At 43.3% G+C, this 62,997-nt stretch overlaps 1 protein-coding gene across 3 annotated transcripts; it reads left to right on the forward strand.

The window, feature by feature from the left end:
- Positions 1 to 19,856: 19,856 nt before the first annotated feature.
- On the forward strand, positions 19,857 to 49,828 carry LOC121283637 (ion channel TACAN-like). Of its 3 annotated transcripts, none has more exons than XM_041198422.1 (12): positions 19,857 to 20,047; positions 25,563 to 25,681; positions 31,659 to 31,775; positions 32,447 to 32,506; positions 32,602 to 32,697; positions 36,803 to 36,892; positions 38,401 to 38,466; positions 44,731 to 44,792; positions 46,077 to 46,169; positions 47,230 to 47,294; positions 48,378 to 48,446; positions 49,474 to 49,828. In XM_041198422.1, the coding sequence occupies exons 1-12, from the start codon at positions 19,985 to 19,987 to the stop codon at positions 49,588 to 49,590; spliced, it is 1,017 nt and encodes a 338-aa protein (XP_041054356.1). In that variant the 5' UTR covers positions 19,857 to 19,984; the 3' UTR covers positions 49,591 to 49,828. The 3 variants fall into 3 exon arrangements, with proteins under 3 accessions (XP_041054356.1, XP_041054357.1, XP_041054359.1); XM_041198423.1 differs by having other exon boundaries at positions 47,233 to 47,294; XM_041198425.1 differs by lacking the exon at positions 46,077 to 46,169.
- The last annotated feature ends 13,169 nt before the right edge of the window (positions 49,829 to 62,997 follow it).

Below are 62,997 nucleotides of genomic sequence, written 5' to 3' on the forward strand. Positions count from 1 at the left end.
AGGTATCTCCCATGCCTTGCTGCATGTTTATTATTTTTGGGATTTCACGTTCCTACTGTTACCCTGACTACTTGTTCATTTTGAATATATGAAAACCTTGCACAATTTACTTTATAATGGTCTGCAATCTTATTTATTATTATCTTTAGCTCTTAGCCAGCCTCTCAATCAACAATAACTTGAATTTACATAGCATCTTCAGTGTAGAAAAATATTCCAAAGTGTTGGAACACTGATTCCACAGGAACATTATCAAACCAAATTTGACACTGAGCCACATGGGAGAGATTAGGACAAGTGATCAAAAGCTTGGTCAAAGAAGCAGGTTTTAAAGACCATCTTAAAGGAGGGGAGGGAGGTAGGAAAGTAAAGATTTAGGGAGGGAATTCCAGATGCTTGAGGTTAAGCTTAAGTGGAGCAATTCAAAATAGGATGTACAAGAGGCTAGCATTGGAGGAATGCAAAGATCCCCTAGGTTTCTAGGGCTGGGGGAGGTTAGGGAGAAGAAAGGGCATGGACGGATTTGAATATAGATGTGAATTTTAAAATTGTTGGACGTATGAGGAGGGGTAGTTATCATGGTCACAGTCACAGAGAATATATTTTGGGACTTGTAGGGCCATTTCAATGCAGTGACAGGTGGAAACCAGATTGGAGGGATTCAAACATGGAGTTGTGGGAAAACGGCATGGATTTGGGAGGCGACAACATTCAAGGACTTTGGAGAGGAAAGGGAGGTTGGAGATGGGATGCTGACTGACAAGGGTGGAGTTGTGGGTGGGGTTTTTTTTAAAAGAGCAGGTGATGATGGAACATTTGAAGGGGTGGGAGACATGAGGAAAGGTAAGCCAATATCAGCTAGTTTAGGAGTCAGAAAGGGAAGTTGGGTGGTCAACGTTTTGGTAGTGAAGGGCAGAGAGGGCAGGGGGTTGGTTTCGTGGAACCCTTGAGGGCACATGGGAAAAACTAGAGAAAGATGCGCAAGTTCTGAGGTTGGCAGTGAGGAGCATTGCTTGGTGTACAGTGGAAGGGAGGGAAGTGGCAGAGTCATCTGAATAGTCTCAATCTTAGCGATGAAGAAGTATGACCTTGTATTATCCTCAGTTCCATATTATTACGCCCTGTATTTTTTCCAAACCCCACCCCCAACTGCATGTAAGATTTCTTTTGCCCATTTTTAGTCTCGCAGTCCAATAACACATCCATAAACAAATTTTCACACCACATAAAACTCCCAATTTATCTCTTAAGATGCAACTTTCCTGAGCTTCATTGATTTCTCACATCCTTCCTTGTTCGGACCAAGGCTGTAATGAGGTCAGGAGCTGAGTGGTCCTAGTGGAACCCAAACTTATCATCAGTGAGTTAATGCTGTGTATGTGCCGCTTGATAGTTCTGTTGATGACCCAATGCATCCCTTTGTTGTTGATCGATAGGAGGCTGCTGGACAATTTCCACATTGTCGGGTGGGTATAAATTTCCGGGTCTAATTTTTCTCCTGATTTGGTGTCTATAACAGATCCCATAGTTATTTTTCCTTTTTGATTTAATGTTTCTGGCTTCTGTGCACGATCCCGTTTTCTCAATTGGTTATTATCATATTCTTTGTATTTTAGTGAAGCGGTTTATAATCCTGTAGATTGTTTGTTTGCTTTTATTAACCAATGTTTCATAACCAATATTTCATGGTTCCTTTTGCTTTTATAACCAATATTTAGCCAGGTCTTTGCAATTCCTCTTTAGAATAGGCTTCTAGATTTCCAATTTTGCTGTTGAACCTTTTAGCTTTGATAATCATTATCCTTAGTAGCCGTTTAACACGTATTGATGCTACATTCAAACTGCAATCTGCCATCTGATTATCTTTTCTGGCTCTATTCTTTATTTCCTTTGTTCTTTGACTTGCTCTATGCCTCGATCCCTCTGTATGATCCAATATTTTTTTTTAAATGTTCTTTATTGGGATGTGCACTCTTCTAGCAAGGCTGGAAATTATTTTCCGTCCCTTGTTGCCTTCAGCACTGCTGCAGTCCATAATATTTGTAGCGAATTGATAGAACTAAGTTGTTTGTTAGGCTACTCGAACATCAGTTGACAGTTAACCATATTGGTGGAGTTACATATAGCCTGGACTGGATAAGGACAGCAAAATTTCTTTCCCTAAATGACACGAATGAACAAATTGATTCTTTTTTAATAACAATCCACCAGTTTCATTGTTACTTTTACTGATGATAATAGTCACCCTCTAATCATGCGCAGAATATTATGCTTGGCACGTGCTTGACACACCCAAGCGTAAAATGACACATGATGACGTTGGGGGCGTGTTCTGATGTCGTCATGCAGTCTCGTGATATTTCATTTGGTGGGTACACGCTGAAGTCGGCTGTGCGCCCGCCTATGATTAAAAAACCTATTTAGGCCATTAACAGTCTAATTAAATTCAAATTTACGCTGCCTATCAGCTTCACATGGTCCATCTTCCTTGACCTCTGTCTCCGTTTCTGGTGATAGACTGTCCACCAATATTCATTACAAGCCCACCCACTCCCACAGCTAACTCAACTACAGCTCTTCACACCCCTGCTTCCTGTAAAGACTCCATCCCATTTTCTCAGCTCTTTCGCCTCTGTTGCATCTGTTCCGATGGTACCACTTTCCAAAACGGCGCTTCTGACAGGTCTTCCTTCTTCCTTAACCGAGGTTTCCTCCCCAACTGTGTTGATCAGACCCTCAGCCGTGTCCAACCATCTCCCGCACCTCTGACCCCACACCTTCCTCTCCCTTCCAGAATCATGGTAGGGTCCCCCTTGTCCTCACTTTTCATCCCACCAGCCTCTGCATTCAAAGGACCATCCTCTGCCATTTCCGCCAACTCCAGGATGATGCCACTACCAAATATATCTTCCCCTCACACCCGTCAGAATTCTGTAGGGACCGTTGCCTCCGGGAGACCCTCATCCACTCCTCCTTCACCACCAACATCTCATCCCCTTCCCATGGCACCTTCCCATGCAATTGCAGAAAGTGCAACACCTGCTCCTTCCCCTCTCCTCACCGTCCAAGGGCCCAAACACTCCTTTCAGGTGAAGCATTGCTTCACTTGTGCCTCCTTCAATTTAGTCTACTGCATTCGCTGCTCCCAATGTGGTTTCCTCTACATTGGAATGACCAAACGCAGACTGGGTGACCGCTTTGCAGAACACCTTCGGTCTGTCCGCAAGCATTACCCAGACCTCCCTGTCGCTTGCCATTTCAACACTCCACCCTGCTCTCATGCCCACATGTCCATCCTTGGCCTGCTGCAATGTTCCAGTGAAGCCCAACGCAAACTGGAGGAACAGCATCTCATCTTCCAATTAGGCACCTTACAGCCTTCCGGACTGAATATTGAGTTCAACAACTTCAGACCATGAACTCTCTCCTCCATCCTCACCTTTTTTTTAAATCCCCTTCCTTCCACATTCATTTTTATTTTATATCCACTTATTTTTTTTATTCATTTATCTGTAGTTTTATCCTTTTTTTAAATCCCATTTACTATCCTTTCTCCCCCCACCCCTGCCCCCCTCCCCCCACCCCTACCCTGTAGATGACCCTGTCACTTATTCCACATTGTTCTTTCAACAATGCTACCCTTGTTCTGCTATACTCAAATTCTGCTTTTTTACCTTTATGCCACTATTAGCACCTTTTTTTTTAGCACTAACCACCACCATTAACAACCCCTTTGCCCTTCAGTTCATGACATCTTTGTCAATCCCTCCTTTGTCCCCACCTATCACTGGCCTTCTATTCAGCTTCACCTGCCCCACCCCCTTAAACAGTTTAAATTTAATCACATTTCCACTTCTCTTCCGCTCTGAAGAAGGTTCATTTGGACTCGAAACGTCAGCTTTGTTTTTCTCTTTCCACAGATGCTGTCAGGCCTACTGAGTTTTTCCAGCATTTTCTGTTTTTCAGCCATGATTTATCCCTGTTGCAACCTTTCCATATCTCTCTTCCATCAAAGTCAATCCACCTCTTTCTGGATCATCACTTTGTATCCACCACCGGCCCCCAATGTCCCCAACCCCTGGCCCAAATAAAAGACAGAAAATTATCTGGATGTACTCGCTCAAGTCAAACACAATTTATCTTTAATAAATCCATATTGGCTGTCACTTATTAAACTATATTTTTCCAAGTGACATTTACTATTAATCCTAATTGTTGTCTTTAAAAGTTTTCCCACCCTGACTAGCCTGTAGTTGTTGGATTTATCTCTCTCCTCTTTTATAAACAAGGGTGTAACATTTGCAAATCTCCAGTCTTCTGGCACCACCTCTGTATCCAAGGAAGACTGGAAGATTGTGGCCAGAGCCTCTGCAATTTCACCCTTGCTTCCCTCAGTAACCTGGGATGTATCCCATCTGGACTGGGTGACCTGTCTACTTTGACCACCGCAAACCTTTTATGTGCCTCACTATATATTTTTATCCCATCCAATAATTCTATTACCCCCACCTTTACTGCTACGTTGGCAGCTTCTTCCTCTTTAGTATCTAGCTATGCCCTGACCCAAGAATATATTTTTTTAGCTCCCAAATTGGCTCCATACTTGCTTTGACTTCCCTTTTACTATATATCTGCTTATAAAAGACTTTTGGGCTCCCTTTTATGCTAATGGCTAATCTATTCTCATACTCATTCTTTACCCCTATTTCTTTCAGTTCTCTTTGTATACAGTTTGCTCCTCTATTGTTGAGCCTGAGATTTACCATGAGCTTCCTATTTCTATATCTCTATGTCTTTAGTCACCCAGAGAGCTCTAGCTTTGGATGCCATTCTTCTTTGTGGGAATATGTCTAAACTGTACTATTTCCACTTTAAGGCCTCTCATTGCTCATTTGCCGTTTTACCTGCTGAACTTTGACTTCAGATCACCTGGACCAGATCCTCTTTAAACTCACTGCAATTTTCTGTCTTCCTGTTTCAGTATTTATCATGTTTGACTGTTCCACAACTATTCCAAACCTCATGATATTGTGAAATTTTAATTCTAATGCATTACTCAAAAAGGAAATTTCAAACTCAAAAAATGGCAATAATTTAAAAGCAAAAGTAAGATTAAACTCAATTCCACTCATCAGCCTTGTCACTTTATGACTACTTGTGTTGGAGAACTCAGCTACAGTTGTCCACAGGAGGTGATAGCAACAAACTTCATGGTTCAACGTTTGGAGGTTGACTCACTGTTAACAGCAGAATGATTTGATTGATCTTTTTGTGTTCACAGTTTTGTGTCCCTAATTCTGAAGTAGATAGTGAAAGGAAAGCATTAAAGACAAATATTAACTTGAGTAAAAATTAAACAATTTCATAGGAGTACAGGTTACATGTATTAAGGTGCTTTCATCATTATGTACATTTTAATGGAAGCACATGTGGGCTGGTAGGAGCAGCACCATTCATTCCTAAATAGGAGTTTAGGTTCAAGCAGAAGAACAGATCAGCTGGCCATTTGATGCAAGCATGGTTTGATTGGTCTCTTGGGGTGCTGATCTGCCCCTTGGAGAGCCCGAGTCTCCATGGACATCCAGTAATCTCCTGATTCCCCTATCTGTGCGGAGGAAAAGGTCAGGCCTACAGAAAGGAATCCACACCCAGTGGGTCCTCTCCAGTTGTACTCCATGCATCACGCATTCAGTTTGGCAAGTGTATGTGCTTATTTGCAGAGGTGTTAGTGAATCTTCTCACTGCCATAGGCAAAAACAAGTGAATCTGGGGAATGATCAAGGAGACCTGGGTAGACTCTTGCTGCACTGAAGGCAGGCTAGGTAGGCATAAAATCAGGGTTAGAGAAAACCGTAGTAGGGCTGCTATTTACATATTCTGTCATGCCTCTTGCCCTCACTACCCTTCTAAATGGAGATCCTGGAAGCATTCAAGAATAATTAGGAGCAGGTTGAAGAATGGGACCCGTGGCTGAAAACGTTCCTAGTACTAAGGAATTGGAAAATAGATAATCTGTTCCAAAATAAACACTACGAACAGGAATTCATTGCAATGAACGTGGGATATTAAGAGGTATTAAAGAGTAAGCAGAGAGTGGGATTAGACTAGAGAAAAGAAACAGCCTAGACCTGCATCAAATCACAGGAGGATATACAGCCCAGGAATTGTCATTCAGCCCAACCAGCGTGTGCTGGTGTTTATACTCTGCATGAGTATGCCATTCCACCTATCTCATCTCAGCCATTCCGTATACCTTTCTCTCATGTACATGTCTAACTGCCTTTTAAAAATATTTAAGCTTTTGCCCCAATCACGTCATTTGATACTGAATTCCATATTCTAACCACTCTGAATAAGGAAATTTCTCCTTGTTACTTTATTGACTTTTTTATTCATCCATGGAATGTGGGCATCACTGGCCAGGCCAGCACTTATTGCTCATCCCTAAATTCCCTTGTTCTGAGAGCATTTTAAGAGTTATCCACATTGCTGTGGGTCTGGAGTCACCTGTAGGCCAGACCAGGTAAAGACGGCAGGTTTCCTTTCCTAAAGGACATTAGTGAATCAGATGGGTTTTTACAACAATTAGCAATGGTTTCATGGTCATCATTAGACTTTTAATTCCAGATTTTTTTTTATTATTGGATTCAAATTGGTCTCTGTAATACTAGCCCAGTGATAATACCGCTATGCCACCACCTCCCCTTTGTTTAGAACTTTTACTTATGGCTCTTAGTTTTGTATTCTCCCACAAGTGGAAACATTTTCACTACATCTATACTGTCTAACTCATAATTTTAAAGACCTCTATCAGGTCACATCAATGCTTTCTCTTTTTCTAAAGACAAAAGCCACAATCTGTTCTATCTTTCTCAATAGCTGTAATCTCTCAGTTCTCATATCATCCTCTCAAATCTGTTTTTATACTTTCTCCATTGCTTCTGTCCTTTTTATAGAATGGAGACAAGAGACTGAGTTTTTGTCTGTTGCAGAGGTGCGTTGGCCACAATTAGTTTTTTTTTGGAGGCTGAATTTCAAATGGTAATGGGTTTCAGCGCAGTACATATTCCATTCATTTGGGAATGAATGACAGTTTCAAGAAGTTGTAATAATAGATTATCCCTTTGATGTGGTTTCTGATTTGTTGAGCTAAGCTAATAGGATTAAAAGTACTACAAGGTTTCCTCACACGGCAGAATGCATTTTTTTCTTAGATTCAATGATATGAAATCTTTTACTAAATGGTAAATTTATTTTTTTTCCCAAGGAATATAAAATATTTTCCATTGACATGGAATCTGAGGGCTGTACATAGTGCCTACTGGGTGGGTGGCTATGGAGGATATATGGAGGTCATGGGGGGGCAAGGGTGATCTGAAGTGGCATGGGTTGGCATGAGTGGGTTGGGAGGGGTGAGGTTTAGGGGCCTTCAAACACTGTTGGGAGCTAGGATGCTGTGTTGGGGAACCGAGACTGGCTGCCAAACTAGCCCGCTTCTGCACTGAAGTTCCTCTCACACTTCAGCGAGTTGCACTGTGAATTCGACCCCAGTGTGAAAAAACGACAATGCCGTGTAAGGTCACACGTGGGTCAGGTGGGCAGCTTGTGAGCCATGAAAGTGTGTTGGTCAGGTTTTCCTGAGCCCAGAGGAAGATTCAGCTCCAGGACTGTGTGCAGTGTTCCAAGTGCAGCCTGAGCAGGATCCTATACAAGTTTAACACAACATCCCTACTTTTGAATTTCATGCCTCTAGAAATAAATCCCAGTGCTTCGTTAGCATTTTAATTGCTGCGCTGACCTGTCCATACTTGATGGCTCTGACCAGAACTCATTTATATTTTCACCACATGATAGCTGAGTTCCCAAATTGCACTGAGATTGTGTCATGTAATTGTCGGTATATCTGACTTGGGCCTGAATTTTTAGGTCGTCAGGCACGTGTGATCGGTGGTCCTGGGAGTGGCCAGGAAACGGACCCCCGACCGGGATTTCACAGCTGGCCAATTGACAGCCAGCCAGCGTGAAACATGCACTAAAAAGATCAGTGCTGCTGGGATGGAGGCGGGCAGACGACATCACCATGGGTGTGGGTGAGCACAACAAGAGAGCTCCCTGAAAGCGAACAACTGCGTCAGGGAGCTGCAGACCTGCAAATGAAATAAAAGTGTAAAAATCTGCAAAAAAAAAGGCCATACGTCCCAATCATTATCCTGAAAGCATACCTCATCAAAATGCTGTCTACAGGTATTATTTTATTTCATAACGGAAATTTCATCCTGCCCTTGGATGATGTTTGATGAAAAATGTAAAGGCTGATTCCCCCATCTGCCAACCATTAGGTTGGATGGGTGACTCAAAATCACAGACAATTGCACCATTGATGGTCTTAATTGACCTCTTAATTGTCAGCGGGTGCGCTTCAGACTTTTGCGCACGCCCGCCGAGCGAAATATCGTGATGATGTCGGCACACTCGCCCGATATCATCTCCACAACTTTACGCCCGATTGGGTTGGGAGGGAGCACGCCTGCCGGCGGGATGTAAAATTCTGCCCTTAGAGTTGACCACAATCATATCTTTCCATTCAGTCCCTTCCTCAACTAGCAACCCTCCCTAGTCACCTGTTTAGCTGGTAGTCTTCAGAACTCTGACGCTGACCCTGATCCTCTCCCCTTGACCTGCCCCACCCCATCGCTGGGTTACATTTCATGCGATTTATTGCCTGTTAGCTCTTCCTTATTTTGCAAATTAAATGTTTGCGGGACTGAGAGGATATACCTGAGGACTGTGGGCATGTACTAACTTAATGCAAGGATATACTGGGGACTAACTGGATAAACCAAGGGTCTGTGTGGGTATATAGGGTGAATCAATATACTGGCATCTGGTGGATATACCAGGGGTCTGCATGGTATACTGAGGGACAGAGAGCACATACATAGGGTCTGCACAGACCTGTGATGTGATGCCAAGTGTGTATATGACCATCCTTTGAGGACAGAAATGCGCTTGGGTATGATGCTCCCATTTATTCTTGTTGTCTAGCGTTTTCAACGGCCACTTGGGTGAGATACTGGAGGGAAACCAATAGCTGTGAAACCAGTACCCCAACAAGCTTCAGAAAAAGCAGCACACTAGAAATGATGCACTGGAAGTATATTTTACAACATTAGCTTAATTTTAGCAAAAAAAGTATGAACCATGCAAAAATCTGTTCTTGTTGACTCTTGGAGAGGGGTGGTATATAGTTCCAGTGGCACCAGCAGCTCAAGCGCTCATATCTCCTGCATGTTACTTGACAATAAGTTGACAACAAGCTCTTTGATGGGTTTTTGGCACCTAGGTCTCGAAGAACGATCATCAGATTCAGCCACATTTCTCTCACCTTTTGGTGGATGCCATTGGAAAGCCATGCCATTTGGAATCAATTCAGCATTCAAAGTCTTCCAACACCCAAAGCATAAGCTGATGGAAGGATTGCAAACAGTAGAGGCCAGTGCAAATGATTTTTGAACAGTTGGCTATGGAGAGATCCTTGAAAAAGCAAAATGAGACCATAAACACCTGGAAGCTTTTCTTCACTGATGGAACGAATGTGATGTTGTGTTAAACTTGGATAAACAAACATCATAGACAAGAAGTACCTTTTATTGAACTCGTTGCAAGCGTATTTGTGCTGATCCAAAGTTAAAACAATTTTGGAGATGCCATCATAAACAGGTCTCTTTCTGTCTGTAGTGTGATTCCATGATAGTTGAACCCATCCACATTGTGAATAATTAATCCTTGCTTTATTGTTCCTTAATAGTTATTTTCAGATTGTGCCCTTTGTCAGATCATGTACGTCCCTAGCAAGATGAATCACTCTTTGCCTTCGCGTGAATGGTATCTGTATAGGTGGGACTAGTGCAGCAACATCACAGTCAGCATGCAACAATGTATGTAAACTGATAAGATACTGGACAAGTAATAAAATTGTATAAAATCATAAGACTTCAGTGAGAGTACTGTCTGCGGTTTTTGGGCTCTATACTAAAGGAAGGACAATAATGCTGCATTAATGCAGGTTCATTAGGATGCTGCCTGATATGAGGAAATACAAATATAATAACAGACTTGAAAATATTTTTGTTACAATAGGGCGATATGATAGATTTTAGTAAAATGATTAAAGGATGACAGGGTAGATAAAAGCAGCCTGTTCCCAGGGGTTGAGGAGCTGAAGGTACAATTAGAACAGAGAACAGGAGAAATTTCTTTACACAGGAAGTTGAGGCTGTGGGTTTCATTTCTGGACTAGTGGTTGAGGCACAAACTATGTGAATATTCAGGATTAGATTGGTTAGTGAGATGAAGGGAAAGTGGTTGATGGAATATAGGGAAGGTAAACGTAATTCAAACTATTTGTTTATGTAGAGGATAAATGTCAACATAGGCTGGTGTCATGAAAAGCAGATTAAAACTATAAATTACTTCTGGGTAAATTGAACTTTTTAAGGAAGACCTGTTTTTTTTAAAGAAATACTAGCAAAGACAGAGCAAAAGATGGCTGATAATGTAAAATGACCACTTTCTGGAAAATTCCTATATGGATTATACTGACAAACTGTCCTGAGAGAACATGGAATGTTGCATCTGAAAAGGTGTCATAGAAGGAGACAGGGAAGATGCAAAAGACTGAACTTTAATCTCCTGTGATTGTGGAGGCAAAAGGCTGATTTGCACATCTCAGCAGTCACCCAAAAATCCATCTCCTGTTGATTTATATCTCAGAATATGTAAATAGTTCTTATATGAATGCAAGCCGACTATTTCACCTGGAATACACAGGGAAAATGGGTTAAAAAGCTAGCTGCAGAGGAAGTGCAGTGTGTGCTGGTGTGCTGAGAGTGACAGAAACAAGAAAAGAAACACCAACCAACAGGAGTAGGCCATTCAGCTCCTCGAGCCTGCTCCACTATTTAATAAAAATCATGGCTAAGTTGATAGTAACCTGAAATCTGCATCCCCACCTACCCCTGATAACCTATCGTCCTCTTGCTTAGCAAGAATCTATCCACCTCTGCCTTAAAAATATTCAAAGACTCTGCTTCCACCACCTTTTCAGGGAGAGGGTTTCAAAGACTCATGACCCTCTAAGTGAAAAAATTTTGCCTCACCTCTGTTTTAAATGGGTGACCCCTAGTTCTAGATTCTCCCACAAGAGGAAACATCCTCTCCACATCCACCCTCAGGATCTTACGTGTTTTAATCAAGTCACCTTCTTACTCTTCTAAACTCCAGCAGATACAAACCCAACCTGTCCAGCCTTCCCTCATTAGACAACACACCCATTCCAGGTATTAGTCTGATGAACCTTCTCTGAACTGCTTCCAATGCTTTTACATCCTTAAATAAGGTGACCAATACCGTACACAATACTCCAAATCTGGTCTCTCTAGTGCCCTGTACAACTGAAGTATAACCTCCCTACTTTTGTAATCAATTCCCCTCGCAATAAATGACAACATTCTATTAGCTTTCCTAATTACTTGCTGCACCTGCATACTAACCTTTTATGACTCATGCACTAGGCTACCCAACTCCCTCTGAATCTCAGAGCTCTGTAATCTCTCACCATTTAGATGATATGCTTATCTTTTATTCTTCCTACTAAAATGGACAATTTCACATTTTCCCACATTCTACTCCATTTGCCAGACCTTTGCCCGCTCACTTAACCTATCTATATCCTTATGTCCTCTTCACAACTTACCTTCCTACCTTTCTGTGTCATCAACAAATTTGGCAACCATCCTATTCATCGTTCATCCAAACCATTTATATAAATTGTGAACAGTTGAAGTCCCAGCACTGATCCCTGTGGCATACCGTTCGTTACATCTTGCCAACCTGAAAAAACCCATTCATGTCTACTCTCTGCTTCCTGTTAGTCAGCCAATCTTCTATCCTTGCCATTATGTTACCCTCTATACCATGAGCTTTTATTTTCTGCAATAACCTTTGATGTGGCACTTTTATCAAATCCCTTCTGGAAATCTAAGTAAGTACATCCACCAGTTCTCCTTTATTCGCAAAAGCCACAAGTAAAAATGTAATAGGACAGCCTCTTCAGCTACCCTGCAGAACTAAGTGCCTCCAACTAACTGCGAATCTGCCAAGGTCAGCTGTGCCAGAATCACCCAACTTAACGGTCGCAACCTCCATCTAGGCCTCACAGACAAGCAAAGTACTGATTTGTATACTTTTTAAACTTTTATTTTGACTCTTAACTTCTCATTGGGTGTGCACGTGTGTTGCATTTTAATTACTTTTCTTGGGTTTTAGTAACTAATAAACTAACTCATTCTTTGACTCAAGAAAGCCTGGTTAAATTGGCTCCTTAATAAAAGTAGATACATTTGGGCTGGAAAAAGGTATCCATGGTAGAAGATATTTTTAAACTAACCTTGTTGCGATCAACTGATGGGGCTGAACAAAGAGCGGAGCCAGCTCATTCCTCCTCACCCGGGATCATAACAAAATTGAGGTCCTGTCCTGGTTTTAACAAATTGAGAACTTCGTCTGGGGGCCATTCTTGACACTGGTTAGACCTGTTTTGGTGATGTACCTTCTATGTAGTTAGGCTGTTATATAAGCCCTTCACAATTGAGATATGGTTGGTTGTAAGATCTGTTACTCCTGCAGTCATAAACATTGACCCGTTATTTTGATTTTACAATGAGAGCATTCTCATTCTTAAAAATAACTAATTATGACAAATGTAGTAGAGAAAATCAAGCTAAATATAGAAAGAAAAGAGACAATCTTAATAAAAGGTATAAGAGGGACAAAGAGGTTACGAATAGATAAGCAGCCAAGAAAAGGGAACCTTTTATAAACATTTAAGTGGTAAAAGGAAGGGTGGGGCTGATAGGGACCAAGAAGGAAATATTCTTGTAGAGGCTGAGGGCATAGATGAGGTATTGCAGAGTTCATTCAGAATTCAGAGAAGATGTTGCTGCCAGTGTGGCAGTTAAAGAGGAGGTGATGGCGATGTTGGATAGAATAAAAATAAGATTATGAACTTAAAAGCTTGGAAGTCCTTGAAGTAGAAAAGTCACCCAGTCCTGATGGGATGGATGCTAGGTTACTGAGGGAGGTAAGGGGTTGAACTTGCAGAAGATCTTGCCACAATCTTCCAATCCCTCTCAGACATGGGCATGGGAGGCAGGTGACAGTGGACTGGAGTAATGCAAGTATTACAAAAAAGGGAGAGGAATAAACCCAGCAACTAAAGATCAGCCAACTTAACATCAGTGATAGAGAATCTTTTCGAGACAATATTCCAGCACAAAATAAATTAATACTTGGAAAAATATGGGCAAATAAGGAAAATCAGCCAATTATTAAAGGCAAATGATGCCTGGCTAACCTGATTGAGTTTTTTGATGAAGTAACAGAGAGAGTTGATGTGTATATGGACTTTCAAAAGGTGTTTAATAAAGTACTATAAAATAGATTTGTTGGCTAAATGATGGAAATTTTTTTTTTGCACAAGTTGTAATCTGGAAGGCAATGCCTGAAAAGTTGGTGGAAGCACAGTGTGTACCATCTACAAGATGTACTGCAGCAATTTGACATGCCTCCTTTGACAGCCCCATCCAAACCGATGACCCCTAGGAGGACAAGGGCAGCAGATACATGAGAACACCACCGCCTGCAAGTTTCTCTCCAAGCCATGCACCATCTTGACTCGGAACTGTATTGCCATTCCTTCACTGTTGCTAGGTCAAAAACCTGGAACTCCTTACCTAACAGCACAATGGATATACAGTAAGTCCTTGTTTTAAGATGCCCCGATTTAAATGGATTCGCTATAAAGTGGTTTTTGTTTTATGTCCTGTTTCCTCGTTATAATTGCTGATTTCTGCGAGAACATTTTCTCCCATTTCGCGTGTCATCATGTCTCGCGCATCATCGGGTCGTGTTGGGTTGGAGCCATGTAGTGTAGTCCTGTGTTCAAGGCAATATCGATTTTTTTTTTGAAACAGAGTCATCCAAAGCCAGAGTTTTGGGTGAGACTTTAATCACTTTTTAAGTTGTTTATTCCAATCAAAAATTTGAAAGATTTGAATTCGATTTAAATTTTGCAGTTTTGCTGTGGCACTTTTAAACATGAGTGAGAAACACCCAGTGAGTGGTGGTAGTGTGCCTGGTGTTGAAAAGAATGCGAGAAAAGCCATGAGCCCAGCAGTGAGGTTGGATGTTTTACAATATCTTGAGGCAGGAGAACAAACAGTTGGTATTGCTAGAGTGCTTGGGCTACAGCACTCTGTGTACAGTTTTGGTCTCCTTATTTAAGGAAGTGAATGCTTTGGAGGAGGTTCAGAGGAGGTTTGCTAGACTGATACTTGAAATAAGCGGGTTGCCTTATGAGGAAATGTTCGACAGACTGAGCTTGTTTTCACTGGAGTTTAGAAGAGTTGAGGGGTGGTTTGACTGAAGTATCAGGATGTGGAAAGGATGTTTCCTCTTATGGGTGAGTCCAGATCTAGGGGGCACTGTTTTAAAATTAGGGGTTACCCTTTTAGGACAGAGATGAGAATTTTTTTCTCTGAGGGTTGTGCGACTCTGAAGCTCTCTGCCTCAGAAGTTGGTGGAATTGGGGACACTAAATATTTTTAAGGCAGAGATAGATAGATTCTTGTTAGGCAAGGGAATCAAAGATTATCGGGGATAGATGGGAATGTGGAACTTGAAACACAAACGGATCAGCCATGATCTTATTGAATGGTAGACCAGACTCGAGGGGCTGAACGGCCTACTTCTGCTCCTATTTCATTTGCTCGTATGTAACAGCCAGGTCTTCCCCCAGCCAGCATGACCAGCATCAATGTTCTAAATAACTTAAAGCTTTTCAGTGAAGGTGGCTTTAGGGATGTCCTCAAAGCATCCCTGAAGTGGTGCAACGTCTCCCCAACCCATCAAGCCAGAGTGGAAGCAAACCATTGCCAAAGCTGAGATACTGCCTAAGAAGAGAGAGAGAGAGACTGGTGAGTGTTATATAATTTGAATTTTTAAAGCATTTCTTTTATAATTAATGATTAATTTTATTTTGCAAGTTCTTTCAGCTGGGAATGCACAGTGCTGCACATGTGTATGGTACAGTATTTCAACTTGTACAGTGCTTTTTTCCGGGGCGAAATGTCAGAATGAATCAAACTCCAGCTTTAACATTAATTTCTCTGGGAAGCCATGATTCAAATAAGGTTGATTTACTTCAAGTGGGGGTTTTTCAGGAACGCAACCTTGTAGCAAGAACTTACTGTACCTACAAAACATGTACTGCAATGGTCCAACAAGGTGGCTCACCACAACCACCTTGAGGGCAATTAGGGATGGATAAAAAGTGTTTGCATTGCTAATGGCACACTCATCCCATGAACGAATTAAATACAAGCTGCCAAGAATCTAAGCTCTAGAATTCCTTCTCTACACCTCTCCGCCTCTCCATCCCTCTTTCCCCTTTTAAGATGCCCCTTAAAACCTACATCTTTGATCAGGCTTTTAGGCATCTGCCCAATATCTCCTTGTGGCTCAGTGTCAAATTTTGTTTTTAAAATGCTTCTGTGAAATACCTTGGGCCATTTTACTATATTAAAGGCAATGGCATAGCGGTATTGTCGACTAGTAATCCAGAGACCCAGGGTAATGCCCTGAGGCCCCGGGATTGAATCCCGCCACGGCAGATGGTGGAATTTGAATTCAGTGAAAATTTGAAATCTAATGATGACCATGTAAACCATTGTCGATTGTCGGAAAAAAACCATCTGGTTCACTAGTGTCCTTTAGAGAAGGAAGTCTGCTATCCTTACCTGGTCTGGCCCACATGTGACTCCAGACCCACATCAATGTAGTTGACTCTTAAATGCCCTCTGAAATGGCCTAGTAAGCTACTCAGTTATATCAAACCACTACAAAGTCTCAAAAAAAGGAATGAAACCGGCATCAACCTAGCCACTGAACACGACAATGGCAAACTCAGCCCTGTCGACCTTGCAAATTCCTCCTTACTAACATCTGGGGGCTAGTGACAAAATTAGGAGAGATGTCCCACAGACTAGTTAAACAACAGCCTGCCATAGTCATCCTCTCAGAATCATATCTCGCAGATAATGTCCAGACACCACCATCACCATCCTGGATATGTCCTGTTCCAACGGCAGGACAAACCAGGCAGACAGGCAGAGGTGGTGGCACAGTGGCTTACAGTCGAGAGGGAGTTGCCCTGTGTGTCCTCAACATCGACTCTGGACCCCATGAAGCCTCATGGCATCAGGTCAAACATGGGCAAGGAAACCTCCTGCTGATTACCATGTACCACCCTCCTTCAGCTGATGAAGCAGTGCTTCTCCATGTTGAACACCATTTGGAGGAAGGGTAACAAGGGAGGGTGGAAGGTGACAAGGATTCAGAATGTTCTCTAGGTGGGGAAACTTCAATGTCCATCACCAAGAGTGGCTCGGTAGCAGCATTAGTGACCGAGCTGGCTGAGTCCTAAATAACATAGCTGCTAGACTGGGTCTGCGGCAGGTGGTGAGGGAACCAACAAGAGGGGAAAACATACTTGACCTCATCCTCACTGCATCTGTCCATGACAGTATCGGTAGGAGTGACCACTGCACAGCCATTGTGGAGATGAAGCCCTGTCTTCACATTGAGGTTACCCTGCATCGTGTTGTGTGGCACTACCACCATGCTAAATGGGATAGATTCCAAACAGATCTTGCAACTCTAGACTGAGCATCCGTGAGGTGCTGTGGGCCATTGGCAACAACATAATTGTACTCAAACACAATCTGTAACCTCATGGCCTGGCATATCCCCCACTCTACCATTACCATCAAGCCAGTGGATCAACCCTGGTTCAATGAAGAGTGCAGAAGGGCATGCCAGGAGCAACACCAGGCATACCTAAAATAAGGTATCAACCTAGTGCCAAACAGCATAAGCAGCAAGTAATAGACAGCGCTAAGTGATTGCACAACCAACAGATCAGAACTAAGCACTGCTGTCCTGTCACATCCAGTCGTGAATGGTGGTGGACAATTAGACAACTCACTGGAGGAGGAGGCTGCACAAATATCCCTATCCTCAATGATGGAGGAGCTCAGCACATTAGTGCAAAAGATAAGGCTGAAGCATTTGCTACAATCTTCAGCCAGAATTGGTGAGTGGATGATCCATCCTGGCCTCCTCCAGAGGTCCCCAGTATCACAGATGCCAGTCTTCAGCCAATTTGATTCACTGGATGAGATATCAAGAAATGACAAAGCACTGGATAGTGCAAAGGCTATGGGCCCTGACAATATTCCGGCAAGGTTGAGCTTTTGGAGACCTGCTTTTGGAATAAATCTAAAAGATTCCACAGATTTTTAAACAAACAAAGATAAACTTTACTATGCAAGGTCAGAGAGATAAAATAATTTACAATATTTATATTCAGGGTAAGTATGAGGTACATTAATTAACAGATGAACTGTGGTTGGACACACCACATTACAGAATAAATGACAGATGCAACCAAAACAGGATCCATGTATTTTTCAACAAACCACTCAGATGTTCGCCCCACTGTGAGTCAACCGATCTCACTGAAGCTTCATCTTTCTCACAAGGGTTTCCAATCTCCATCTTTGAAGATCTCTTTGGAATTCTCTCCAAAAATCATTCCCACTTGGACGGCTTTGACAATGGCCCACCTTGCAGGGTTTCAGTCTCTCCTTCCGAGATTCCTTTTCCCTGGATTTCTGAGTAAACTCAAACACTAGCTTACAAGCACGCTTTCAGATCTAGGGCCATGCCAAGCAGAATACCACTGCTTCAAAGGGGCATCTTTGCCCCAACAGCCCTCTTTACATAAAGAAACAGCTGCTGAGAGCAGACTTTAAGTTGGAGCCTGTTTCTCTCCTCCTATTTTTTGACTTTACTGGGATTTGTTTCTGTCCATTTTATCTTTGTGACACTTGTTGGCTGACTGACTGCCTCAAGAAGAGCTGTTTACTGACCCTTGAACTGATCTGGTGACCTATCAAAACACTCCCAGAGGATCCCACACTTGTTACTAGACAGGAACCACAATTACATGTATTGGAACATTCTGTACCTTAAATGTTACCATCTCCACAAACTGCTCATTTAACACACACAGACCCAAAGATTAATGGATTTCATGACAGGAGACTATGTAATGATGTTTTGTCACATTAGCTTGTGCCAACCTTCAGTGGTAACACTCTCACTTCTAAGTCAGAAAGTTGTGTGTTCCAAGCCTCAATCCAGAGACTTTGTACGTAATTTATCTTGACATTTCAGTGCAGTGCCAAGGGAATGTTCACTATGTGAGGTGCTGTCTTTTGACGACACATTAAAATGAGGCCCCATCTGTTCTTGCAATATGAAAGATCTCACAGCACCATTTTGATGAAGAGCAGAGGAGTTCTTCCAGTATCTAGGCCAATATTTATCCCTCATTCAAACATCACTAAAACTGGCTTACCAATGCTCATCACATTGCTGTGTGGGGCCTTATTGTGATCAAATTGGCTGCTCTGTTTCCTATAATGATGATAACTTTTCAAAAGTGCTTAACTGGCCCTGAAGTAGGGATGTGGTAAAGTCGTGAGCATAGCAGCCTTCCAACCAGTTGGGCGGGGTTTGATTTCTGGCCATTGCGCTCTGTTAAATGTAACCATACCAGCTGTGGCTCAGTGGGCAGCATTATTTGTTCAAGGGTCCAGGTTCAAGTCCCACTCCAGCACTTGTGCACAAAATCAAAAATCAGGGCTCACACTCCTGTGCATTACTGAGGGTGTGCTGCACTGAGAGGTAGTTTTCTGATGCGTTGTTAAACCGAGACCCCATTTGCCTGTTATGGTCCCTGTAGAAGATTCCCATGGCACTCTTTCAAAAAAGAGGCAGGGAGTTATCTATCCCTGGCATCCTGGCCAATATTTATCCCTCAGTTAAAATTCATAAAAATAATGATTATCTGGTCATTATCATATGTGAGAGTTTCCTGCATGACAACAGGGAACATGCTTCAAAAACACTTCTTTGGCTGTAAAGTGCTTTGAGACCTCGGGATAAAAGTGCTGTATGAATGCAAGTCTTAGAAGAGCTTTATAACATGCCAAAGTCATGACAGTCACTATAAAATGCAAGTCTTATCTTTTTCTCCTCACTAATGGGTCTAAAATTTAGACTCTAAATTTTTTTTGGAAAAAAATACTTTATTCATAAAATATCTGAAAGAACATTACAAAACATTTCTAAATGGTCATCACAAAAAAGTGCAATCATATTCAACTTTTACACATGGATCACGAGGTGCTTCAATACAATCAATGAATATTACATTAATTTCAATATAGTCATTACAATCAGTGCAACGGCATTGGAGTTACCGACACACATCATGTTGCACTCCAAGGTGCTTCAATACAATTATAATACATTTAGTATTCACTACATACATTCATTGTGAGTCGAACACCGCGAGGGGTCTAAACAATTCCCAGCCCCTCTGTGCACTATGGCAGAAATTTAGACTCTAAATACTGGCTGGCCCTGCCATTCAGGTAGGAGGGTGGGAGCTAGAACCTCAGTAGTTGCCTCTCTTGCCCAGACCAGCTGCTGAGACCCGAGAGAAGCCGCAGAGCCGGGAAATCCCGCCCCCTCCTGAAACTGACACAATCAAACTCGCAGCCGATTGGCTTAGCTGGCGGCGATTGTTCTCTTCGCGTGCCCATTGGGTAGAACAAAAAAGAAGGCGGGGCCTCTCCCACCCACTCCTGCGGCGTTGATTGGTCGCCGGATCCTCACCCGGAAGCGTGCTGCCCTTATGTTGTTTTTGATGTAGCGCTACTGTAAAATAAAGAGAAGGCGCAACCGGATCCAGGACTGGTAGCTGGATCCCGGCGGGGGGGGGTGAAGGAGCAGCATGTCTTTCCAGGAGTATTGGGAGGAGTGGGAAGGCCTGGACAAAGATTATCAGCTCTTGCAGGTAACATTAACCCTCTTCCACCCACTCCTTAAGGCCGGACACAAGCCGCCTCTTCAGCTCTCTGTGCCCCCCCACCAGAGCTTGAACACCAGAGGTCCCACCCCTCCCCTGTCTCCCATTGGTGGATTGCTGGAGCTAGTCCCTACGATCTCCCTCCTGATTTGACGATGTGGCTGTCAGTCAGAAATTCTATTGATTTGTAGCAGATCAAGATTGCTCTCTGGTCAAAGGGTAGAGTTCCTGAGTTTGCTTTGGAAAGTGCAACGTGTCTCCTCCTTTCGGGGAAAAGAGTCTCCCAATTAATCACTACTTCCTGTTCCAAATATACAATACACTAATTTTATTTCACCCAATTTGGATAATTCCTTTAAAATTAATATTTTAAGAAAAAATCTCTTTCAAGTCCTAATGTAGCCAGAACTGCTGCCAAATTTCACATACTCTCCGGGATCGCGACTTTGTTTGAACAGCTATATTGTTTATGGTTTACAAGATTGACTTGTAAAGCTTTTAAAAGTTATATCTTAGTGCTGGCATAAAACTTCAGACTTTGCTTCATTTTGTGTGCTTGTATATTTCTGAGGTGTTCAGTATAGAAAAGGTAGATTATTGGACAGGCTGAAGACAGTGGGTTGGGTTGGAGTGAGTAGCCATGCTGAAAACTACATGCAAATATTAGATTTAATAGTGCAGGTCGATATTCAGATTTAGGAAAGTAAAATGGTTTCTAAGATTCCTGTAGCAGAGTGAAACTTGTCAATATGCAAAGCTGAAAGTAACAAAAATCTAAGTTTACACTGGATTCTCATACCATCAATTACTTTGAAATGCAGTGATTGTTATGTAGGCAAATATAACAAGACTTTTCAACCATCAGCAATATTAATCATTAATCTGTGTTTTTTGGTGTTACTTGTTGAGAAAGAAATAATGTTCTGCTCGGATCTGCTGTTGGTGCACAGACTTATCCACATCTGCGACCAGTTCGAACTGGCCTCGGGAGCCAAGGTAAATCGTGGGAAGGAAGAGCGAGGCCATGTTCTTTGGGAACTGGGCTGACCGATCCTTTGTCCCCTTCACTGTCAGGGCTGACGGCCTGAAGGTGCTGGGGATATGGTTTGGAGGGACCAGGGTACGCGTTAGAAACTGGAAGGAGCGAGTGTCTATGATGAAAAGGAAACTGGGCATGTGGGAGCGATGCTCCCTCTCCATTATGGGTAAGAACCTGGTCATCAGGTGTGAGGCACTCTCGCTGTTGCTGTACCTGGCGCAGGTCTGGCTCATTCCACGCTCCTGTGTGGTGGCGATCACCCGAGCCATCCTCTGCTTTATCTGGAGGTCAAAATGGATCGTGTCTGCAGGGACATGATGTACAAGCCTCTAGATAAAGGAGGAAAAAACGTGCCCAACATCGCCCTCATACTGATGGCCACCTTTGTGTGCGGCTGCATCAAGCGGTGCGTAGACCCTCAGTATGCAAACACCAAGTGTCACTACATGCTAAGGTTCTACCTGTCCCCAGTGTTACGAAGGATGGGTCTGGCCACGCTGCCGCAGAACACTTCAAGTAGTTGGACCGTGCCGTACCACCTGTCCCTCATGGGAAAATTTATGCAGAGAAACACCTTTGACCACAAGTCCATCAGGCAGTGGTCGGCACATAACGTCTTAAAGGCCCTGAGGGAAAAGGAGAGGGTAGATCCTGTGGGATGGTTCCCTGAGCAGACTGACAAAGTCATTTGGCAGAATGCCTCATCGCCAGAACTTTCCAACAAGCACCAAGACGTAGCTTGGCTGGTGGTGAGAAAGGCCCTCCCTGTAAGATCCTTCCTACATGCCAGGAGTCTCAACCCCTCTGCACATTGCTCTCGAGGTGGCTGTGGTGGGGAAGAGACCGTTGTTCACCTCCTTGTAGATTGTGTCTTTGCGAAGAAGTTCTGGAGAGAGATGCAGTGGTTTCTGTCGAGGTTCATCCCGAGCAGTTCTGTGACAGAGGACTCTGTGCTCTACGGGCTGTTCCCAGGGACACACACCGAGACAAACATCAACTGCAGCTGGAGGATCATCAACTCGGTGAAAGACGCTCTTTGGTCTGCCCGAAACTTGTTGGTTTTCCAGCGCAAAGAGTTGTCCCCGACCGAGTGTTGCAGACTGGCACATTCCAAGGTCCAGGACTACGTGCTGAGGGACACAGTTAAGCTTGGGGCAGCCGCCACAAAGGCGCAATGGGGAAGGGTCGCTGCCTAAGACCTTTCTGCCACAGTGCACTGAGGGGCTGGGAACTGTAAAGAGCCCCTTAGGCTGTACAGCTTAAAATGAATGTCTGCCAATGATTGTAATATTCATTGTTTGTACTGATATACCTTGTGATTCATGTTGTAAAAGTTGAACCTGATTGTATTTTTGTAATGGTGATATTGAAATGGTTCGAAATGTTTTTGAAGATTTATGAATAAAGTATATTTTTGCAAAAAAAAAGAAAGAAATAATGTTGGGAAAGTGGAGGTCAACAGTCGGAACTGGTATTACAATTCAAGGACCTGAGAAGTGACTAGTCCGAAGATGGTCACTGCCATAAAGAAAATGGAGCTGGAATGGCAAAGAATGTGTCTTCCAAAGAGGAATGAGTAGAGGCTTTAAGAAAATAATTATCAAGGCTGTGATTTGAAGTGTATTGTTGGACAGGGTTGAAACATGGACCTTGAGAAAAATGGGCACACAAAGATTAGAAAGTTGTGAAGTGTGGCTTTGGAGAAGGATGGAGCGAGTCAATTGGAGAGAACACGAGCAACAAAGAAGTTGTCAGGATGGTGACAGGGGAGACAATCATTGGTGACTATCATCAAGGAGAGGCAACAGGGTTAGATTGGCTACATTCTAAAGCAGGAAGGAGGTGATTGAAAGAAGATTAGAGGAATTGAGACCAAGAGAGAGAAAGAGAATAATGATGTTAGACAAAAACAGAAAGTGCTGGAAAAACTCAGCAGGTCTGACAGCATCTGTGGAAAGAGAAAAACAAAGTTAACGTTTTGAGTCCGTATGACCCTTTTTCAGATGGTGTTAAGACAACTTGAAATTGAAAATGAGCATTGGAAGAGGGAAGTGCAAAGCTGCAAGGTGTGAAGTAAAGAGTAGAGCACCTGCCCTTAGGAAGATCACTACTACTATTTGTTGAAGGAGGAACATTAACCAGGACTTTGGGAGGACACCCAGATCTGCATGCCTATTCAATTCAATGGTCTCCTGTGGCAAATCTACAACTTTGGCTTTAATTCCCCATATTGAACCCTCTATGTTTACTGTATTGAACAGCTTTGTCAGTTCCCTTCATAACAAGCCCAACTCCCTTCCCTCATAATGTAAATTCCTGATGGTCATTGAATGCTTTCACTTCCCGTTGACTAGGAGATATCTAGTTTTCAATCTGGCTTCAAGTAATGAGATGAAGGACAACTCTGTTGACTGCAGCATCCTGCAAGAAATGAAATCAAAGCTAGCACTAAAAGAAAGAATTGTGTTTATATTGTACCTTTCTTGTTGAGGTGCCCAAGAGCCACTGAGTTACTTTTGATGTACGAGTGCTGTTGTAAAGTAGGCAAGCACAGCAGTGAATTTGCAAACAGCAGCTTCTCTCAAACAACACTGACATAAATGACCAGTTAATCTGTTTGGGCAGGAAATGAGGCAGAAATGTTGGCTAGGACACAGAGAACTTTGGAAAAAAAACTGTTATGAATTCTTTTATATAGACCTGAACAAGCCCAAAAGGCAGAACCTGTGATAGTAGAACTATACCTTAGTGCTGCACTGGAGTGGCAGTCTAGATCATGTGCTCAAGTCCTGAAATGTTGCTCGATGCCACAGCCTCTCTGACTGTGACTAAATTGGCAATCTCACTCATGCCACAAGAATGGCTGGCGCAGGAAATGGAAAATACAAGACTGGCTTAGTAAGAGCTGTCCTTGTGAAGTAAGACCAAGACAAGTTGTTGGGGAAAATTAGACATAACTTTACCATACAGCTGACTGTGCCTGATTTGACCTGGAAGAGCTTGATGCTGCATGTTTGAAATGGGAAAATATGCTAACACCCCCACACCTCTCATCCTTTCTTTTTCTTCAAATATTTCAGCAGTAACCAGCTCCAGTCAATTTGATCAGTATAACAATCTTGGTGTTTTGCAGAGATGGTGAAAGCAGTTTTGGTACTAGAGGAACATTGGGGAGGAAGTTGAGCTCAGAGGATGCTAAGATTCTGTATTGCTAATCTCTGAGATGGCAGCCAGAAATGCTGATAGAATCTAGGCTCTAGGCACAAGGGTTAGTCTGACCAATTTTTAGCTGCAGGAGGTTGTCTCTCGTTCAGATCTTCATAAGTCAGTAAAATTGAGAATGCCCATTCCTCTTGAGCGAATGGATGATCCTTGCCCAAATGAAACCTTCTTATACAGAGCATTAATAATGACCACCATTTAAACGCAATTACAGCATCTTGTGTAGATGAAAGTTAAATCGTAAGCATTAGCCTAAACTCTGTGGTTGCAATCCCACCTCTGAGTCAGAAGGTCATAGGCTGAAGTCCTACTCTGGAGACTTAAGCACATAATGTAGACTGGCATTTCAGAGCAATACTGAGGGAGTGATACATTGATGGAAATGCTGTCTTTTAGATAAGAGGTTTTAAACCAAAGCTGCTCTGCCTCAAGTGGAGGTAGAAGATACCGAGGCATTCCCAGCGTTCTGGCCATATCCCCGAACACAAATTATCTACACTGTTTCCCTATGATATTGACTTAAAAAGTTTTTCATTGGCAAAAATGCTTTGGGATGTCCCAAGGATTTGAAAATTGTGAGATAAATGCTAATTTCTTTTATTTTCCTCTCTCCCTCTTCTGCTCACATCATTCTCTCTCTCCTCGACCCGGAAAAGGAAATAAGGTTTAACTTAATCTTGCTCTCCCCTATTGGAAAATCCAGTTTTATGACTGATATTACTCTGAGTTGTGTCGTCTTTTGCCTGTTTCTTATTGCTGGACATGCACCGAAGCACTGCAAAAAATAAAGCTGAGAGATTGCAGATCTCTTGCTAATATTTGAACAAAGCACAACAACACTTGCATTTATATAGCCCCTATGGTGTGGTAAAACATCCCAAGGTGCTTCCCAGGAGCATTATCAAACACTGAGCTGCATAAAGAGATATTAGGATAAGCGACCAAAAACTTAGTCAAAGAGGTAGGTTTAAAGGAGCATCAAAGGAGGAGAGAGAGAGGGGGAAATGTTTAAGGAGGCAATTCCAGAGCTAAGAACCTAGGAAGTGATGGTCTCCACTAGTGGCATGAAGGAAGTTAAAGATTAGAAGGGAATAGAGATCTTGGAAGATTGTAAGTCCATAAGGAAGCTTGCCTTTCTCAGCTCCTAATTGCTAAGCTGTAGGACAAAGTTGAGTTGTTGTGTATAGTCTGAGATTCCTAGCTACATCAAAATTTACAGTTTTGCTGGTTCTTCTCCTCCAGGAAACGCACAAACTCTACAAGCAACAGTTAGAAGAGGTAATCAAGCTTCAAAATTCCTGCCTTAGTTCCATTGAACGACAGAAGAAGAAATACAAGGAACTCTCCAAAAATCTTGAACGGTAAATATTATTTCCTGTAGGTTGGTCTGCTGAACTTAATTCTGAAGTGTTCCCACTCACTCTCCTTCCTCAAATAATAACATTGCACTTGTTTTCATCCAGTGGGGAAGGTGGGAAAGAAAAAACAAAGCAAAGTGAAAAAAAATAAAAACAGAAAATGCTGGGAAGACTTAGCAGGTTAGGAAGTATCTGTGGAGAGAGAAACAGGGTTAACTTTTCAAGTTTTTGACCCTTCCAGAAGGCATTTGATAAGGTGCCACATCAAAGGTTACTACACAAGATAAGATTACATGGTGTAGGCGGTAACATATTAGCATGAATAAAGAATTGGTTAACTAACATGAAGCAGAGTGTTGGGATAAATGGGCCTTTGGCCATTGGCAAGCTATAATATGGAATGCCACAGGGATCAGTGCTGGGGCCTTAATTATTTACAATCCATATCAATGATTTGAATGAAGGGACTGAATGTATGGTCGGTAAATTTGCTGATGACACAAAGATAGGTAGGAAAGTAAATTGTCAAGAGGAAGTAGAGAGTCTGCAAAGGGATATAGACAGGTTAATTGAGTGGGCAAAAGTTTGGCAGATGGAGTATAATGTTGGGAAATGTGAACTTGTCCACTTAGGCAGGACGAATAGAAAAGTTAAATCCTATTTAAATAGAGATTGCAGGTTCAGTGGTACGGAAGGATCTGGGTGTCCTGGTACGTGAATCACAAAAAGTTAGTATGCAGGTACTGCAGGTAATTAGGAAGGCAACTGGAATGTTGGCATTAATTGCAAGGTGAATGGAATATCAAAATAGGGAAGTTTTACTGCAGCTGTACAGGGCATTAGTGAGACCATACCAGGAGTACAGTGTACAGTTTTGGCCTCCTTTTTTAAAAAAAAGATATAATTGCAGATTAGAAGCAGTTCAGAGAAGGTTCGACTCATTCCTGGGATGATGGGCTTATCTTATGAAGAAAAGTTGGGCCTATACCCATTGGAGTTTAGAAGAATGAGAGCTGATCTTATTGAAAGCTCAAAGATTGGTGTGGGAGAAGTGGGTTCCAGTTTGTGGGGGACTGGCACCAATACTGGGAAAAGTGGGGGCTGTACCATCAGGGCGATCTACACCTGAACCGGGCTTGGACCAGTAATCCTGCGGACCGCAAAACTAGGGTAGTAGAGAGAGTTTTAAACCAAATATTGGGGGCAAGGGATCAAATGTGGAAAGATGTGGTATATCAAAGAGTAGAGACAAAGTAAGAGAGGAAAATAGGAATATGGGAAATGAGGGTTGGAGAATGGCAGGAAGGGACAGAGAGAAAAAACCTAAGAATGCACAAAGAGTCAAGACTAGATGTCACAAGAAAACAAAAAAGACTAACCTAAAGGCTCTACATCTGCATGTAGCATTCATAACGTAAACAAATTGATAGTGTACATTGAAGTAAATAAATATGTTCTGATAGCCATTACGGAGACCTGACTGCAAGATGACAAGAATTGAGTCCTGAATATTGAGGGGTATATGTCTTTCAAGAAGAATAAGAAGCTAAATAAAGGTGGGGGGGTAGTACTGTTAATCAAAGATGGTGTTTGTGCAATATTTAGAAATGACCTTGATTCAGGGGATCAGGATGTGGAATCAATTTGGCTGGAGATAAGGAATAGTAGGGGAAAGAAGTCACTAGTGGGAGTGGACTACAGGCATCCTAACAGAACCCACAATGTAGGACAAAGTATACATGAAAAAATATTGGATGCTTGTGATAAAGGGACAGCAATAATCATTGGTGATTTTAATCTACATATAAGCTGGAAAAATCAGAATGGCAGTAGTAGCCTGGATGAGGAATTCATAGAATGCTTTTGAGAGTTTCTTAGAGCAGCATGTTCTGGAACCAATCAGAGAGCAGGTTATATTCGATTTGGTATTGTGTAATGTGACAGGATTAATTAATGACCTCAGGGTAAAGGCACCCCTAGGTAGCAGCGACTAAGATAAGATTGAATTTTATATCCAGTTTGAAAGGGAGAAGAATGGATCTAGTATTTTAAAGATTAGTATTTTAAATTTAAATAAGGGCAATTATGTGGGCCTGAAAGCTGAGCTAGCTGAAGTGAACTGGGATACTAGGCTAGGGGATAGACCAACAGAGAAGCAATGGTAGACAAGGGGATATTTCAGAATACTCAGAATAAGTACATTCCTACTATAAAAAAAAATTCTGAAGGGAGAACCCACCATCCATGGTTAACTAAAGAAGTTCGGGAAAGCATCAAAGCATATAAAAAAAGCACATAACTGTGCAAAGATGAGTGGCAGGTCAGATGATTGGTCAGAATATAAAGAACGGCAGAGAATGACTAAAAGGTTATTCGGGAGAAATAACTTAGAGTATGAGAGGAAGCTAGTTAGAAATTTAAAAATGGATAGCAAGAATTTCTACAGGTATTTAAACAGGAAAAGAGTTGGTAAAGTGAATGTCGGTCTTCTAGAGAGTAACAATGGGGAGTTAATAGTAGATAATAAGGAAATGGCAGATGAAATTAACAAATATTTTTGCTTCTGTCTTCACTATAGAAGATACAAAAAACATTCTGTAATAGCTGTAAATCGGGAGGTGGAGGGGAGAGAAGAACTTGGTTAAATTACAATCATAAGGGAAGCAGTACTGAGCAAACTGATGGAGCTGTGGGCTGACAAGGATCCAGATCGACTGCATTCTAGAGTCTTAAAAGAGGTGGCTAATGAGGTAGTAGATGCATTGGTGTTAATTTTCCAAAATTCCCTAGATTCTGGAAAGATTCCATCAGATTGGAAAGTAGCAAATATAACCCATCTATTCAAAAAGGGAGGGAAGCATATATATATATATATATATATATATATATAAGAAAAACTGTAAGCCAGTTAGCTTGACGTCTGTCATGGGGAAGGTGTTAGTCGATCATTAAAGAGGTTATAGCAGGGCACTTAGAAAAACTCAAGGTAATCAGGAAGAGTCAGCATGGCTTCATGAAAGGGAAATCATGTTTAACCAATTTGTTAGAGCTCTTTGAAGGTGGATAGAGGGGAGCCTGTAGACGTACAGTACTTGTTTTTCCAGAAGGCATTAAAGGTTATTGCAGAAAATAAAAGCTCATAGTGTAGGGGGTAATATATTAACCTGGATAGAAGATTGGCTGGCTGGCAGAAAACCGAGAGTATGCATAAATGGGTCTTTGTCTGATTGGCAGGTTGTGACGAGGGGAGTCCAGCAGGGGTCTGTGCTGGGGCCTCATCTTTTTACAATCTACATCAATGAATCAGATGAGGGGAGTGAAGGCATGGTAGCTAAATTTGCATATGACACAAAAATAGGTAGGAAAGTATGTTGTGAAGAAGATATAAGGAGTTTGCAGACGGATATAGATAAGTTGAGTGAATGGGCAAAATTCTGGCAGATGGAGTATAATGTGGTAAAATGTGAAGTTGTTCACTTTAGCAGGAAGAATAAAGAAACTGTATTATTTAAATGGAGAACGGCTGCATAATTCCAAGGTGCAGGGGGATCTAGGTGTTCTCATGCATGAGTCACAAAAAGTTAATATGCAGGTACTGCATGTAATCAAGAAGGTTAATGGAATGCTATCCATTATTATGAGAAGAATTGAACATAAAAGTAAGGATGTTATGCTTCAGTTATACAAGGCATTGGTGAGACCGCGTCTCGACTACTGTGTGCTGTTTTGGTCTCCTTGTTTATGTAAGGATGTAAATGTGTTGGAGGCAGTTCAGTGGAGGTTTACTAGACTGATACCTGGAATAAGCGAGTTGTCTTATGAGGAAAGGTTGGACAGGCTGGGCTTGTTTCCACTAGAGTTTAGAAGATTGAGGGGTGACTTGGTTGAAGTATATAAGATCCTGAATGGTCTTTACAAGGTAGATGTGGAAAGGATGTTTCCTCTTGTGGGTGAGTCCAAAACTCTTTTAAAATTAGGGGCCGCCCTTATAGGATAGAGACTAGGAGAATTTTTTTCTGAGGGTTGTGCGACTTTGGAACTCTGTCTCAGAATGTGATGGAGGTGGGATCACTGAATATTTTTAAGGCAGAGGTAGATCAAATCTAGTTAGGCAAGGGAATCAAAGGTTATTGGGGGTAGATGGGAATGTGGAATTTGAAACACAAACAGATCAGCCATGATCGTGTTGAATGGTGGAGTAGGCTCAAGAGGCCAAATGGCCTACATCTCCTATTTTGTATGTTCGTATGAAACATATAAGTTCCTGGGGGGATTTGATAGGGCAGACACCAAGAGGATGTTTCGTTTTGTGGGGCAGACTAGAACCAGGGCACAAAGTTTAAGAATAATGGATCTACCATTTAAGATGGAGATAAGGAGAAATTTTTTTCTCTCAAAGGCTTGGTAGTCTGTGGAATCCTCTTCCCCAGAAAGCAGTAGAGGCAGGGTCCTTGAATTTATTCAAGGCTGAGTTAGACAGACTTTTGATTGATGAGGGCGTCAAGGGTTATGAGGGGCAGACCGCAAGGTGGAGTTACGACACAGCAGATCACGGAGCATGCTCGAAGGACTGAATGGCCTACTTCTGTTCCTGAGCCCTTTGTTCCTACCTTTCATTGGAACTGGGTAACGTTAGAAATATAATAGGTTTTAAGCCAGTGGAAGGGAGGACGTGGGAAAAAGCACAAAAGGGAAGGTCTGTGATAGGATGGAAGACAGGAGAGATTCACAGTGAAAGGGTTGGCTGTGCAGGGCCAAAGGGAGTGGTAATGGGCCAAGTAAAGAAACAAAAAAATGTGACTAGAGGAGGAGTGAATGGCAGGATAAGCTGCTGTCGGAATGCTAAAAACAAGAGAAAAATGAATTAAAACCAAAACCTACAAAAGAAGGAAACCAGCAAAAGCAAAAAAAAAACTTGCATTTATGTAGCATCTTTCACATCATCAGGATATTTCAATGTTCTTTACAGCCAGTGAAATACCTTTCAACCATTGTTGTAATGTAGGAAAATGGAGCCGATACTCCTTTTGATGGTTGAGTGATAAATTTTGGTCCAGCCAGTGTGAGAGCTGTGGAATCTTTTATTTTTATTCTTTCACAGGATGTGGGCTTTGCTGGCTGGGCCAGCATTTATTGCCTTTCCTAATTGCCCTTGAGAAGTGCCCTTGGTGGTGAGCTGCCTTCTTGAACAGCTGTGGTCCATGTGGTGTAGGTACACCCACAGTGCTGTTAGGATGGGAGTTCCAGGATTTTGACCCAGCAGCAGTCTAGATATAGTTCCAAGTCAGGATGGTGTGTGGCTTGGAGGGGAACTTGTAGGTGGTGGTGTTCCCATCTGTCTGCTACCCTTGTCCTTCTAGATGGCAGCGGTTGTGGGTTTAGAAAGTGCTGTCGAAGGAGCCTTGGCAAATTGGTGTTATGCGTCTTGTAAATGGCGCACATAGCTGCTACTGTGTGCTAGTGGTGGATGCTGTGAATGTTTAAGGTGGTGAATGGGATGCTGATCAAGTGGGCTGCTTTGTCCTGGATGGTGTTGAGCTTCTTGAGTGTTGTTGGAGCTGCATTCATCCAGGCAAGTGGAGAGTATTCCATCACACTCCTGTCTTGTGTCTTGGAGATGATTGACAGGCTTTAGGGAGTCAGGAGGTGAGTTTCTCACTGCAGAAGGGCTCTTGCAGCTGCTGTATTTATAAGGCTTGTTCAGTTTCAGTTTCTGGTCAATGGTGACCCGCAGGATATTGATGTTTATGTCCTCTTGAAATGGCAGACTGCCATGGTTTAACATTTCATCCAAAAGACTCTGACAGTACTGCATTAAGGTATTGGCCTGGACTATTTTCTCCAGAAATGGGGCTTGTAGCTTTTGGCTAAGAGGGGAAAGTGCTACCAACTGACCAAGCTGACTCACTACAGTGCAGTTGCAGCTGGGAATGGGCAGTGTTCGTAATGTTAACTCTTGATCTGATTCCTATCCTCCTAGCTGTCAGTTGCCAGAGACTGAAGAGCAGCTGAGAGACACTGGTTTCATCCAGGAACTGATGAAGGAAAGACAAAACATCTTCTTTGAAATGGAAGCGTTCCTCCCGAAAAAAAATGGGTAAGTAAGCACTACGAGTGACCCTATCTAATTAACCCTTTCAGTGCCATGGATGAGTTTGCTTGTCCAGACCATGGGCTAATGAGGATCAACGATAATTTTCCTCATTGCAGGAAGACTTACTTCCTGAAAGCATCTTTGCTAGTCAAAGATTGACCTTGGTGTGCCTATTCATGCACATATTCAGACTCTAGACTTTCGATAGGTTGGAAAGCTTTTCTTTAAAGCAAATTATCAACCAATAGAAACATTTTTTATTGGAAATTTGTACTACATCCAATTTGGAGGAAAAAGAATGAAAGTTACAGCTTGTGGCCAGTGAAGCTCATGAATGGCTACTTAACAAGCTCAGAAGACACTTCTGTGTGCATTATTCTTGCACAGATTTCATGGCAGAGTTTCATTTTTCCTCGCATTTAACAATCAGAGGTTCTACCCTCTACTCAGTATAAAAGATTCTCCTGCAGCCACAGGGCAGGGACCCTGGTAGAAAGTTGGGAAGGTTGTGTTGAAGATTTCCTGGCTTGCCAGCTGCTCTTGGATCCAACATATATTGGTATACATCTCACAAATGTTTTATCCACACTATTATTGGTTTGAAAGCTTATATAACTGACATATGTCTCTGCTCTGGCTTCTGAAAATACTGTGATCTTCTTCTTCTGTTGCAGTTTGTACTTAAGTCTGGTTCTGGGAAATGTCAATGTGACTCTGCTCAGCAAACAGGCCAAGTAAGTATTCACTGGGCCCAGACCTCAACTCTAATGGAAAAGTTCTGTTCTCTTAAGTCTTCCATGTGAGCCTCTCCACTTTTTCCCTGCTGCAGGTTTGCCTACAAGGATGAGTACGAGAAGTTCAAACTATATCTCACCATCATCCTCCTCGTCATCTCCTTCACCTGCAGATTCTTGCTAAACTCCAGGTGAGATGTTGGTTGGAAAATGTAGAATAACAGTACTATTTGGAAACTGCCCCCCTGCTCACTACCTCCCCCCACCATCTCAGCGGATCTTGGAAGATAACACATTTTCTCCATCCAGCATAAGAGACATGAGACACAACAGGATCCCCAAACTGAGAGTAGTGCCATTAGAGCAGTGGGGATTGTATCTGATCTACCAGGTGCCAGTCTGATACCATTACATGCTCAGTGCCATGTGTGACTTTTTCAGTAGATTTTTGAGAACTAGCCTCAGGTAGTTTTTCATATTTCTCCAATGTTGGAACAGTTTCATATAACATTGGAGGCTAGGAACTTTTGTTGATTACAAGCCCCATAGGTGTCAGCTGTGGTCAGAGGATCATGGGTTCCAGTCCTGCTCCAGACACTTGAGCACATAACCCAAGTTCACACTCCAATGCGGTATTGAGGGAGTGCTGCACTGTCAGAGGTGCCAACTTTTGGATTAGGCGTTAATCTGAAGCCTCGTCTGCCCCCTCAGGTGGACATGAAAGATCACTACGCACTATCTTGAAGAAGAACAGAGGAGTTCTACCAAGTTTCCTGACCATTATTTATCCCTGAATCAACACCACTGGTTATTATCACTTTGCTGTTTGTGGGACCCTGCTGTTGGCAAATTGGCTACCGCATTTCCTACATTACAGCAGTACATTCATTGTCTGGAAAGTGCTTTGTGATGCCCTGATGTTGTGAAAGATGCTATAGAAATGCAGGTTCTTTCTTCTTTCTGAATGGGTTTCCAGTTACTTAGATTAGAATGGAAATGATTTATGGGCTGGAATCTCTTTGAAGGGTTTGAGTGAACAAGTTCTCTGCAATGGTCAGAACTCTGAGCTGGGATTGAGAGCCAATCCCAGAGGTCTGCGGATATTTCTTATTTCTACTGTTTCATACACTGATCTATCTCATCTCTTTCCCCCTTCCCAAAACTGGAGCTGTTGAACAGTTATTTGGTACAGATCCATGGGAATCATTTGCCTTTCGAATATCTCACTCAAATGACCATTATTCACGTTAGAGCCATGATAGTGAATAGAAACATAGGAACATAGGTGCAGGAGTAGGCTATTTGGCACTTTGAATCTGCTCCACCGTTTAACTAGGTCATGACTGATCTGCTACCTCAACGCCATCTTCCCACACTATCCCCATATTCCTTGAAGTCATTGGTATCTAGAAATCAGTTGATCTCTGCTTTGAACATACTCAGTGACTGAGCCTCCACAGCCCTCTTGGGTACCATTTGCTTTCCTAATTGCTTGTTTCACCTGCATATTAGCTTTCAGTAACTTATGAACAAGAACATCCAGTTCCATTTGACATCAACACTTCCCAATCTCTCCTCATTTAAAAACTATTCTGCATTTCTGGTTTTCCTACCAAAGTGGATAACTTCACATTTTTCCACATTATATTCCATCTGCCATGTTCTTGCCCACTCGCTTAGTCTGTCTAACTCTCCTTGAAGCCTCTTTGCATTTTCCTTACAACTCTCATTGCCATCAGGTTTTGTGTCATCAACAAGTAACGAGTAACTCACCTCTTGACTCCCCAAAGCCTGTCCACCATCTACAAGGCACAAGTCAGGAGTGTGATGCAATACTCTCCACTTGCCTGGGTGAGTGCAGCTCCCACAACACTCAAGAAGCTTGACACTGTCTAAGACAAAGCAGCCCGTTTGATAGGCACCACATCCACAAACATTGACTCCCTCCACCACCGACGCACAGTAGCAACAGTGTGTACCATCTACAAGATGCACTGCAGGAATTCACCAAGGCTCCTTCGACGTCACCTTCCAAACCCACAACCACTACCATCTAGAAGGACAAAGGCAGCAGATCGATGGGAACACCACCAGCTGGAAGTTCCCCTCCAAGTCACTCACCATCCTGAGTTGGAAATATATCGCTGTTACTTCACTGTCACTGTGTCAAAATCCTGGAAGTCCCTTTGTGTGCCTACACCACATGGATTGCAGCGGTTCAAGAAGGCAGCTCACCACCACCTTCTCAAGGGCAGGTCGGGATGGGCAATAAATGCTGGCCCAGCCAGCGAAGCCCACATCCCATGAATGAATAAAAAAAAAACTTGGAAATATTACATTTGGTTCCCACATCCAAATCATTGAAATAGATTGTGAATATCTGGGGCCCAAGCACTGATCCTTGTGATTAGTCAGAGCCTTTCAACCTGAGAATGATCTGTTTATCCCTCCTCTCTGTTTTCTCTCCATTAACCAATCCTCAATCCATGCCAGTATATTCCCCCCAATCCCATGAGTTCTAATTTTGCTCACTAACCTGTGTAGGATCTTATTGAAAGCTTTCTGAAAATCCAGATACACCACATCCACTGGTTCTCCCTTATCTATTCTGCTAGTAACACCCTCAAAAAAACTCCAACAGGTTTGTCAAAATTGATTTCCCATTCATAAATCCACGTTGACTCTGTCCAATCTCACTATTTTCTAAATGCCCAGTTATCACATTTTTTGAATAGATTCTAGAATTTTTCCCACAACTGATGTCAGGCTAACAGGTCTGTAGTTCCCTGTTTTCTCTCTCCCTCCTCCTTTCTTAAACAGTGGGGTTACATTTACACCTTCCAATCTGTAGGAACCATTCTAGAATCTATAGAACTTTGAAAGATGATCACCAATGCATCCACTATCTCTACAGCCGCCTCTTTCGACGCTCTGGGATGTAGATGCTGGGGATTTATCAACTTTCAGCCCCATTAATTTCTCCAGCACTACTTTTTTTTACTAATACTAATTTCTTTCAGATCCTTGATCTCACTTGTCTCTTGGCTCCCCAATGTTTCGGGGAGGTTTCTAGAATCTTCCATGAAGACAGACACACAGTATTTGTTTAGTTTCTCTGCCATTTCCTTTCTCCCCGTTATAAATTCTCAATTCTCTGACAGTTTCCTTGACTAACCTTTTTTTCCTTTTTACATACCTATAGAAGCTATTCCAGTCTGTTTTTATGTTCCTCATCAGTTTAATTTCATATTCTATTTCCTCTTTCTTTATTAATTCTTTCATTCTCTTTAGTTGAATTTTAAAATGCTCCCAATCCTCAGGCTTCCTACTTTTTTTGGCAACTTTATATCTCTCTTCCTTTGATCTGATAGAACCCTTAACTTCTCTTGTTAACCATTATGCCATTTGACTTCAAGGGACATCACTGTTAAGTCAGAAAGTACTGGAAAAATCTCAGCAGGTCTGACAACATCTGTGGAGAGAGAAACAGAGTTAATGTTTCAAGTCCAATATGGTGAGATCTGATAGAGGTGTCACAAGATTATGACAGGTTTAGATAAAGTAGTCAAGGAAATGCTGTTCTCATGAACTGATGCTGTAAGGTCTAGGGGACAGAGATCTAAGGTTTTGGCCAGCGGGCTTCTGAGGAAAAACTTTTATGCAATGAGTTTTGTAAAAGCTGGAATTTGCTGCCTATGAGGGCAGTGGAAGCAGAGACGATGAATGATTTTAGAAAGGAAATTGGAAGGGCGCTTGAAGGAAATAAACAGAGTCGCGGAATGTGACTGACTGGATTGCTCTACAGTGAGCTGGCATTGGCTCGATGGGCTAAATGGCCTCCTGTGCCATATGACTCTAGGAACACACACTGTAATTTGAACAGTACCTAAGAGCTGGAAGATTTTTGACTTACTAATTCATTAGTGCTGAGACCAATGTCAGCGGTCCTTCTATTGCTAAAATTGAGCTTAGTTAAACTCAGTACAGACCAGGTGTCAAACCTGGGATCTTCCAGAACTACACTCTGAATGAACTTGCAGAGCTATCAAAGGAGGCCTAGTATCTGCTGGATATACCATGCACTTATGGACCATTTCTCTGTCTGTAGTTTAGTATAGGTTTAGATTACGTTCTGATATGCAGTCACAGTCACTGCGATTCACACAGCAATTGCACATTAGAACTGTAGCAATAATGAGCTCTATTTAACAGTTAATTGGTTGGTGATTCCAATGCTCTTGAGTACACAGCTAGAGATGAACCCCTTTGCCTATGGTTTTGTTTGTTCTTATGCAGGGTGGTAGATTCCGTGTTCAACTTCCTCCTGGTGTGGTATTACTGTACACTTACAATTCGAGAGAGCATCCTCATCAACAACGGATCCAGGTAAAGAGTGGGACTCTGGGAAAACCCAGCAACTTTCTTCAGTCCTGAGGGAGACTGTGGTGTAGTGTTAATGTCACTGGACAAGTAATCAAGAGGCCCAGGCTATAGAGGCATAGGTTCAAATCACCAATGCAGCTGGATTAAATTTTTAAAAATCTGAAATTGAAGACTCTTCTCAGTAATGGTGACCATGAAACTATCTTCGATTATTGTAAAAATCCGTCTGGTTCATTAGTGCCCTTTAGGGAAGGAAATCTGTCGTCCTCATCCAGTCTGGCCTACATGTGACTGTAGACCCACAGCAATGTGGTTGACTTTTAACTGTTATCAAAGGGTGGACAACAAATTCTGACCTTGCTAGTGACGCCCACATCCCATGAACAGATTTTTAAAAAAAAATTGGGGCTCTTTAAAAGGCCCCTTTCTCACCACCAGACGTCAATGCCTCCAGCACAACTTGGTCTACCTCCAGCTCATCAACATTGCCGTGTGCCTCTGAATTTTCCTGTCTTGTATTTCCCAAGACTGAAAAGCACCATTGCATAAGCTTCCCTGTTTCCTTATAATTCTCACTCTGTTGAAAACCCCGAGAATTTTTACACTGTCTCCACAATCTCCCTTGGACTTTAGAAGACTTTACCATTTAAAACACTCCTTTGGCATTGTCCAATTATTTTTAGACCCTCTTGTACTATGAGCCTTTCCCATGCGTCCTCAATTTTAAAATAAAGCCATGCAGAAGTAGGTTCAGATTGATTCGGTCTGGGTATATTCCCAAGGATTACTGGGCTGTGTTAATCCTGCTTGTCAACTGTCTCTTGTAAATCTCAAATATATTCCCACACACTGCGCACGCACACACACACACACACACAAATCCAGGAGCATTGTCTGCTGCCTGGTTTCCCTTATGCAACACAAAACTGCCTCAAGTAAAAGGAGGAATAATAATGGAATAAGCTGAGACTGCACAAAGTTTTTTTTTATCTCCAGTCCCCCTGCCCGTTTCTCTGAATTTATGATTCTGGTTCCACTGGTGCTGGCAGACCGTCCATACTTTGCCCGCGTTGCTGGTCTCCGCGTGACAGCCGAGACAATATTAGCAGTTTGATCGTGCAGGCATCACAGCCCAGCCTAGTGCTATCTTCAACTGGCATGTGAACAGGTGCACACCCCAGCAGGGGTCACTATATGGTTTTTCTGGAGGCTTTCTGTAGAACTGCTTCCAAACTCAATGGGCAGCCTGATGTGTTTTAGTAGCCCAGGCTAGGCTGTTTCCTCTCCACTCCCACTATCCCCCACCCCGCCCAGGCTAAGCCTTGAATCCTAAGTCCATCAGCTCTTCTTCTGACCTGTTTGCAAATTCAGCACAGTTGTAAATTGAAACCTGGAGCCTCTTGGTCTGTTCAGTTTAGCACTGTGTGGGCTAGTTTCTTAATCGCTATAGAATGCCATCTAAAAATTTTGATAATTTTTCATTTTGCTGAATGTTGATTATGTTTCTCCAGGATTAAAGGCTGGTGGGTAATGCATCATTATGTTTCGGCCTTCCTGTCAGGAGTCATGCTGACCTGGTGAGTGCAGGCTTATCAATTCACTGTAACATGTGGTGTAGTGAGATTGGGAAGCAGGGTTTTTTAAATAACCCCCACTTGTGTTTAATGCTTCTCTATTGTTTGTAGAGCTTGTATATTTTGTTTTGGTTTTATTTTAACTTTAAATTATTGACTCAGGAACAGGGACTCACTGGAATTAATGTAAATAAAATAGTAGCAATGAGGAAAATAATAGCACTAAAGAATGAGAAACCCCAGGACCATTCCAGGGGTTTTGAAATAAGTAGATGAAAACAATGTAGATGTCCTAACTATAATCTTCCAAAGCTCTCCCTGTTCTGGAACCTTTCGTTTAGATTGGAAAATGGTGCATATTACTCCGCTGTTATAAACCACTGTATGTTGGCTGGAAGTTTCGAGAGGCTATAATTAGGGATAGAGTGACTGAACACCTTGAAACTTTTAAGTTGATCGGAGGGAGCCTGCATGGATTTGTACAGAGTAGGTCACGTCTGATGAATCTGATTGAATATTTTTGAAGAGAATGACTGAAGTAGTGGACAGGAGAATGTTTGTGGATGTTATTTGTATGAACTTCCAAAATACATTTGATAAAGTTCCTTGTAAGAGACGGTTAGCTAAAGCTGAAGCCCATGGAATTGAAGGCAAATTATTGACCTAGTTAGGAAATTGACTTTTATTTTATTCATTCAAGAGATGTGGGCTTCGCTGGTTGGGCCAGCATTTATTGCCCATCCCTAGTTCCCTTGAGAAGGTGGTGGTGAGCTGCCTTCTTGAACCACTGCAGTCCATGGGGTGTGGGTACACCCACAGTGCTGTTGGGAAGGGAGTTCCAGGATTTTGACCCAATGACAATGAAGGAATGGTGATATATTTCCAATTCAGGATGGTGAGTGGCTTGGAGGAGAACTTCCAAGTGGTGGTGTACCCATCTATCTGCTGCCCTTGTCCTTCCAGATGGTAGCAGTCGTGGGTTTGGAAGGTGTTGTCTAAGGAGCCTTGGTGCTTTACTGAATAGCAGAACACAGAGAGTAGGGATAATGGACAGGTATTCTAATTGGCAGAATGTAACTAATGGCGTCCTACAGGAATCTGTGTTGTGGCTTCAAATATTCACCATATTTATTAATGATTTAGATGATGAAATAGTAAGTAGCCACACATCTAAATTTGCTGATGACACAAAGATAGGCAGCATTCTAAGCAGTTCAGATGGAAGCATAAAATTACAGAGATAGAGATTAAGTGAATGAGCAAAACTGTAGCAAATAGATTTTAATGTGGGCAAATGTGAGGTCATCCACTTTGGACCTAAAAAAGATAAAACAAGAAACTTTCTAAATGGTGAAAAGCTAAAAACAATGGAGGTCCAAACAGACTTGGGAGTTCAAGTGCATAGATCACCACAATGTCACGAACAAGTACAGAAAGCACTCAAAAGGGTTAATGGAGTGCTGGCCCTTATATCCAGAGGACTAGAGCAGATCTGGGCAGCACACCTTAGGAAGGATGTATTGGCGTTGGAGGGAATGAGTGCAGATTTTCCAGAATGATACCTGTACCTCCAAGAGTTAAATTATGAGGCAAGATTCCACGTACAAGAGCTGTATTCCCTGCAATTCAAAAGATTAAGGGGTAAATTAATCCAAGTTTTCAAGGTATTTAGGAGAACAGGTAGAGTAAATAGAAGCTTTTTCTATGGGTTGGGGAGCAGAAGACCAGAGTCGTCATCCAAATATTAGAGTCAGAGCTTTTGGGAGTAAGGGCTGGTAGAATTTTGAAACTCTCTTCTGCAAATGGCAATTATTAATGTTAAATCTGAGATTGTAGATTTTTGTTAGATATTAACGGATATGGGGAAAAGGCAGGCATGTGTAGTTATGTCATAGATCAACCATGATCTCATTGAATGGTGAAACAAGGAATATAAAACAGCTCCTGCTGTTTTATATTCCTAATCTTGATGAGTGTTCTTCTTGCCCAGTCTCTGCTTTCAAACCTGTTCAATTCAGAGGCTGGTTGAACTGGGCTTTGCATAGGGAATGTGGGCAAGGTGGAATCCAGCTGTTAGAATGCAGGTCTGTGCTCATTGCCCCCATGCCTAGCTGCACGGCTGAGGTTAGTAACTCAGTAACAATCACACATCTGGCCAGTGTGGAGCTCCAGATGCTATGGTTAAAATTCTGCCTTTCACCATGAATGTCTGATACTGACAGCCTGGCACTGGGTGACAAGGTTATCATTTAATCAAAGGCTTTAGATGAGGATATGCAAGCACTATGGTAAAAGTGCTAAGATTATATTTGGTGAAAAAAAAGCTCTTGCCGGACTGTGCTTGAAGAGCTATTGTAATGTTTGCAGGTGAAGAGAAACCATGGCTGTGTAAAGGGGGCGGTGATGTATATAACCTGTGCTGTATTAGGAAATGCTTACTAGAGCTGTGGGAGCGTGACAAGGCTATACATATATTCTGTGCTCTACCTGACTGTGATGGCTGGGAACCAGCAGTGAAGAAGTGTCGGATTTTCCCATTGTTTAGCTGGTCCCCTGATGCCATGTATGGAGAGACTGTTCTTGATTCCTGCCTTTCCTTGTGCATGGTGACATGGAGAAACTAGGAGACCAGGTTCTACGTGTCTTCTGAACTTGACCAATAATTTGTTATGTATTTGCCACAATCTGTACTGTAACAGCTGCCATTTTACAAATGGGCAGTGAATATTAGCAAGTTCATTCAGCTTTGTATTCTTTTCTCTTGCTCTTTATTTATTTGTCAGTCTCTCCTTTCCTTTTCCCTCTACCTCTCTCTCTGTTTCTTTCTTTCTCAATTTCTAACTCTTTAACTGTCTTTCTCTCTTTGCCATATGGTTTTATAACTCCGACGCCAAGAATGAACCAGCCACTTTTAAAAGGGCAGGGGAGGGAATTGGACACTGTTCCCCAGTGGGTTGGGGAGATGGGGTGTTTATTACAGTGGGTTGGGGAGATGGGGTGTTTATTACAGTGGGTTGGGGAGATGAGGTGTTTATTACAGTGGGTTGGGGAGATGAGGTGTTTATTACAGTGGGTTGGGGAGATGAGGTGTTTATTACAGTGGGTTGGGGAGATGAGGTGTTTATTACAGTGGGTTGGGGAGATGAGGTGTTTATTACAGTGGGTTGGGGAGATGGGGTGTTTATTGCAATGGGTTGAGAAGATTGCGTGTTTATTACAGTGGGTTGGGGAGATGGGGTGTTTATTGCGGTGGGTTGAGGAGATTGAGTGTTTATTACAGTGGGTTGGGGAGATGGGGTGTTTATTACAGTGGGTTGGGGAGATGGGGTGTTTATTACAGTGGGTTGGGGAGATGGGGTGTTTATTATGGTGGGTTGGGGAGATGGGGTCTTTATTATGGTGGGTTGGAGAGATGGGGTCTTTATTACAGTGGGTTGGGGAGATGGGGTGTTTATTGCAGTGGGTGGGGAGATGGGGTGTTTATTGCAGTGGGTTGGGGAGATGGGGTGTTTATTGCAGTGGGTTGGGGAGATGGGATGTTTATTACAGTGGGTTGGAGAGATGGGATGTTTATTGCAGTGGGTTGGGGAGATGGGGTGTTTATTGCAGTGGGTTGGGGAGATGGGATGTTTATTACAGTGGGTTGGAGAGATGGGATGTTTATTGCAGTGGGTTGGGGAGATGGGGTGTTTATTGCAGTGGGTTGGGGAGATGGGATGTTTATTACAGTGGGTTGGAGAGATGGGATGTTTATTGCAGTGGGTTGGGGAGATGGGGTGTTTATTGCAGTGGGTTGGGGAGATGGGGTGTTTATTGCAGTGGGTTGGGGAGATGGGGTGTTTATTGCAGTGGGTTGGGGAGATGGGGTGTTTATTGCAGTGGCCTGGGGAGATGGTGTGTTTATTGCAATGGATTGGGGAGATGGAGTGTTTATTACAGTGGTTTCTGGATGCAGCTGCTTTAATATCTGCTGTACCATGGGATGTATCTCTTGATGGCCTGCGATGGCTGAGCTTGCTAAGCCTTTATTAAAGTAGTTTACCTCACGAGCAGCAGAACAACCTTCCTTCATCAACCCCACACAGCCGGCTCCTACCTCCTTCCCAAAATCCACAAACTGGACTATCCTGGAAGGCTCATTGTGTCAGCAGGTTCCTGCCCCATGGAATCATTTCTTCTGATCTTGACTCCATTCTCTCTCCCCTTGTCCAGTCCCTTCCCACCTACATTCCTGATTCCTCTGGTGCCCTACGTCATATCAACAATTTCCAGTTTCCTAGTCTGAACCACCGTCTCTTTCCCATGGGCGTCCAATCCCTCTATACCTCCATCCTCCACCAGGATGGTCTGAGGGCTCTCCCCATCTTCCTTGAACAGGGGCCCGAACAATCCCCATCCACCACTCTCTTCCATCTGGCTGAACTTGTTCTCTCAATGAACAATTTCTCCTTTAACTTGTTTCACGTCCTCCAAAAAAGAAGTTTGTCTATGGGTACCCGCATGGGCCCCAGTTATGCCTCTCTTTTTGTGGGATATGTGGAACATTCCTTGTTTCAGTCCTATTCAGGCCCCCTACCACAACTCTTTCTCCGGTATGTCGATGACTGTTCCTGTGCTGCTTCATGCTCTTGTCTGGACCTGGAAAAATTTATAGATTTTGCTTCCAATTTCCATCCCTCTCTCACCTTCATGTTGTCCATCTCCAAAACTTCCCTTCCCTTCCTTGACCTCTCTGTCTCTATTTCTGGTGATAGACTGTCCACCAATATTCATTATAAGCCCACCGACTCCCACAGCTACCTTGTCTACAGCTCCTCACACCCCACTTCCTGTAAGGACTCTATCCCATTCTCTCAGTTCCTTCGCCTCCGCCGCATCTGTTCTGGTGATGCTATCTTCCAAAATGGCGCTTCTGATATGTCCTCCTTTTTCCTTAATCGAGCGTTCCCCTCACTGTGGTTGACAGGGCCCTCAATCATGTCTGTCCAATCTCCTGTACCTCTGCCCTCAACCCCGCCCCTCCCTTTCAAAACAATGATAGGGTCGGCCTTGTCCTCACATTTCACCCCACCAGTTGCAGACTCAGGATCATCCTCCACCATTTCCGCCAACTCCAGCATGATGTCACCACCAAACACATCTTCCCCTCACCCCCACAGTCAGCATTCTGTAGGGATCGTTCCCTCCAGGACACCCTGGTCCACTCCTCCATCACCCACAATTCCTCATCACCTTCCCATGGCACCTTCCCATGTAATTGCAGAACCTCCTCCCTCCTCACCATCCAAGGGCCCAAGCGCTCCTTTCAGGTGAAGCAATGCTTCACCTGTACCTCCTTCAATTTGGCCTACTGCATTTGCTGCTCGCAATGCTGCCTCCTGTACATCGGAGAGACCAAACGCAGACTGGGTGACCACTTTGCGGAACACCTCTGCTCAGTCCGCAAGCTTGACCCAGAGCTCCTTGTCGCTTGCCATTTCAACACTCCACCCTGCTCTCATGCCCACATGTCCATCCTTGGCCTGCTGCAATGTTCCAGTGAAGCTCAACGCAAACTGGAGGAACAGCACGTCATCTTCCAACTAGACACTTTACAGCCTTCCCGACTTAATATTGAGTTCAGCAACTTCAGGTCATGAACTCTCTCCTCCATCTCTACTTTTTTGATCCAATTTTTTAAACTTTTATTTTCATTTCAATTTTAATTCTTCTTTAGTTTTAGTTTTATTTTTTATTATTTTTTTAAATCCTTTTCCTCAACCCCGAAGCCCCCCCAACCCCACAGGGCCATCTGCCACTTGTTTCTATGTTGTGCTTTCACAAAGCACTCGCCCTTGTTCTGCTCTTAACACATTCTGCCACCATCAGCACTTTCTTTGGTCTTTACCACTTCCATTAAAACTCCCTTTGTGTTCTGTCCATGACATCTTTGTCGACCTGTCCTTAGCTCCCACCTATCCTTGACGTTCTATTTTGTTGCACATACTCCACCCTCTCAAACAGTATAAAATCCATCACATTTCCAATTCTCTTTAGCTCTGAAGAGTCAAATGGACTCGAAACATTAATTCTGTTTCTCTCTCCACAGATCCTGCTAGGCCTGCTGAGTTTTTCCAGCATTTTTTGTTTTTATTTCAGATTTCCAGCATCTGCAGTATTTTGCTTTTATTCCTTCATCAGAAGCAGGTTTCTAATAGAAATCCAGACATGCTCAGTGCCTTAGTTAGCTTTGATGTACTTTTTACAGATTCACCTATATTTTTTCAGGCCGGATTCGAAAGTGTACCAGATATTTCGAAACCAGTTTCTCTCGTTTTCCATGTATCAGAGTAAGTACATTCAATGTTACTTCCTCTCTTTTTTTACAGAAGTGTGTTTTTTTACCTCTTTGCTAGGTCTCTTCTGCTCCTCCCTCACCTCCTGAATTGCCCACCCTTTCACTTAGTGGTGCAAGATGTCTGACTTCTTCACAATCATTACTAAAATTCCCATGGGGGTTGGGAGTTCCTGTGTTGAGGGCGGGGGATGGGGGGGGGGGGGGGGGGGGGGGGGGGGGGTTGGTGGGGGGCTGGTGTGGAGCCCCATGGAGGGGTGAGTGGGTGATGAAGAGTTCTGTGGGGGTGGTGAGTCCCTTGGATAGGGAAGAGTCCCATGGGGGTAGTGAATCCCTTGTGGTGTAGTTAAAGTATCAATAGCAGAGGCTAAAAACACTTCACACCTCTTAATCTTATCCAAATAAACATCAAGACAGTGACAAAAGAGATCACAATACAAACAAATTGTTATAACCACTTAAATATGACAATCAAGCAAAGTATTCGGCTCACTTTTCAAAGCAGAATCCCTGCTGACTCAGATTTTTATTGGTCTGGGCTCTCAGCCAAGCATACATAATGAGGTCAATTGGAAACTAGCTGGAGTGCATGAGTTGGCATTGAGTTGGAGTGGAGGGTTTGAGGGGTTATTGAGTGTGGCTGGAGGGCATGGATAAGAGTTTTTGAGCTTGCTTTCCAAAAGGCTCCCAAATCCAAACTATGGTTCATGACTCCTCTGAGCCAGCCAAGTTGAGAGTACAGGATGCAGGCTCACTTACCTCCTGCTAGTGAAAATTGCTGGTGTTAGGAATAGGGCCGAGAATCCTGGAATCGGGTTCCACCTGCCACTTTTAAATGGCTCCGGAGTCATCCCAACTCTGCTAAGATCCACCTCCAAAATAAAAACAGAATTACCTGGAAAAACTCAGCAGGTCTGGCAGCATCGGCGGAGAAGAAAAGAGTTGACGTTTCGAGTCCTCATGACCCTTCGACGATGAGTTCTGTCGAAGGGTCATGAGGACTCGAAACGTCAACTCTTTTCTTCTCCGCCGATGCTGCCAGACCTGCTGAGTTTTTCCAGGTAATTCTGTTTTTGTTTTGGAATTCCAGCATCCGCAGTTTTTTGTTTTTATCCACCTCCAAAATGCTCATTATCCTATTCTACATCATGGTTCAGTAATGTAACAGGGACCCAGTAAAACCCACACAGTTTTTGTCATGAGAGATATTCAAAGAGGTTGCTTTCTGGGTTTGGTTGTACCTGGGCCCTGGCTCACTGACTGCGCTTGTGTTGTGCAGGTTTTGTGCAGTTCCTACAGTATTACTATCAGAGTGGCTGCCTATACAGGCTCCGAGCCCTGGGAGAGAGACATAACATGGACTTGACTGTAGGTGAGTCTACTTGTCACTCGTTGATGAACGGATTAGATGAACAGGGATGGGAGGAGGCTTGAGTGGAGAATGAACACTAGTGTAGACCAGTAGGTCTGAATTGTCTGTTTCTGTGCTGCAAGTTTTATGTAATTACTTGTGCTCAGATTGCTATTTCTACTCATTTGATTATATGCATTTAGATAACTAATTGAGTAGAAAATTAATTCAAAACAGAATTTTAGTGGCTAATTAATCTTTAATAATTTACATATGGGTGGGTTATCTAGAGAAAGTTAAAGGCCATAGATGACAATTTCACAGCCCAGGAATAGGTGAAGTGTTGTGAATGATCTGATTGATTTCTTCATAACCTTCCCACTTAGGCCCTCGCGAATATCTCCTGATGGTCTGTGTGTCACCCCTTGGATGGTAAATGACTAAATAATAATTTGGCCATTGTGGTTAACACACACACTATGCTGTTAAATCTTAGCTATGGAGCCATCTCATTCCATATATAATACATGAGGTGTGCAGGGAGTTATTCCCACATGTGGATGTGTGCAAGCAGGCCTAAACCTGTGGTTTCTCAATAAGCTCAGTTGATACTAACCAAACCAACTTGGGGAGATGGATTCACCATGAGAAACTATTGCCATTTTTGAACCTGGATCCTGAGTTCCGAGCTAAATTTGGGCAGTGCCGAATGCACAAATGTGTGCTACTGGTGTATCCTAGACTTGTAAAAACACCAGGACTGAACAGAGAAGATCTATCGCTCCTTGTAATTATGTCAGGGTAATTACATGTCACTTCCTGTGCTTTGATGAGTTTGCACCTCTGATCCATAGCCGGAAGTTGGTTTTCTACTGAACGTACAGATTGCACATGTGATCTCCATGGTGGTATATGAAAACAAGGCAGTTTGACCAATACACATTTTCTTTTTTAAAAATGATCACATTCAGTTAAGGTAAATCTAACCACTAACAACTTACCCAGAAAAGGTCTCAGTGAACAGCAGCAATGGCCTTCCCCTAGCCTGGACTAACTGTGGATTGGGGTTTTGTATTTACAGAAGGTTTCCAGTCATGGATGTGGAGAGGCCTCACTTTTCTTCTCCCATTCCTGTTCTTTGGTCATGTAAGTCATTTGAAATATTTGGTGTTGTAATTTGTAGTTGTAATTGAAACCAAAGCCAAGGTCCCAGGTCCGAATCTTGGTTGTTGTTGAGCCAGCTGATCTTAACTGAGGCAGCGTTAGTTGCAGTAAAATTGGCCTCAGTGCCCCAGGTTTTGGACAGGAAAAATCAACCAAAGTTACCCCTCCTGACCAGCACCTAGAGACCGGAACATAAGAAATAGAGGCAGGACTAGGCCCGAAGGCTCCTGAAGCCTGCCCAACCATTCAATAAGATTATGGCTGATCTGATTGTGGCCTTAACTTCACTTTCCTATCCACATTCCCCCCTCCACCCCCATAACCCTTAACTCTTTTGTAGATCAAAATCCTGTCCAATTCAACCTTGAATATATTCAATGACCCAGCCACCAATGTTCTTTGGGGTAGAGAATTCCAAACGCTAAGGACCCTCTGAAAATGGAGATGAGGAGGAATTTATTCTCTAAATGGGAGACCCCTAATTTTGAATCAGTGCCCCTTAGTTCTAGATTCCCCAACAAGGGGAAACATTATCTCAGCATCTACCCTGTCAAGCCCCCTCAGAGCCTTATGTTTCAATAAGATCACCTCCCAGTCTTCTGAACTCCAGATAGTACCTAAATGACCAGTGTGGAAAGTGTGCGGAAGGGGTGAGAGAGGATTGGAGACTTAATGACTTCACATTCCATCTTAACATTTGCTACCTTGACCTGTATACAGAGAACTGTCACTTGGTGGAGGCTGCTGGGCTCTGTAAAAATGTATCCAATAAAATCAACAATTTTGAGAAGAAGTAGGAAAGAGGGGAGGAAATTAGAGAACAAAAGCCATATGCAAGCCGAAAACGAGATGCTTTCATCTCTGATCTGGACTTCAAATGATGTCCCTCAGGGTGGAATATGGTCCCCACCTTTCGTGCTGCCAGCAGTTAATAGTGCAACTGTGGGTGATGCCACCTCAGTTTTCACATACCATTAATATTCACTAGTGTCCAGACCTGCTCACTAGTTAGCGTGCGGACCAGCCTGAGAATGCTGTTCATTAACCTTGTATTTTCCTTTGCAGTTCTGGCAGCTTTATAATGCAATCACCTTATTCAAACTAACGAATCACCCAGACTGCAAAGAATGGCAGGTAAGCATGTTTTGTGAGAGATTTTTCCACGGAATGTGAAGGGAAAGGTACCTTTTGCATCAGCCATGTGCAGCAAACTCATAAATACATGCTTTAAGACATTTGCCTTGGGTTTAGCTACAGGGAGGAAATCTCTTCCAGTGCAGATAATGTGAATCCTGACTGCAGAGAGCAAGAGAGAGCTGGGAATTCAGTATGTAATGTAGAGGGATGTGAATTTGAGCCTTGTGGTTGGCTGGATATTTTTAGCTGTGCCCCCGTGCATTCCTCATTAAGACCTTGTGCAGGGTAATCCTTCTCATTGCAGGTTGTCTCAATTGTCTTATTCTCCTGTGAGATACTGAAATGCTACAAGTTTTTGTGAACTTATTGGTGGCCTAACCCACTGTTCTGCTGTAGTCAGAAGGAGATTGTATTGTGCAAACCATAGGGTAGAAATTACTATCTGTAACTGTATCAAACAAATTAACACAGTTGCACCGATTGCCTCCCTTTGTTATCTTGAAGGAAGAGTTCAAATAAAGGGGTTAACGCCTGCATTAAAATTGTGGAGAGAGGAATTGGGATAGAATGAGTGAAGTATTTGTACAACAACAGCAGCAATAGTAATTTCAACCCATCACCACCTCCAGAAGATCTAAAAGGGGTAAAAGTGGGAATAATGCAAAATGTTCAAAATGAAAGCATTACAAAGAATTGTCAGAACTAGATTAGCCAGTTAAATATCCTCCCCTCCATCCTCCACAAATTAGTTTATTCCAGCAACAATCCCAATTACATGGTTCCTTCAGGAGTTACATGTATAGTGGAGTGAATCTGCTGGAGTGCTGGTTCCTCACATTCTGCCTGCTTTGTGTAACTATGTTGCCAGGGTAGTTCGGTCTGTTGTTAATTGACTTCAGATTCATCGTGCAGCTTTGCATGGACACACAGTATGTGCAAGATTTGATTGCCGTTTCCTTCACAGCTCAGCCTTCATTATTGGTCTTGGTCTAACTCGCAGCATGTGTCCCTCTCTTTGTTATAGGTTTCCACGTGCGGCCTTGCATTTCTCGTTCTGTTCCTCGGAAATTTCCTGACAACAGTTCGAGTCATCTACCAAAAACAGAAACAGAGGGAGGAAAAAGTTAATAAACAATTGTGAAACAGGAGAGAGAGAGAGAGAAGAAGATTTAATTCTATTATCGTTTTGCATTGATGAAATGCAGCCATTGAAAGCGCACATTGTGTTGTAGCTTCTTCCTCTTCACTGACCCTCATTCGTTTTGTCCGGGTTGGCACTGGGGACTGCAGATGAGCTGTGGAGGTGTGTGCATGAGGAATATGTTGATTTAAGATTTGACTCTGCTAATATAATCATCAAATAAAATTGTACAGGCCTACTCTCGACTGTACTCCTGATGCACTCTTATGTTCCTGCCAATTGATACTAGTGCTGCCAACACTCCAATCCTGGAGTCTCCAGGAATTGAAGATCAATCTCCAGGACACTGTTGTGTGCAATCCTGGAGAAAAATCATCAGGACATTTGAAAAAAAATTTTTTTTTTTCGCTTCCTTTGAACATTTCTCTTTGCGGATATAAAAAATATTCAAAATGGGGGAAAAAAAGATTGTTTGGCTGATAGTCAAGCATCATTCAATTGGGCGCTGAGTCTTTTTGCTTTCTGATTGGTGTTTAGGAAGGCAGTGTGTCACAAGGATGGATGTGTTGGCCAACTAATGACTGGAGGGTGGGGGAAATGTCATGTGATGGAACCTCCAGAAATACATTTAATCACAGTTGGCAACTCAACTTGATACTGCACAATAGCTGGGGCTGTTGACCTAGAAGATATAGAAGAGGCTCTGTGTGACCACTCAAACAATAAATATTCATGCAAGTTCTCTTTTTCAGTTAATGAACAATTTTTAAAACACTATTGAAATCAGAAAATGCTGGAAATACCCAGCAGATCAGACAACATCTATGGAAAGAGAAATGAGAGTAAATGTCTCAGGCCAATGACCCTTCTGACAGCGGTTCTGACAAAAGGTCATGGACCTGAAATGTTGGCCTGGATTTTCAATCTGGGGTCAGGAACCTGATGCCCGAGTCATTTTCAAATGCAATGGGCCTAATTGACCAGGAGCGGCCTGGTAGCAGGACATGGATCTGGCTGACCCTTTGAAAAGGTGAGCAGCAGCCATGACCATGCTTGCCGTTCTCTGAGGGCATGTTGCAGGAGAGTGATGATCGGGCCAGGGCTGGCTTGCGTAGGCATCCACAGGCAATGCCAAGGTTTTCCGATGCCTCGCTTGAGACATTGACGGAGGCCATCGCTGAGAGACGCGAAATTCTCTTTCTGGTGTCCAGCAGAAGAAACCCATCTCCAAGAAACCAAATGGCCTGGTTGGAGGTGGTCATGGAGGTCACCAGTAGAGGTGTCACATGGCGGTCATGGGCCAGTGTTGCAAGAGGTTCAATGACCTTAAAGTCTGGGAAGGTGAGTGGAAAGTGGTCCCTGGGTGACAAGCGTCTAACTCTATGCAGCAGCAATCCTATGAGCTGAGCAGACTGAGTGCACATAGGACTCGCCATCATTGTCAGAGCAAGTAGCCAGTTGCATCACAGAGAGGTCAGCCACCTTCACATATGGGGCTCAGTTGAGAGGGAACACCACTGAGGAACACAACATCTCCTGTTAATGTCTTGCTGGAATAGGTGAGAGAGGGCAGGTTACTCACACATCATTCTCTTCTCATCCTGTGGGAAAAGTGAGTTTACAACGCCTGTGAAATGGCTCGAATGGGTGGTGGTGGTGGTGGTGTTGCTGACCTTCGAGACGACAGAGCTCCACACAATCCACCACCAATGGAGAAGGCGGTGTTTGATCTTGGCAGGCTCTTGGCGATGGTGAGATTGTCCCTGGTGAGCACAGTCACTTTATAGCTCGATCTTCAGGTGCAAGACACGGAGGAGATTTCTACCTAATGCAACCTGTGGCTCTACAACTGCTGTCAGGTATGGGGCTGGTTGTGTTGAGGCACTGGCTGAGTAGCCTGAGTTCTCATCATCGCCTTCTTGAGTCGCCCAGGGGTGGAGTAGAGGCGTCACTGGCCTCCTCAGAGGAGGGAGACACCACTGAACCTGCACAGTCACAGCACGGCTCAGCACAATCCAGCAACATGGACGCACTCACCTCGATTGGGCCCCACTGTGAATAGCAAGTGGAGACTGAGGCAGAGCTAGGCTTTGCTGGGTGAAGATGTTGGGCCTCGAGGTCACAAACAAGGAGAGGTTTTCTGGAGCACCAGAGGTAGATGAGTTCCTGAATGTCAGAGGTGCCTGATATGTTGTGGAGCCATGTGTACTGAATGGAGGAGCCCATTGTCAGAGCAAGTAGCCAGTTGCATCACAGAGAGGTCAGCCACCTTCACATATGGGGCTCAGTTGAGAGGGTACACCACTGAGGAACACATCATCTCCTGTTAATGTCTTGCTGGAATAGGTGAGAGAGGGCAGGTTACTCACACATCATTCTCTTCTCATCCTGTGGGAAAGCGAGTTTACAACGCCTATGCCCGTGCAACTCAGGTAGCTCAGTTAGGACTCGGATTTGAGTGCTTGAGCTCGGCCATTGAAAGAGCAGCCAAGGCTCCTGGAGAGTCACCTGCAACAGCCCCCCGAGCGGGAGCAGCACCCCCTGCACCGCCCCCCCCCCCCACCCGAGCAGGAGCAGCCCCCCATCCTCAACCTGAGCGGGAGCAGTCTCTCTCCCCCCCCACCCCACTCCCCGAAGCAGGAGCAGCACATTGACCTGCAGAGCTGGAAGAGGGCAACTCTCTGCACAATTGCCCGCTCGCTGCCGCTGATGGCGCAGAGATCCTTGGAGTTGATGTCCCCTAGGTGATGCCCTCGTTCAGCGTTCAAGGCCACCAAACATATGCGGAAGTTGATGAGGGGTCACCTCTCCGAGCCGATTGGCATCATATCCTTACCTTTTTGGCCCCTCTGTCTCAGGAGCCGTCCCTGTCGCAGGGCCTTGTGACAGAGGCTGCCCCGGCGATCAGGAGGCTCATGTAGACGGCTCCATTGGTATGCCCAGGGTGTGGACAGAAGGCACAGGCATCCCAGCTGGACGCGTACAATGGAGCAGGCTGCTGCTCCACCTCATTCTCATGCAGAAGGGAGCACTGTGTGGAAGTGGGCATGAGCGCCAAGTGCCACATGATGAGCTGCACTTGATGCATTGCCCAGGTGAAGCTTGTTCAGTTTTGACATTGACTTTTGTCAGAATGAAAATTCATTTTGATATTGATTAGGCTTCAGTGCTTTTGAAGTTTATTGAAGAAAAGTGAAATGAAGGTTGTGGTGAGGGGGTGGGGGTGGGGGCCGGGGGGGGGGGTAGCCTTGGTGCAGGCTCATGGTCTGTGATATGGGGCAATGGTGGGGCTGGGGACCCCTTTTCTTAATGTCTTTGGGTGGGATTATTCCGTTGGGCTCGCTGGATAATTTCTGTCTGATGGAAGGTGAGTCGCAGAGTTAGGGCCGTGAGATGCTCGGGTGAAACCACTGAATCAGGGTGACCATTGTGCCCATGCCAGCTTGCCAATCACTGTGAGGCCTGCAGTCATCTCGGTGGCCTTGGGCACCGGGATTCTCTGCAGCAGCACCTTCGTGAACCTCCAAGAAAGGGTGATGTCCCAAGTCTTGCCCCTCATGCAGCTCTTTGTATTGTCACATTATGCAGCGCAGAGCAGACCACCACAATACGAGGCATCGTGGATGATTCATACATTCACCCAACTGGTCAAGGCAATGGAGCGCATCTTCAAGGTGCCAATGGTCAGCTCAATGTGGATTCACATTAGGAGATGGCAGGAGCCACCTCAGAAGATAACCCTTATTCCCCAGCAGCCACCCACAGTCCGGATATTGGCTTAAAGATGCCAGAGACCAACTGCCCCTGGATGGTGCAATCTCCTCCAGCACCGGCACTCTGTCATCTGCAGGTAGCTAACTCATGGGTAGCCTTTGGTAGCACCTTCTCCCGTTGCAGCCTCTCGCTGTGCTCCTTGACCCCCTCCTATCCAAGATGTATCTGCTGCAGCTCCTCACTATTGACCAATGTCAGAGCAGCCTGTACTCATCTCAACTTGCTCAGCTGGCTCTCGTTCTTTTACCAGGCCTTCCTCTGCCAACCTCTAGTGCCCAAATGATGGCAACTGTTTGACCCCCCTCTCGGGACTCTGTCCCTCACTACCAAATGCAAGCTTCTCAGCAGTAGCTATGGCAACTCTGGCCCTGGCTGTGCAGCTGTGCTTTATTCTCTCTTTTAAATGAGTTGCTGAGTGTATCCATTGTGTGCACAGCAGTCACGCCCTCATTTGTCCAAGGTACTGTGTGTTCCCCTGTGCCTCCCAGTTCAAAATTGAACACTACGCCTCTGAGGCCTGTTAATGAGCTCATCAATGAACACAGTGCAACAATGAATTGGACATGGGGTGTTTTCGATTTTCCCCCTCTCCCTTTGAAAATAACAGCGTTCCAGAGGTAGTGAGATCCTGCGCTGCCCACTGGGAGCAAGATTTTCAAATCACGCCCCCACCCGTTCCTGACCCCACTGGCATTTGAAGATCCAGCCTGTTAACTCTGTTTCTCTCTCCACAGCTGCTACCTGACCTGCTGAGTATTTTTTTGCTTTTATTTCAGGTTGCCAGTGTTGTAAGATGTGTGTAGTTCAGTAGATCTCATGAAAAGGTTTTGAATTTTGTATAGTTTAACAGTGAGTGTTTATTAACTACATGTAATTATATACATATCTACAGAATAAGGTCTAAGCCAGGAGCTGTCTCTATGCTTGCCTCTGCACATGTATCTGTCCAGTTCAAGACTGCCCTCTAGACTCAGGTCACATCATACTTCATCAGTACATTATGCCATCCCATGTTGACCCTTTCTATGCTGGACCCTTATCCAAACCTCCCCCTAAGTTTTTATCCAATGTATATACATGCATTCTTGTTTACTATCATATTTACATAACTTCTACTACCCTTCTTCCCCAGCACCCCCTTCAAGTCTCTGGGTGCAGGTGGTCTGTAGGCTTTACAATTCCTCCAGATCTTATCTTTACTACATGTTGGAGGAGCAATAGACTCTGTTATACAGGGGAAACCTCGATGTGTAGGCTGTTTTCAATGTGGTCATTATGGCATTTGGTTGGTTGATCTTAATTCTCTTCCTTCATTCTTTGGAGTTGAACTACTCCTTCTCAACTCCCATCTGGTGTTATCGGTGGTCATTGGTTTATCCCATTCCTAACAGAAAGAATGAACTCACAGCTCATCTATAGTGCTCATTGTTTCCCTTCCGACTAGTGATTCGCTGTGATGGAAGATGTCACTTCCTATTGTGTGGGTGTGACTTATCAAGGGGCTTACCTTGCAGTTTATCTTTCTTACAACCATGTTCTCATTGAAACAAAAACAAAAATTGCTGGAAAAACTCAGCAGGTCTGACATTGGTTTGCTTCCTTGCCTCACTGAGGTGTGCTGCAGTTAGCTGATGGCTGCCTCTCTGTTCCAGCATCGCCTGGCTAGCAGTTTTACTGACCGGAGGATGCAGCGCCTGTGTCATGGTGTCTTGAGGTATCTTACCGACAGATGTCGGAGCCGGAGGGTGAGGCTCCTCTTGCTGCTGGTTCATCTCTTGGCTGTCTTCCAATCGAGGCATCGTGGTAACCATCTGAGTGGTTGGCTGGTCTGCCCAATGAGGAACCTCTGGCAACTGCAAAGAAAATGGACGAACCTCTCTGCAAAGAGTGAAGACAGTTCAGAGCTGAAGTCCCAGTCAAGAGCATCTTTTCTGTTGCAGCTGTCAGGAACTTGCAGTTCTGTGTAATTGACAACAGAGATTGTTTTGGTGTCTTCTGCCATTTTAAGAAAGCTCAGGGCAATGCAAGACATCTCTGCTCAGGAGACAAAAGACTGGTTGAAGAATACGCATGTCGTGCACAACTTCAAAGATTTAATTGCTGCATATCTTAATGGTTCCAGATCAAGTTTGTAACCGGAAGTCAGATTCTTCCATAGAGTGGTGTGCCATTTGTAGCCAGAGGTTTTTCAACCACGGTTCCTTGTCCAAGAGGAGCGTAACACTGGCTCCCGCGTCCAGTTTAAAGTTTGAGATGACCGTTAACTGAGATGTCTGCATCCCAGAATGAAAATCCCTGATCTTTGACCTTGCCTAAGAAGCGTGGTTGTGTTTCCTCTTGGTTTGGTACTTCAACCTCATAAGAACTAGGAGCAGGAGTAGGCAATTCAGCTCCTCGAGCCTGCCCCGCCATTCAATACAATCATGGCTGATCTCATTTTGGCCTCAACTCCAATTTCCCACCCTCTCCCCATAACCTTTCAACCCGTTACTAATTAAAAATCTGTCTATCTCCTCCTTAAATTTATACAGTGTCCCGGCATCCACTGCACTCTGTGGTAGTGAATTCCACAGATTCACGACCCTTTGAGAAAAGTAATTCCTCCCTCATCTCTGATTTAAACCTATCACCCCTTAGCCTAAAACTATGGCCTCTTATTCTAGAATGCCCCACAAGGGGAAACATCCGCTCCACGTCTACTTTGTCTATCCCCTTTAGCATCTTATAAACCTCAATTAGATCTCCTCTCATCCATCTAAACTCTAGTGAGTATAGGCCTAAACTGCTCAATCTCTCCTCATAAGACAAGTCCCGCATCTCTGGAATCAATCTAGTGAACCTCCTCTGAACCGCCTCCAATGCCACTACATCCTTCCTCAAGTAAGGGGACCAAAACTCTGCACGGTACTCCAGGTGCGGTCTCACGAATGCCTTGTACAGTTGCAACAACACTTCCCTATTTTTATATTCTATTCCTTTAGCAATAAATGCCAAAATTCCATTTGCCTTCCTCATTACCTGCTGTACCTGCATACTAGCTTTCAGCAAATCATGCACAAGGACACCCAGATCCCTCTGCACTGAAGCATTCTGAAGTTTCTCTCCATTTAAATAATAAGTCGCCTTTTTATTCTTCCGACCAAAATGGATAACCTCACACTTATCCACATTAAACTCCATCTGCCAAATTTTGGCCCATTCACCTAACCTATCCATATCTATTTGTAAATTTCTTATTTCTTTATCGCAACTTACTTTCCCACCTATTTTGGTGTCATTTGCAAATTTAGCTATAGCACCTTCTATCCCTGAATCCAAGTCATTAATATAGATTGTAAATAGTTGGGGCCCAAGGACCAAACCCACTAGTTACAGCTTGCCATCCAGAAAAAGACCCTTTTATCCTGACTCTCTGCTTTCTGTTGGTTAGTCAATCCTCTATCCAAGCTAATATATTACCCCTAACTCCATGTGATCTTATCTTGTGTATTAATCTTTTGTGTGGCACCTTATCAAAGGCCTTCTGGAAGTCCAGATTTACTATGTCTACAGGATCCCCATTATCCATTTTGCTTGTCACATCTTCAAATTGTCTTGTGATCACCTGTGCATCTGGTTGTGTTAGCTTTGCATAGCTTTCTGAATTGACCTTTACAGTTGCAATTAAAACAGTGCTGAGACTGCTGGACATTGATCTCGCCTGTGGGGCCACTTGGCTTCACAGCGCAGGCATGATCACCCACCCTCTGGTGGTCAGTTAGGGTATTGCTTCCCTTGGCCTGGAATGTTTCTGTTCCTCTGCTGTTTTATTAGCTGGACAGTAGGGGTTGCTTTGTACCATGGTTTGCCCTTAAGATGGATCTGTGCTGTAAACGGATTTTGAATTGCCTGACAATCTGAATGGCCTTTTCAAGGGTCACATCTTCCTTAGCTTGAAGTATGTCTGAGAGTGCATTGTCCACCACTCTGACAACAATTCTGTGTCTGATTAATTCTGATTTCAGGTCACCGTAGTCACAGCCTTCAGCATTCTGTACAGCTCATTAATGAAGGAGTCAACAGGTTCTCTTGGCTGTTGGACACATTTGTCAAACTTTGGTCTTTCGAGGATCTTGTTACTGCTCAAAGTAAAATATGTGTCAAATGATTTTAAACCTTTGTCAAATTTTGCTGAGGATTCATTGATTCCTTGTCTAGCTGTTATTTTGTCGGCTTATTGGACTTAACAAATAAAGCAGTGTATTAACCTATTCAGCTTCTGTCCTTTTGTCTAGACCTGAATCAATCATGTATCTAAGGAATCTCTTTCTCTAGCGTCCCCAATTTTGTGACTAGTCTGGATCTTGTATGAGTCCAAATGGCCTGGTAAAGCAGACTTTTGATCCATGGTTATTTAAGATTTAAAGCGTGTATAGCTTTAAATGCTATTAGTAAATCCAAGGTGGCACTGCTGCACGTTTCTTCTCAATGAGGTTTCCCCACACTTGTCAGTTTTGGCATTCTCCCGCAGTAATGGTCATAATTTCTGTTTTTAAATTTTCAGCAGCAACTCCCTGGATCGACCTTTTTGAGTCTTCCCCCACAGTATTTAAGAATTTTTGGGTCATGAAGCTGCTGCTTCCTGGCTTTTGGTGCATTTTTTAACTTTGTTATTTTTTTCCCTCTACCAGAGTGAGCTCAACTGCGCTATTCAGGTGCCAACTCAGGACTCGGGCTGTTTGTGGTGCGTTTTAAAATGGCAATTCTGACTGCAGCTGACTTAAACATTTTTAAAAACACATTCTGACCAAGAACTTAAGTTTTTTTTAGCTCACCCCTGCTAGCCTTTCTGACTGTGTGCCCCTTTGGGTATAGAAGCTGGACTTCCACAGGATTCAGTGGAGCCTTCTGCTTCCAATCTTGCTTTGGTGTTTTTCTCTGGCTGTTTCCTTCTGAGCCTTCTCTTCTGCTGCTTTTTCAATCTTCCAGCTTTTAAATTTCGTCTCCAATTTCTGAGATTCAGGTTTGTTCTGATAGCTGCCAACATGTAAAATGTGTGTAGTTCATCTCAGGAAGATGTTCGGAGTCCTCTATAGTTTATCAGTAAGTGTTTACTAACTACGTGTAAATATATACAGTATAAGGTCCTAGCTAGGAGCTGTCTCCATGCTTGCCCCTATACGCTTCTCTGTCCAGCACAAGTCTGCCCTCTAGACTCGGGTCATGTGTTTCTTTACATTACAGTGTGGGAGATACTGTAACAAGCCCTTCACTAACCCTTTCTATGCCAGACCCTTATTCTACATCCAGCATCCACCGTATTTTACTTTTGTATTTTTTAAACCAGTGGCATGACTGCATAGATGTGTCTTCTTGTATGCAGGTACGCAATAGTTGGAAATGGGTCTTTTACTGCCTTGTTCTTATTCCTCACAGGTACTGGGTTGCCATAACTGAAAGCAGACTGGCTAGTTCACAGCTTGGGGATGGGAAGGGCAGAGAGATGGAAGAAGTGATGCTGCAGCCATCCTCATGTGGGGAAGCTCAATGAGCCATCTGGTCTTTTTCTGCCTACCAGTTTTGTATGTTTGAGGGAAGCACTGTGACATGACAATCTAATCAAAGAGATTAGCCGCTAGGTCAAAATCCTGGAATACCTACACCACATGGACTGCAGCGGTTCAAGCTGGCAGCTCACCACCACCTTCTCAAGGGCAACTAGGGATGAGTAATACATGCTGGCCCAGCCAGCGATGCCTGCATCCCGTGAATAAACTTCCTGATGGATGATTCAGGACCTTGAATGAGTGTTTTTGACCCGTGTTGGAGCCTTTTCATTTTAAATAGCCCTTAACCCTCCAGAAACAAGAGTTTGGGAAAACACCTTTGTCTTTATAATCGTACTTTTGTTGTCCAGCTTTTTGATCAAATGATTATTTCTACAAACTCATGAATTTACTTAAATATAGAGCACAGAAATAAATCATTTGTTCCAGCTCGTATGTTCCAGTGTTTGTGCTCCACTTGAACTTCCTCCCATTCTGCATCTAACTCTACAATTATACTCTCCCACATGTAAACACACAAAATCTAGTTTCCCTTTGAATGCATCGATGATGGTTGCCTCTGTCACTCCTGGTACAGAGTTCTACAGTCTAACTACCTTTGGTAGAGGAAACTACTTCGTGAGCAGCAAATACAGTATACTACATTGAAAGTAGTACAAGTAAATTGCTGGGGGCCTTGGACAGTGAGAAGGGAGGGGGTAAAAAGGAAAGGTGTTGTATTTCCTACACTTGCATAGAAAGGTGCTGTAGGAAAGGGAATGGCTGTTAGGAGTAATTGGGGAGTGGATCAATGCAGAATTTTAGGATGCAGAAAGGAGGGGGAAAGATGCATTTGATGGTAGTATCACACTCGGAGTGGTGGAAGTGGCAGAAGATGAATATGGAGGTTGAAGGTGAGCACAAGGTGAACCCCATCATGTTTCTCAGTGGGAGAGGAAGGGGTGAGAGCAGAATTGCATGAATAGAATGGACATGGTTGAGGGTCCTGAAAACCACAGTGGGGGGGAATCCTCACCTGAGGAAAAAGGAATACATATCAGAATCAATAGACTAGAAGGTTGCATCATCTGAACAGATGCAGAGACAGAAAGACTGGGTTATGGAATAGAATCCTTACCGGAACAAGGGCGAGGAAATGTAGTAAAGGTAGCTGTGAGTCAGTCAGCTTTGTGAAAATCAGTCAATAGCCTATCCCCAGAGATGGAGACAAAAGTCAAGGAAGGGAAGAGTCAGAAATGGACCACAAGGTGAGAGAAAGGTGGAAATTGGAGGCAAAAATTAATGAAATTTTCAAGTTCAGAACGAGAACAGAAAATGGCACTGATATGGTCATCAAAGTACCTGAAGAAAAAGAGGCGAGGGAGGGGGTTCTGAGTAGGGCTCTAATAAAGAATGTTTTATATATCCCACAAAAAGACACAACACCTTTTATTGGAAGGAAATAAGTGGAATCAGTGATGATGATGTTCAATGTGATAACAAGTTTAGCTAGACAGAGATGGATGGTGGTGAATGAGGACTGGTTTGGCCTCCATTTCAAGAAGGATCAGTGAACACAAACCATCCCAGTTTGGGGGTGGGGGTACAGGTGGAGAGGGATTGGGTGTCCCTGGTGAGAAGGAGATGGTTAGGGTCATGAAACTGGAAGTGATGGAGGGAATTGGAAGAGGCATGGGTGTAGATGGGAAGAGATGGGACAAGGGAGGAGAAAAGAATTGACATAGGAAATCAGTTCAGTGTTTCAGCCTGTTCCTGTCCCAATGAGTCTACCATGGAACTCCTGTATGTGATTTTAGGAAGGAGATAGAAGCCCATTCAGGGCTGGGGTTGGAGGTGGGGAGGGGATGGGACTATGACGTTGAAGGCCGTGGAGGGAAGATTTCCAGAGAAGATGAGGTCAGTGACATTCCTGGAAACAATGGCTCAATGGTTGGTGGTGGAGTCATGGACTATGGGGAGGTAGGATGAAGAGTCAGTGTATAAACAAAAATGTGACAAGGTGGAAGGCAGGCAAAAAAGCAGTAATGTGACAATGTGAAATAAAAGATTGTACTAGTTATTTAAAGCAATAGGAGAACCACTACCTATGCCTGTCTTTAAAAAAAAGAGCAAAGATTACAATTTGAAATTGTTGATCTCAATGCATCTAGGTGATTGTAAAGTGCCTAAGTAGAAGATTAAGCACTGTTCCCCGAGCTTCTCTTGAGCTTCACTGGAGCATTGAGGAATCTGAGGCTAGAATGGGAGTCAGGCAGAGAATTAAAGTGACAGGCAGTTGTAAGCTTAGAGTCACGCTTGAGGATGGAACAGAAGTATTCAGTAAAGCAAATCAACCAATCTACATTTCATCGCTCAAATGTGGAGACAACTGGATTGCAAAGAGACTTGCATTTATATAGCGTCTTCCCACAACACATCAATGCACTTTATAGCCAATTAAGTACCTTAGAAGCACAGTTTTATGTAGGGTAAAGGCAAGCTCTCAAATAGCAAAGGAGAAATGACCAAATAATGTTTTAGCAACGTTGATAAAAGAGTAAGCATTGCCAAGACCCGAGCGAACTCCCTGCTCATCTTTGAAAGAGTACTCTGGGATCTTTTACATCTGCCTGACAGTGCTAAAGGTTTAACATTTCACTTGAAAGACAGCACCTCAACCAACAGTGCTCCCTTTGTGTTGCACCTGAGCTTCACTCTAGATTTTCACACAAGTCTCTGGAACGGTAGTAACAAATACAATGTACTGGACTGAAAGCTGTATATAATTGCTATTTCACTGGGAAGGAGTATTTGGGGCCTGTGACTGGGAAATGTGTTGTTCGGGGAATGGTCTCTATCAATTTAGGTTTTGAAATTGCTAACTGACAGCCTCAGATTTTTTTTGGGAGATGTTTTGGGGGAGAGAGTTCTAGATTTAAACTACTCATGTAAGGAATTGTTTTCTGACAACACCCTTGTTTGGCCTTGCAGAATTTTGTTCTTGAAGGCTGCTTTATCAGTGCCTATGTTTTCAGCAGTGTTACAATACTTCATTTTGGATCAAGCTTTTTAGCCTGAATTCCTTCCCAAATAGTTCTTAGTTGAATATAATGGCTGCTCGCATTGATTTAACAATTTAATCAATGCTCAGTTCGAAATAGAATCGAGAGAGAAAATTGCTGGTTAAACCCAACAAGAAACCTATATTTTCACAAAAAATATTTTCCATATTAATTTAGACTGGAGTGTATTCCTGGACAAGCACTTGAAATTATGAAAAAAACAGTACTTATAAAATGATGGATGCTAAGAGTCAGCTCATCCATAATGTGCAACATCCCCATGATGTCTTTTTTTGCTTTTCAGAATACATTGACTGTATGTAGTTGGATAGGTTTCAGAAACACTCTGGTAACTGCCAGTGGTTGCTCATTGACTGGCCAGAGTGCATAGTGAAGTGGACATCACAAGCTGATCCTGTCCCCACAGGACACCTTTAAGGTGCGCAATAGCAAAAACAGCCAGAGAGGTAGAGTGTAGTGCCCAATACCTAGATGGACAAACAAGATTAAAGTCTGGATTTTTATAATTCTTTTAACGTTTTCAGAGACAAAATTACATGATAGATCTACAGGTGCTGAACAAAACATTGTAGGACTATTGGCAGCCAGAGAAGGGCAAGTGAAAATTAATCAAGGCACAAGCGAAAGAGAGAGCGAGCACAGTACTGTATTGATTTTATGAAACAGATTAGAAAGTTTAAGAGATGAGGTCACCCATATAGTCCAAACAACTCAAAAATTCTCACTTGATATCACTTTGCAATGTACTTTCAATAAAAACTATTGGTGATTTATACATCAATCAGCAACTTTCTATAGAAAAGGTAATGAGTTTGAGGTCAAATAAATATCTAGAGTTCCATATTACATATGGGGCCACTAAGACAATGGTGCATTTGACAACATGTATACATATTCCCAACTGGCAGCACATTGTTAACAATCAAATTGCATCCACAACTGAACAATAATTGTATGAGATTAGAAATCAAGAGCAGCCCGGCCTGTAAACTTGTGCAGATTCCCCAGAACTTTCAGTTGGTAAA

The sequence above is a fragment of the Carcharodon carcharias genome, chromosome 10 (genome assembly GCF_017639515.1).
Source record: "Carcharodon carcharias isolate sCarCar2 chromosome 10, sCarCar2.pri, whole genome shotgun sequence".
Taxonomy (NCBI): domain Eukaryota; kingdom Metazoa; phylum Chordata; class Chondrichthyes; order Lamniformes; family Lamnidae; genus Carcharodon; species Carcharodon carcharias.

Coding starts and splice junctions, on each gene's coding strand:
- LOC121283637 (XM_041198422.1), top strand. CDS start 19,985: ATGTCTTTCCAGGAGTATTGGGAGGAGTGGGAAGGCCTGGACAAAGAT. Junction 47,295..48,377: donor CATTCCTGTTCTTTGGTCAT/GTAAGTCATTTG, acceptor TTTCCTTTGCAG/TTCTGGCAGCTTTATAATGC. Junction 48,447..49,473: donor CAGACTGCAAAGAATGGCAG/GTAAGCATGTTT, acceptor TCTTTGTTATAG/GTTTCCACGTGCGGCCTTGC.